At 40.6% G+C, this 54,376-nt stretch overlaps 2 protein-coding genes across 2 annotated transcripts; both read left to right on the forward strand.

The window, feature by feature from the left end:
* The first annotated feature begins 8,045 nt into the window (after positions 1-8,045).
* Positions 8,046-34,882, forward strand: cntn3a.2 (contactin 3a, tandem duplicate 2). The gene is made up of 22 exons (XM_070839077.1): positions 8,046-8,100; positions 8,802-8,937; positions 11,986-12,161; positions 13,617-13,712; positions 13,888-14,091; positions 14,960-15,062; positions 15,401-15,585; positions 16,473-16,609; positions 17,962-18,091; positions 18,561-18,711; positions 18,983-19,110; positions 20,396-20,565; positions 21,934-22,051; positions 26,836-26,994; positions 27,581-27,730; positions 27,957-28,027; positions 30,225-30,459; positions 30,906-31,015; positions 32,585-32,771; positions 32,954-33,066; positions 33,236-33,404; positions 34,785-34,882. Exons 1-22 carry the CDS (start codon positions 8,046-8,048, stop codon positions 34,880-34,882), a joined length of 3,081 nt encoding a protein of 1,026 aa, XP_070695178.1.
* A 6,539-nt stretch (positions 34,883-41,421) lies between these two features.
* exosc10 (exosome component 10) lies at positions 41,422-51,564 on the forward strand. Its single transcript, XM_070839328.1, has 25 exons — positions 41,422-41,588; positions 42,278-42,414; positions 42,668-42,791; positions 42,878-42,982; positions 43,175-43,334; positions 43,432-43,540; positions 43,621-43,696; positions 43,778-43,888; positions 44,144-44,287; positions 45,269-45,459; positions 45,656-45,812; positions 46,017-46,165; positions 46,363-46,413; positions 46,540-46,651; positions 46,779-46,826; positions 46,936-47,011; positions 47,093-47,202; positions 47,291-47,383; positions 47,475-47,543; positions 47,627-47,729; positions 47,813-47,886; positions 50,718-50,898; positions 51,016-51,080; positions 51,163-51,239; positions 51,353-51,564. The coding sequence occupies exons 1-25, from the start codon at positions 41,466-41,468 to the stop codon at positions 51,381-51,383; spliced, it is 2,676 nt and encodes an 891-aa protein (XP_070695429.1). The 5' UTR covers positions 41,422-41,465; the 3' UTR covers positions 51,384-51,564.
* Positions 51,565-54,376: the final 2,812 nt, after the last annotated feature.

The following is a 54,376-nucleotide window of genomic DNA, read 5'->3' on the forward strand; positions in this document are numbered from 1 at the left end:
ATTCAATATAAAGAAACAGACCAACAATATCAAGCAAATAAAGCGAAAGTATATAATAAAGTAAATAATTCAGTATTAATATCCCTACTGACTTGTCAAAATGCCACTGGAAAGGGCCAATTACAACCCCTTGCAAAAATTATGGAATCACCAGTCTCGGAGGATGTTCATTCAGTTGTTAAATTTTGTAGAAAAAAAGCAGATCATAGACATGACACAAAACTAAAGTCATTTCAAATGTCAACTTTCTGGCTTTAAGAAACACTAAAAGAAATCAAGAAAAAAAGATGTGGTAGTCAGTAACAGTTACTTTTTTAGACCAAGCAGAAGGAAAAAATTATGGAATCACTCAGTTCTGAGGAAAAAATTATGGAATCACCCTGTAAATTTCCATTCCCAAAACTAACACCTGCATCAGATTAGATCTGCTCATTAGTCTGCAGTTGATCACACCTTGGAGAGCTGTTGCACCAAGTGGACTGACATGAATCATGGCTCCAACACAAGAGATGTCAATTGAAACAAAGGAGAGGATTATCTAACTTCTTAAAGAAGGTAAATCATCACGCAATGTTGCAAAAGATGTTGGTTGTTCACAGTCAGCTGTGTCTAAAATCTGGACCAAGTACAAACAACAAGGGAAGGTTGTTAAAGGCAAGCATACTGGTAGACCAAGGAAGACATCAATTGAAAGGGCGTTTGGGGATGATGAAATCATTTTTCAGGATGATAATGCATCTTGCCATAGAGCAAAAACTGTGAAAACATTCCTTGAAGAAAGACACATAAGGTCAATGTCATGGCCTGCAAATAGTCCAGATCTCAATCCAATTGAAAATCTGTGGTGGAAGTTGAAGAAAATGGTCCATGACAAGGCTCCAACCTGCAAAGCTGATCTGGCAAAAGCAATCAGAGAAAGTTGGAGCCAGATTGATGAAGAGTACTGTTTGTCACTCATTAAGTCCATGCCTCTGAGACGGCGAGCTGTTATAAAAGCCAGAGGTGGTGCAACAAAGTACTAGTGGTGTGTTGAAGTGTTCTTTTGTTGTTGGTTTTTTTTTCATGATTCCATAATTTTTTCCTCAGAATTGAGTGATTCCATATTTTTTTCCTTCTGCTTGGTCTAAAAAAGTAACTGTTACTGACTACCACATCTTTTTTTCTTTTTCTTTTAGTGTTTCTTAAAGCCAGAAAGTTGCCATTTGAAATGACTTTAGTTTTGTGTCATGTCTGTGATCTGCTTTTTTTCCTACAAAATTAAACAACTGAATGAACATCCTCCAAGACTGGTGATTCCATAATTTTTGCCAGGGGTTGTAGAAAGGGACAACTGTGCTAAAATCATTATCATCAGTGGCACATTTAATTCCAGCTATCTGCTCCGCAACATTTCCATAACAATCAGGTGGGGTTTTTTTGTGTGGTGAGTGGTACAGTGGAAAACTGGTGCAGTTGTACCCACAACACTTCAGTCTCCTCCAATCAGAAACTACTTTGAGTGATGTCGCTCTGCCCTCACGCATGTTACACTTGCACACAAAGAAGAAGCCACGCTCACACATTTTTGAGTAATTTCAACACCCCACTTTGCAGCTCTGTGTTTTCAGCCACTTGCAGCTCATTATATTGGTTTTCTGGTACATGTATTCTTGAGTCCCAATGGCTCTCACTGACCCCACATATTATAACTGGCAGCCACTCCTAGCTCATAAACTCACATAAGCTGATTTTATGCTGTCTGTCTAGTGTGAAATGAAGGCTTGCTGTTATAAACAAGTAACTGGTGAGGGAAGCCAAACCAAAGCAAAACAGACCCATTTTTCTCAGTAGTTAGTTTGGGAGACATTGTTACATTTAGCAACATTTCTTATATTAACACATTAAATGTAATGAGAGGACAAGCATATGTGGAACTGATAACATTTACAATGGCTCCGCTCCATTGAAATGGCGTCACCATGCCAGAGAGCTATCATGCAAAATAGCTAAACTAAATTAGATGCCGCCATTATTACTCTTAACTACATATGGTGTTTTTCCTGATATAACACATCAACAATTCTGCTGTGAAAATGGTTTATTTCTATTGTTAATACCATTGAAACTCTACTTTGCAGATCTTGCTTGCTTTTGATTGCATTAAAGGAATAGTTTGACACTTTGGGAAATAAGCTATTGGCTCTCTTGCCCAGAGTTAGATGAGCAGCTTGATAACAATTCTAAAATGTATTGTAATACGGCCCACACATGGAACCTGCGCTGGACTGTGTTGTACTTCTTAGTCTCACCACTAGGTGGAGTAACTGTCTTGAACGAGGCAGCTTCTCTATAAAATGAGTAATAGAAGAAGAAATTTGCTACAGGTGACCCAAAATGGCAGAATTAAGGAAACGTAAGAGAGCAAGTGAGTGTAGAAAGTTTCAGACGAGGTGTGCGATGAGAGCACAGCTAATAACTAATGACGATCACTTTAGCATTATGGAGGAGCTGCTTGATGTTAGCAGTGTCCATGATAGGACTTAAATGGGACGAGCTGTGTGGAGGTACGACGGATGGAGCTCCAAAGGAATGGCCTCTACGGTGTCCACCGAGGGGCAAGAGAGTGGAGGTAAGGCTGTTGATTCGAGCACCAGGGCTCTAGTACAGACTATTTCAAGCTTCCCTCTCTGATGCTGATGCTGGTGCTGGTGCTGGTGCTGGTGCTGGGGGGGCGGGGCGCTGGCTAAATCGTGGCTCTGTGCTGCAGCGGTTTTATTCCCTGAGATTAGAAATCGACCAGTTTTGAAGAGAGAAGGACCGACCTCTTCATGAGCTCAGTGACCCTCTGTGGTTGTCATTTTTAGTGGATCTCACTGATCACCTGAACAAGAGCCTACAAGGCAAAGACCAGCTTGTACCACAACTAATAAATGAAAGGCTGTTTTTTTTTCTTGAATCATATTCAGTTATCAAGCAGAATTTACCTACATTTGATTGATTTTGCCAGCTTTAATCCACTAGAGGTGAGGCGATATACATCACCTCAAGTGGATTAAAGTGGCCCAGCCCTTTGTATGTTTTTCTGTATGTGGCCCTGAGTGGAAAAAAGTTTGGACACCCCTGCTGTAGACAAAAGGGAGGAGAGGCCTAGCAGCATCCCTAAAGCTTACTAATTTCACCCACTAACACTATCATGTTCACTAATACACGTTGCAGTTTTTCGCAGGCAATTCCATGGTGACAGTTTCATGGCGACAGCAAGTCACTGCACCTGGTCAATAAATAGTCTGGCATATAACCCCTGTAAATTTGCAATTTATCACTTTTACACTTTTGTACAGATTAAACGAACAAGATATAACATGTTATTTAGTGAGCGTTTGAACTGTTGGAGACAGCTTAACTATTTCTCCCCTCAGTCCTTATACTATGAGTTAACTGGATTTTTTAAACCCCAGAAAAACTGGTTTATGTCTTGAAAATGTCTCTAAATATTAATCACTGACTGAGTCATGTTGCCTTCAAATCACAAAGATCAGCCCAGACTGAAAAAAAAAACTCATGAAAAATGATCATAACTGTTCTCACTTTGACAGAAGTGTGAGTTCATGTTGGACCCCATCACACATAATAAGAGGCCATTAGAGAAAGTTAGAAAAAGTAGAGTAGAGTTTCAGAACCTTTAAAATGGTATCTTCAGTGTTCAGAAACAGTAGGGTCTCCTAATAATTTAACAACACTATAACAACACGTTCATTTCGTATCTGAGAAATCATATTTTCTGCCGCGTCTTGATACCTGCACAGAGCCTCTGCTGCTACGGAGAAAAAGAAAACTCATGGTAGCAGTAAATTCAGAACACTTCATCATTGCAATTGGGAGCAAAACATTGTTGCTGAATTCATCAAAAAAATTGAGTCAGAATCTGAAATTAAACTGATTTAAAATGCTGGATGTTTTATCTAATTTCTATAAAGCGTGGATTCCACCCAGAGTAGTGGGTTGGAGCTCTGTGATTGAATGTTCCTTTGAGACGTAGCTGACTTCTTATCCTTTTATGTTTATGTATAAAGGCCTGTGCATTTTACTTTTTAATCAAAAAAACAGATTTCGAACGCTGTTGGAAAATGTGTCACATTTGGTGCCGATTATTCAATTCATCCGAGCTAGGGTGACGCTCCGACTGTGACATTAACAGAACTTTTACCAGCACTTTGGGGACTCCTGAAATACGGTTTAGTCTGAAGCCTGCTAGTGGTCAAACACTGCTTATTGCAGCTTTAATATTCCTCTTCTATGAATGTGCCGTTACATGAAAAATTCTGCTGGCTTGCATGAGATTTCACACAGTTTGATTGTATTTCAGCATCAGGTTTTAGTTCATGTTTTAAGCTACACTTAATGGTCTGGACTAGAACTGAAATGAAGTTCTGTTAGTCTTGGCTGAAGACAGTAGATTATACTACAGTACAATCTTTGCCTGTGCTCCTTCCCTTTGTAATTACAGGAGGAGGGCCTTACCAAAGATTTCTACAGGTTTAGTTATTAAAAATAAATGATCTCTGCGCAGACCTTTCTCCCTGAACCTGGGGAAATGCCATAAAAGAAAATGCAAATGACGCCGTGCTCCCCTTAACGCAACGCTTGGTGAAAGGTGGGGGGGCTCACAGTTTCGTTGCAGTATTGCGGTCTAACGCAGGAGGGTGCAGTTCTCCGCCAGGTGCGTCCTCCTCCCTCCCTCCATCCCTCCCACCCTCCTGCACCTTCCCATCCCAGCGCTGCTGGTGCTGGCTGCTTCATCGCCTCCTCGCCACCGTACAGCCCACTTCTTCTTCGCAGGGGGAGCTGACTTGATGCGCATAATAAATCATTTCTGCAAGATTTCCCTTTCAAGCCCAATTTCAGACCTTCGCGCGTTGGATTTGCGAGCGTAAACACAGGCGAGAGTCGAGCCTCTTTACTGGGGATGTTTCAAATGTGATTCAGCACAGCAAACAACGTGGGTGTTGTGTGTGTGAGTGTGTGTGTGTGTGTGTGTGTGAGTGTGTGTGAATGTTTTTTTTTTTTTTTTTTTCTGGTGGGGAGTGGAGAAAGGGGAGAGCAGCGATATGAAACGCGCGTGTTTATGCGTCCTGCGTTCCCCTTTATCTCCGACTGACCACCGGCTCAATTTTTCACCTGTGTGAACGACCTTGCGATTGTGACCGAAATTTTCCTAACAAGGTTTCCATGGAGGATCAATCTGTCGCTTTTTCCGTGAGGGCTGAATTTGGATCCTGCTGGTTTCAAGATATCTCAAGATAAGAGGTAAGACAAAAAAAAAAAAAAAACACAGCCCATGAGCGCGCTTGGCAACTGTAAACGAGCACATATACAGAAAGGTAAATTATTTACACAGTGATATTTATATGCTAAAATATTTATTCATCTTAAGAGGATCACATGTCGGCCTGGCTTGCCTTCACTATCCCGAATTGGCTCATCAATTCCTTATGCCATATGATAATAAATGTTTGTTTTAGGCTGGAGTAACGTGACGTGCCCTCCCAACTGCGGCCAATTCCTCCAGTCTGATTTTGGAGGGGCATGCATTCAGACACAGGCACTTAGATATTTAAAAAAAAAAAAAAAAAAAGGAGTTGTTGCCCAGCCATGCCTTTCTTTGTGATGTAGAGATGCTGTTACATTAATCACATAGTGGGATTTTTTTTTTTGCCTCTAACTGCCCCTGTTTTCCTACCTGCTGTGATGCCACACTGCAGCCCGGATTCACTTCACCTCACCCTCTGAAATGTGGAGCTGCAGGCCAACACCAACACATTTTAGGGTTAAATCAGCCTTGGGTGGACTTGCGTGAAAGGTGCTTGTATGCACTGGCTGATCAAAAAGAAACCACAAATGTATTGTGCTGCTCTCAAGGATCCTCTTCAAAAGGCATTAAAAGATAAAAATATGTTCCGCAAACCTTGAGTGTCTTGGCAGTGTTATGGTTTCTGAGATACAATAAGTGTTAAAGGTACACACACACACACACACACACACCATTTCTTACCCTGCAACATTCACCAGGTAATTGCATACTGGTATGCCACGATGTCAGCTGGAATATCTGTGATGAATGCAGCTCAGGCCTTCAAAGTAAGTACACTCCCACTCTGCCAGCTGGGCTATTTGTCCAACCAACGTGTTACTTGGATGCAGGCGGAGTGTGATGGAGGTGGTAGATATCATGATTATACATTATTTTTTCATGTCAGTTAACCCAGTGGTGTGTTGTTACAGAAAGGTACCCTCCATGATTGAGAGTGATTCACCCTGTAATGCTTCCTCAACACCTTTTATCACCGTCATCGTTAGCACCATTATCCATGAGTGCAAGATGAGAGTGTGCATATGACTGTGTGTGTGTGTGTGTGTGTGTGTGTGTGTGCGCGTGTGTGCACGTGTGGGTGGGTGCCTACGTGCTTCAGCTCATATCTGTGTGTGTGAATGTGTGTGACCAATCTTATACAGTATGTACATGTGAATCCCTGAGTGATGCTTTGTGTAATGCCACTGACAGAATTCTATAACTCTGTATTTTGCATCTGTAAATGATTTATTAGATCTGCATTAAAAAAAGGAACACATTGCATCAGCTGGTAGACGGTGCCATCCCTGACAAAAACCCCATTATAAAAACAAACCATGACGTGCAAAGTCGACAGTAGTGTAATACCCACTGTACCTTCCACACACCAATCCTCAGTCCTGTGGTGCCAGCAGTTTGCACACTGTGGGCCACTGTGAGGTATGGCATGCAGGACTCTTCTTGAGATGAAGCGTACCAATCCAATTTCGCAGACTTTGGGGGTAGAAAAGGGACGAGAAAACATGAAAGGTAGAGAGGAAAAATCCTGGCTGTGACCCCACGTGTTTGATTTGACATCCAGGCAGCTGACAAACAATTAGAACCTCCTTAAGTAGCGCTCTGAACCAGGCTCGCCCCGGGATTAGGCCATAAATGAGCTGCACATCACAGCTTATGTCTTCTAAATGAAAAGCGAGTGCATATGTGTGTGTGTGTGGAGGCTGAGTGTTATACATGTTTTACACAGTGAGAAAATGCGCTTGGTGTGTAGGTGTGTGTGGGTTGTGTGACATTTAACAGATTGGTGTGATCTGTCTCTGCCCTTACTATATCTCGAACACCTCTTGATGAAATGCATGCTTTGCGTGTGTCTCTATGTGTGCTTATACATGTGCATGTTTTCATGCTGGTGTACACTATTGCACAGAGATCTGCATACCATGCGAACACGTGTATGTATGTGTGACTGCTCACTTAACTGCTGTCTTATTGCCGGTTCTCCGTTGTGTGTATGTTTGACATTTCATAATTGCATCATTACTCCCTCAGTCTCCTACTGCAAGAAGTGGGTGCATCGCAATTTGCAACACATGCTACAAGCAGGCAGACACTTGCCCTTGATTATGGACCTGGGTGGAATGGCTTCCTCATCAGGCTGTCTTGATTCACCCCAGCATGTGGGGAGACACATGCTGCTGTGGGTGAATCTAATTGATTGGATGGCACCCAATTCCCAGGTCCAAGTCTCCTCAGGCAGCCAGAGTGAATCCGTCCAAGTGAAGGATGAGCTTAGGCGTTGGTTTCTCCCCTAATAGATTGGCATGGACTTCTTCCCATATGCCTCTGGTATCACCCTCAGACATCTCCGGGTACAAGTTGGCCAAACCACAGGGCACAAAGTGACACTGTCTGAATCTTCACTGATTAGAAATGTGAGAATGGCCAGAAGAAATAGACACATCCTGCACCAAACTCCACATCTAATTTCATCGTTATGCTATTTCCATTTCTAAAATTTACACTTCCCCTGTCTTCTCCTTATGGACAATTAAAAGGCATGATGCTGAAAGCAGGATGAAAATGTCGGGGTTCGCTGAGTTTGGTGTTTTACGTCAAAATTCTTGTTTCAACAGGTCAAGCTCCCCTCCCTCGGAGAACACGAGTGTCATTTCAAAGCTTATTGGATGAGAGGCTCATTTGCCCTTGGCTGCCAAAGATGACGTTGCCATGGAAACAGCTTCTACTGTTATCAATCATCAGCTGTCTGGCAGGTAAACCACCTTTTTATATGAGTAATGATTCTTTCACATGTGGACATTTACAGTTACGGCATGATAGCTGAAGAGCCAAAAATCATGTCAGTGTCAGAGATGATAGGAAGGCCTGGGTTTAAAGGAATACTCCTCATTATTGACGTCCATTCACAACGCGGACAAAATAATCTCAATCTTCTCTCTCTTCACAGCTCTGTGATTTGTATCCTGATGGAGAGATATTTTTCCCTTGACTTTTGTACTCTTTTCTTTAAAATTCAAGCAACACAAAACACAGAGCAACGAGTCTAGAGTCTCTGTTACTTAAATAAATGTATTTGTTAATAATAACATTCGCTACAGAGACAGAAGTATTGCTCCTCTAAATTCACAAGAAGTTGAGTACTTGAGTACTTTTTTCGTTTAACAATTTTTACCAATTTTCATTTACCAATGAACAACTATAAAACTACAAATTTTCCTCCTCTTATATCATATGAGAGGACAATTATTTGTAATTGCTGGAAAAGCAGAATTTCAAGAAAATAGCATCCTGGTTCAGTGGTACATTCTCTGATTTCACTTCAGTTAATTCAGGAGAATCTGCACATGGCAACACCTCAAATATCCTACATCCTCCAGAAGAATGGGACATTGTGGAGGCAGGACTGGCACTTTTTTCTGTCTTTATGCTCAGGCTGTTACTGTTTCCCTGACAGATTGTCTGGACAGCGGATCATACCATGGTCCAAGATGGAGGATGGAGCCAGGTGACTTGTTCATTCCTGTTGACTCCATAGAGGAAGAAGCTACTCTGACCTGTGATGCTAAGGGAATACCACCTCCTCAGTACAGGTAAGAGCCCGTTCGAGTTAAGGTGTGTGTCGGCATTTATTTGACTTTGACGTTTAAAACAAGTGAAAATCTGAGTTACCAATTGATAATCCAAAATAGGCTTATAAAAATACCATGCAGTACAACAACCCTGCAGTTTAATAAGTTGTAACCATCTCCATTTATTGCTTTTTACAAACAGCTCAGGTGCATAATCAGCAGCTTACATTCAATTTCTCTCTTTTTTTCTTGCCACACTGAAAGTGTTTCTGAGCTGCCAATGTCATAAGAGGACCTTGTGCTGCGATCAATGTCGGACACATAACTTCTGGGTGTGTGCGCATATAAGATAATAATAATAATAATAAATAATAGAAATAATAAAATAAAAGTGTGAAAATCAGCTTTAAATGGTTAGCTAATTTAAAAAAGACTCAACATACTGTGATACAAATATTTTAAAACCCGCAAATAAATTTAGATATTAATACATTATACATACAGATATATTCTTCATACCACTGACAGTCTCACAGCTTTCCCATTTCTGTAAAATATATTTCAGTAAATAAGGATTTATAAATTCTGAGATTTTTTACACGGAATAGGAATGTCCTTGCTCCCCCTCCAGTTTTTTTTTCCAAATTAGAAATGCATGCAGAGACTCTAAGCGGTGGTGTCATTACGCCTTTACTAATTCCTATTGACAAGCAGGCCACCAATCTGCCCCTTGTCTCACCAGATATTATCTTAGTGACACATGTGTAGCATCTTAATGCATCTTAAATCCTCTTTTATACAACACCAAGAGACCAGTGCAGGTTGCTAGACATCAGTTGGCACCAAAAGGCATTGATTATAGGTGTCTTTGGTGTCTTTGGCATTCCACAGTGGAATTACTGCAGCACAGCCGGCACAGATGAGCTGAATGACAGTGGTCTGGAGCACATACGCTAATTATTTCAGGTTTTTTACATTCCCTTTCTAAGACCAGGTATTTCCACGTACTGATTAAAGGTGAGATGAGCGTGTTTAATGTGGCGTCTTGTCAGGCTGGCTGTGCTAGGCTCCACATGCCCTCAGCACCTCTCTGGCTCCTCTCTTGAAGTGTAAATGGGCTCACACTGCTCCCTTCCCCTTCTTCTCTTTTCTCTCTTCTCCATTCCTCTTCCAGTCCTGTCACTCACAAAGAGATGAGACCTTCACAGTATGCACACTGTAGTGGCATAAATGCCCATGGGTAAAAAAAAACACATCTTGTATAGAAAATCATCTTCTTCACAGTGGGTCTTAAAAGTGATGCAATGTCAGTTTTTTTGTAAATCTAAACAGAGGGTGATGTGCCTGTGGCCCTGAACTGCAGGATCATCTGAAATACTCTGTTTCTCTGTGGTCAGATGGTCAGACAACGTGTGTTCACAAAATGAGTCTCAAGCAGAGTAATTTAGTTTTGATGTTGCTGTTCATTCGCCTGCCCAATGTTCAGGGCACCTCTGAACAGCAGAGCCACTTCAGAGCAGGTCAAAATGAGGCGCAAATGGTGACACAGGGATAAAGTGGACAAAGACACATGTATCACTGGCACGTTCAACCCTTTCGATAGCCATCATGCAAACAGTCTCAAACTTTTTTACTTTATAAAGTTGTAGGGTTGATCTTCGTACATTGTACAGAAACGCAGCTGTCAAGTATAAGTGTCTAGAATATGGCAGCAAGAACTCATCAACATTCAATGGTTTGGATATGTTTTTTAAGAAATTATTTTAGATTTAAAAGCTTTTGGAAAGTTGCCCATCATGGCCTCCATGCATTTAATTTCCTCTTTAGGAAAACAAAATAGAAAAATGTGGCTGAAGGGCAAAAAAACCCTCGATGCTTTGAGAAAAATGATGGAACATTCTTGAAAAGTGGTCTCTCTCCTTGAACCTGTCAATGCTCCATTTGTGAATAGCATTTAAAAGGAGATGGAGTGTTGTGGTGGTAGAGAAATAAAGTCTTTCTTTACTGAATAATGGGACTTGTTTAAATCAATGAATTAACCTGTTTGTAGGAGTTCTTTTAGGTGCTTCATTTATTTGAAAGCACAATCTGAACCTGCTGTGCAAAGTATTATTTTTTTAATTCCCAGGCCTGCTAAGTGTGGAAAAGATGTAATGGAAGGTGAAAAAGGCCTCCTTTGTTAAATCAGCCCACTGTTACCTCTTGCCAAATGCTAATGTTTTGTCCTAATGAGAAGTCAAAGGTGGAATAATGTCACATTATGTAAATATAATGTGACAGAGAAGAGGTGATTATAGTTAAGACTGATGATAATATCTAGGATGGCTTCTAAAACCTTTATCTTCTACTTCCCTTAAATAGCAGAGGACAGCTTTGTATGTGATACTCGTAGATTAAACTTTAATGATCCCTGTGGGGGAAATGGGATGACTGCAGCAGCAAGTAGTGATAGAGCAAAGAAACAGAGTAAAAACAAAAGATACAATATAAATAAGAAATGTACATAAAACACATAACCAACAACACCATTACAACATGTAAGATAAACAACTGACTTAGATGTATGAACATTGCAGAATCACGGATAGATTATGGGAATAAACAAATATGCAGCAATCGTGAAACTTGCATAATATGACATGAAATTATCAGTAGCTTGCAATTTCTAAAAATGCCAGTTACTGTGGATTGTGAAGAAAACAGTGTGACCGAGACTACAGTAATTCAAACGCTTATCAGTATATTTACTTTAGACAGATTTATCAGCTGTTTTTTCCAAGTTACCTTTTATGACTTTAGAAAACATGTTGTGCCTTTTGTCAGGAAAGTTGAGGCACAGCAGGAAAATAATTAAAGGCAAAAATCACAAACTATAATGTTCATGCTTCAGCCTGCAAACCTATGAATTCCTCGACACCAGCACAAATAATACAGTATATTGTTCTTACCTCAAGTGACTTACTACAGTGAGTGTTGTTCTCCACTCACCTCCTGTCAGACCACCTTGGTTGGTAGGAAGAAATGGACACTGCGTTTTGCCAGGGACTGATGGTGTCTTTGCCCCCACAGATGGTCATTGAATGGGACTCTCATAAATCTGGGCCTGGATCGCCGGCGGCGTCTGTCTGGGGGCAACCTCATTATAAGCAGTCTGGACCGCTACCAGGATGTAGGGATGTACCAGTGTATGGCGTACAACACTGTAGGAGCTATCCTCAGCAGGAGAGCAAGTCTGCAGTTTGCCTGTAAGTTATAGTCAGTGTTTGTCGCTCTTTACAAAGAAATGGCATGAAAGTGTAAATGCACTTAGCAAATAATGCAGACGCACACCAAACTGGGTGGACGATATTTGCAATATTTATCAGAGTGCTGTAACGGTGGTGTGACGGTACATTAAATGTTGAAGTAGCATGGCAGCAGTCTGAGTGTGCTGACTGTTCTTTATTTATGCTCTTACATGCAAACTAAGACAACTACTTCACTTTCCTTTGTCCTGCTCGGGTAAAAGTCATCAGTGTCTTTATTGGATGTTCTCTGGTGTAAAGTAGTCAACCAAATCTAGTAGTAAGTAGTGTGTGAAGAGCATCCTAAGAAAGACTGAAGCCTGAACATAAACTGCCAGTACCATTAAATAATGCAAATGAATGAAAGAAAAGCGCAAATATTGCTTTATATTACAACTGCATTGCCACCAAAGTGACAAAACTCTGATTTCTTTCACATTACACAGCTTTGATGGTGAAAGCAGCCAACATCTGAAAGAATAAAGAAATGAATACTGACTATTTATATACTGTTCATTAAGGGGTCTATTCATGCAGCTGACAACAAAACATCTTGTCACACCTTCTCTTGGTGGTGTCTGTCCATGCAAATACTTTTTCGTTTTATTCGACAAGCTTTTAAGATATGCACGGCTGAGAAAATTGAATAATGACATTTAAAAATAACTCAACAACAATGAGTCCTTGCCGAAATAATGTCCTGGTTACACCGGGTAATCTGCACCCCTCTGTGATAAGAGTTTTACCAATTTTCACCTTCAAATGAAAAATAGTGCCAGTTGAAAACTGCACAAAAGTCTATGGATTATACAGAGAGGAGGTGTACACCTGCTTGGTTAGATACCACTAGTGGTTAGTGGGAAAATATGTATGTGTCATCTTAACCCTTTCACTAGTAACATGTGCTAGAAAACGTGTAACACTAAAAACACGTTAAGTTGATCAGTGTTGCTATTATGTGGTTTTTAGTTTTGTTTTATCTCTCAACATAATTGTGATTTATTATGTGATTCTTATTAAGCAATAGTGGCTTGTTTGACCTACTGTATCTTAAAATAGACCAAGCAAGCAACCATATCTTTCATGGTATTATTTCAAAGTATTTATTTGAAATACTTTCTCATTGTTTTTAACTCATTCTGGATATTATGGCCCTGGTTTGGGTTGCAGCCTATCCCATCATGCCATGCACATGTGGTCACAAGCATCCATAGACGTTTACACGACTGGAGTCCTAACCTGTTCTTATCAGCTGCTTTCCTGTCTCTCATGTCTCTCTCATGCATTGCTGAAGTGCAGTTCTCATGACAATTTCCTTATGGGCTTGAGTCAGCGAAGGCTTTTACTCTGCTCTGTCTCACTCTGATATGTGAGATCCTGCGGTGATCTTTCTTTTCATTTTTCTGTCTCCCTAAGACTTAGATCATTTCAAAGTCCACACCAGAAGTGCAGTGTCAGTCCGGGAGGGACAAGGAGTTGTGCTACTTTGTGGAACGCCCACTTCCTCAGGAGGTAAACTCTTTCATCTTAAAGTCTAACACTGCTGTTATTTAAAGTTCTAAGGAGGTGTCTTGCTGTATAATCTTGCCACCATTGATTAGCCTTTTTATAATCACATATAATACTCTTAATCCCGTTTTATATCGCATTATACAGTATCCATGATCGGCTCTTTGTTGTCTTCCAGACCTTACCTATGCGTGGGTCTTCAATGAGTACCCATACTTTGTTCAACAAGACAATCGGCGTTTCGTCTCCCAGCAGACAGGAAACCTTTATATTGCCAAGGTGGAGCCCTCTGATGTGGGTAACTACACTTGTGTGGTGATGAACAGCATCACAAAGGGCAAAGTTCATAGCTCACCCACATCTCTGATCCTCAGGACAGATGGTAAGACACAGTTTATAGCCAAGATTTGACAAGTGTGCCTTTCAGCTATGTATTAAAGACCTTTCCTTTTAAGGTGGCTTTAATCATCATACTAGCATGAGTGCTCTTTGTCCTGTCGTGTCTCACTATAGTTGAGTCACTGAGTGCTAATGCCTGTAAGTAAATAGTTGCTCCTCAATGTAGGCCAGCAAACAAAGCACCCAAATCTCTTCTTTGCTGACTTAGCTTTCTTATAATTCGCATTCCCTTTAAAAGCCTTCCCTGTGCTTTTACATGAATTCTCAGGCTGGTTCTCTGTGCTCTGTTTTTCTATTCTCTGTTGTGCTTTCATAGAAAGAGTGAATAAAGATTGACTTGGGAATGAATTAAACATAAGCCATACGTCATTGGACCATTACATTGAGTGTTCTGGTGGCTCAACCAGTTAGTTTCCACTCAGTGTACTGTACATGTAGCTGCATAAATTTAAATCCCATTGCATTACTTTCTGATCCTGGTCTCGACTGTCTTCTCTGAATACTGATATTAGCAATAAAACACCAGAGGTTGGGAACTGCCCACTCAAGCTTTGAAATATTAGATATACAGCCAGACTAGCTGAAAAAACAAGGTTTCAAATATTCTCCGTCTATTGAACTAAGAAGAGATTTAAATTATTCCTTGCTGGTGTTTCGCTGCACTCTAGCGACTGCACGCTTAAGTGATGTACTACTTTGAGTTTACCCATGAGAGAATGTTTGCTCATGTGTCTTTTATTTCTCCTCTGTTGGTTTTATAGTGCTATTGTTTGGTCCATAATGCAAGCCATATTGCTTGTAAGTCATGAATAATGGAAGACTGAGCAAGTTCTTGTGCTTCCTCTTTATAGGAGTGATGGGTGAATACGAGCCGAAAATAGAAGTTAATTTCCCAGACAATGTACCCGCTGCTAAAGGATCAACAGTTACGCTGGAGTGTTTCGCCCTTGGCAAGTAAGCTGGATTCCTTGAAGCATGTTTTCAATCATCTGCTGTCTTTCATCCCAGATGAGGAACCTTCAGATTTCTATATTGTAAAGTTACAGTGGCAATTATTTTTCTTAAATTGTGGTATCAAGTCGTGATTGGTCTGAAAATCATGTGAGATGGCATTTTTTTGTTGTTGGATGGAGTTGACTTTAAACCATTTATTCGCAAAAAAATGACTGTGAATAAGCTTTAAGCCCCTTTAAGATTATTTAAGACACCTGCAACCTGAGCGACAATCATAAAAGTTCAAAGGACCTTGAATCATAATCTCTGCTGAGGTATCCTCCCTCTGTCTCTTCCAGCCCCGTCCCAGAGATCACATGGAAGAGGGCTAATGGTGTTCCCTTCCCCAGCAAAGTTAAAATGAAGTACTCGAACGCTGTGCTGGAGATCCCCAGCTTCCAGCAGGATGATACAGGGGGGTACGAGTGCGTGGTTGAGAACAAGATGGGCAAGAACACAGCCACTGGTCGACTGGCCTTCTATGGTACTACAACTTTTATTTTGCTTCCTAAGACAACACAAAAACTGCTTCTTTCTGTAAAATGATCAAGAATTGTGTTTTTGCTATGTTGAAATACCTTTCCATCTATTGCGCTCTGATTTGATTCTTCTGATGCAAGAATTGGTTGAAGTGGTTAAGAATTGTTATTTGGTAACATGATAATTGTTGTGATTTTAACGCCTCATTATTTATGTACACAGCCAGAAAAAAGTCATTACTTTCTTCCCAGATAATAAACACTGTAGGCTTTAATTTAACTTAAGTTATTACATTTCTGGGTTCTTGGCTTACTTCAGCTGTGAATTTGTGTGCGCAAGAGGGCAAATGACACTTGTGAAATTGGAGCTGACGGTATGTACAGTGCCTGCGAAGTGAGCTGTGCTTATTATGGGCACAACACTCTACCCATGAAAATCCCTGAAAAGCTGTAAATATGGAAGAGGTAAGAGGTGCAGGGAGGTGTGTGCCGGATGGGAAACAGGCAGGGGTGATGTTTATTATACACAGAGTTAAGGTGACAGGTTGGGATGAGCAGTAATGTCGGGTGCACTTCACCCGTCATGAGAGCTTTCTGCTTTGTGTCGAAGTGTTTGGTGCTAATCTTGAGTTGCCACAGGCTGCTGACACATTTAAGTGATGAAACTGAGTGATACCCTACATTTACTCTTCTCTCCTCTATGCTTTTTAAAGACAAACCCACTCTCCTAACATTTTATGATTTCCCCTTATTTGAGCTGTCAATCCATTCGAGCATTCCTTTGAACTAGTTTGGAAGCAGCATATTTAATGAGGTAATCCTTCTCCTTCATAACCTGTCCTCCTGGTTCTTGTCAGATATTTCTCGTCACAGTATGTTTCTGTTCCCTCAGCCAAGCCTCAGTGGATCCAGGCCATGAAGGACACGGCACTGGCCATAGAGGAGAGACTATACTGGGAGTGCCGGGCCAATGGGAAGCCCAAACCCTCCTACACGTGGCTGAAGAATGGCCAACAACTACTCTCGGAGGTAAATTACTGTCTGTCTTCCGCCGCCTGTTTCATTTTAAAGACTTAATCTTCAGCTTCGGCTCGTCCTTTCATTTTAGAGAGCCTGGCGTCAAACACATAGCTGTTTTTCCAAGTGCAATTCACAGTGAGATGAGAGGAGAGTGTAAACATCTTGCTGAGGTGTGCCAGTGATGAGACATGGATGTAACTGTCTCTTATGCTGGTCTACCTTGGAAGATTACACAGTCTTAGAGAGTGGATCAGTGTAGTCCCAGGGAGATTGCTCCATTTCATCTGAATGGAGTCAGTGGTTGTTTTTCATTATTCATGACGCCTGTATAAGCTCCCCCAGATTTAGGGACAATGGGCTTAATCCTCTGTGAAATATACTGTATATGGCAGCACACCTTAGTCCAGACCACAAGAGAAATACAGGAGATCTATAGTTTTGAACTCGACTTGACTTTAACGTGGAGATTTATGTTTTTTTTAGCAACTTCTAATAACCCCAAGGTCATTTAAGGTAGACTGCAGATATAACCTGCCTGATATTTTTTTCTTAATTAAAAGGACATTTTTTAAATGTCATTCTTTAATTTGATTTTCAGAATATATTCAATGTTGCAATATTTAGAATATGATTATTTTAATCAGGATTTTTTACCACTAAAGGGTCAGTATTATCTAGTTTTCATGATTTCAGCCCTACAGCTTTTGGGCTTATGACAAGCTGTGTAAATGTATATACTTTAAATAAAAGTTTAGAATGGATGTGAGAGCTTAACCCTCACAGGAAAAATAGAAACAATATGAGATTGGAGTGAAAGTTATCTACGATTTTTAGCTTTTCTGAAAGCCCTACAAAATCTGCCCTGGATGAGTCATTGATCATAAATGTTTAATGATAATAATGCATGTTTTCTATATCTGTCATCATATCTTTCATCAGCAATGTGCACAAGTGTTTTGAAATAACAGATACAGGGACACATAACCGGTCTTGCAAAAATTGCTAGTTAGAGGCCAAAAGGGCAGGTGCTTCCCACCACCTGGGGTCCATCTGTTCTCAGTTTTCACAACAGGACATAAATCTTAAAAACGTCCGCTGATAAACAGTTTAGACCAACAGGACCAACTGGCAAGCCATAAAGACTTCACATGGTGGATGAGGCATATATGGAAAACAAAAATGTGATTTGTGCTCTGACTGATTCATTCTCTGCAACATAATCCTGATTTGATCTGTGCCCATTGACAGTGCCTCTAACCCAATCCAATGCTCACTGAGCTTTGCCAGAGTACGCTGAGCAAAGCAAAAGCTACCTTTAAGTCTTAAGCAGTAATTGCTTTCTTTCATCCTTTTCTTCACAGGACAGAATCCATGTGGAGGATGGAGTCCTGTCAGTGTCAGTGTTGACACTATCTGACGCTGGCATGTACCAGTGTGTGGCTGAGAATAAACACGGCGTCATATATTTCGCTGCTGAACTAATGGTTTTAGGTAGGATGGCATTTATCTCTCCCTTAAATCCTCAAATCATTGTTGCCAAAGAATCTTAAAGGTCAATTTACTGTCATTCTTAAAGGTTGTCTGGATTAGCGGATAATGGGGTCACTGAGGGTGGTTGTGTGGGGTCAAACACAACTAAAAATATTTTTCCCTTGGTGATATTCTGATTTACTTTGATGTTATGGTGAATATGGGGTGAAACAATGGGGCGAAACAAAATTTTTTTACAGTAAAACTATTTAACAGTAACAGGCTTTCCTCAAAAATCTATTTTATTCATAGAAAATCCAATTAAAACATCAATAGTGATTTGATTATATATTTATTGGAATCCCATTACAAATTCTTAAAATGTCATCCATTACTTTGTGATTTGAAGATTTTCACAGATCAAACTGTAGCATGCCCTGTGAGATTTGCTGCAGTCTTATACTAAAGTCAGTTTACTGTTTCCCATCAGCCTCTCCTCCAGACTTCACAGGGAACGTTCTCAGAGCTTTGCTCAAAGCCAAGGCAGGAAGTACAGTGACTTTAGAGTGTAAACCGCAGGCCTATCCAGTCGCCAGCATCTTATGGAAGAAAGGAAACCTGCCAATCCACACCAATGACAGGTAACTTGTGAGCTGAAAGTTGCTGTGTGTGTTCTGAAATCACTTTTATAATAAAAAGTAGTAAAGTACTGATGGTAATGTGCGCACGTAACTATTCAGTATTTTTTCTGTATAGATATGAGGTTCATTATTCGTTTCATCTGCAGTCTTTTCAAGCTTTATTAAGTCTAATAGATGGGTATTTACTGCAGACACACACTGCTCGATGTCAATGATCATGCAGAACATTGGCATTTATCTAATGATAAAATTATTTCTTTTCTGTCTCTAGGATCACACTTTCCCCAGATGGAACACTGAGGCTTGCCAACGTGAGCAAGTCTGATGCAGGCAGCTATACGTGCTTCGCTAGGAATAGATTTGGCATGTCTAGTACAACCGGAAGGCTCCTTGTTACCGGTAAGCTCCACTGTTAAATAGCAGAATGATTGTGCATGCCACTTAGTAAGCAGAATTTATTGCTCGGTATGGATTAACACAAGAGAGTGCCACTGTACCACGAGGACTAGAGTCAATAACTGGTGAGTAGAATACAAAAAACAAACTTGTGTGTGTCAAAACTTTCCTCTATCCAGTCTGTATCCTTGAGGGACCAAACATGAGTCTCAGTCTTTTTAGATTCATCTTCAAATGTGGCTTTCTATGCTTATCAAGACTCAGCTGCAACTTAAAAAGAACTCCTGTCTTTCAGTGTCATTTTATTAAGTGGTTTTGTTTGGCTGCATTTTGCAGTGGCTGCAATAATGCACTTGGAAGGTGTTTGACAAAAATACTCGATCATTGTTTTCCTCAAAGCAGTTGAAACAAGCCATTTACTGCAACAAATGAAAGTGCCCTGAGTGGAGGCAATGAAAGCGTTAGTGAGGAGGTGTTACAGATGCTGTTATTGTCGAGCGTGTGTTTCCAGTGGAGTGATAGTTGCGCGTGCTCTTATTGGTTTTATTAATGTGCTGAATGCTATTGTCTGCCGCTGTAACTGCCAAGGCCAGTTATTTTTTTTTAATGACTTGAGTGTTTTTCAAGGCCATAATGCAGTCAGCAACACAGAGCCACGACCCAGACAATGATTATTAGCTTAAGAAGTGAGGGGATACTTCTTACATGTGATTTTTTTTTTTATATCCCTTGACAGTCTGTAGGTAAGATGTAAGAGTGCAAATCCTCTTCCTTTATGTGGAACCTTCTTTATTTGATTCTACCAGAGTCATTACCTTGACTTTTGAAGCACAGCAGACTTAGCCAAATGATTACTATTGTAGACTTTGAAGCAGTGGCCCTCATTTTTGTTCCGGATGCACTGAGAAGCCCATTACATCAAGTTGTATCTGATCCACAGTGTATTGTAATTGCTATCAGGATTTCAGAAGATAATTCTAGCTGTGTCAGCCTGGGGTATTAGGCCATTTTAGTCGTGCCAGGCTTCGTGTTATCACATCGTTCGAGTAAGACTTTCATGAGACCTTCTTTATGTAGATAATACTGCTCTGCCTGTGACTTAGTGTATTACAGAGCATTTTCTTGTGTTCCAGCGACTGTTGTATCACTAGTGTGCCTCAGAAAATCAAGAAGAAAACACTGTTCGTCTCGTTGCAATGAAATGTCTCATGTACTGTGGGAGATTTGCGGTCACCTCGTCGGAAAATGACTCACCCTCGCAATGTTTCCTTTTTTTTTGCTGGGCCAGATCCAACCAGAATCACCCAAGGGCCGGTGGACATGGAGATCATCGTGGGCGAGAGCATTGTGTTACCCTGTCAGGTCACCAGTGACCCCGTCCTTGACGTTTCATTCTCCTGGGCCTTCAACGGACAGCTCATCGCCAAGGGAGATGATCACTTTGAGCTAGTGGGTGGGGTGAGTGACCCGCAGTCATACTTCCTCAGAATGTGCGAATGGGCAGTTGGCACCTTCCCATCTTGCTTCACTTGCCATTATTTAAAAGAGACAGCTTGTGGTTTGACATCATGGTATTTCTTGGAGAGATTTACTGTGGCTAGTTTTGCTGCAATGGGTGTGATAGCATCCTTTTTGCAATTCAAAAAGTCTCCTTGAAAGCATGATAAGCAGTGAGAATGTGAATAGATCATTAGATCATTCGGACACCTCTAAGCCTCCAATTGTCGCTTTGTGAATGGTGGCTACTATGTCAAAATACACTTCCTATATAGAAATAATCATGTAGGTATGCCTTAGTTGCTCAGCCATTGTGACAGGTTGTCATCTTTTTGAGTGCAGTTCTCCTACTTGAGCTCAGCCCTCTGAAATAATCTATTTTTTAATACTTTGGTTGGCCTTGAATTCTTTTCAAATCCTACTTTGACATGCCTGCTGCTGCAGCTCCTTATAGCAGAAAGGGGATACACATCATTAGAGATGTCTTTTAAAGGAATGAAAACATGGCAGGGCACCAAATGACAAAACACTTTAAGAACACCCTCACACCCTTCCAGATTAACCATTTTTTCCTGTGTGTGTTTTGACTGACAATGTCCTTATCTGAAAAGAGGCTCCTTCCCCAGAAATGCTAGAATGTCCCCAGTCCAAAGAGATTATCAACTTAACTTTGCTGCTTCAAGGAATTTAATTTCCATAATTAAACCACGCTGGCTCCACTGCCACATTTCCCTGCCAATACCAAGAGAACGATTTCACTACTAATTTACCATTTGCTGCTTACGGGTGTCCTCTTAGATGAGAATCTAGAGGGCCTTTCTTTCCTCTCCAATCAAGCAAAAAACGAATGAATTCAGTAGAAATAGCTTATATGTGTAGTTCTCACACAGGTCTTGAAGGTCATGGTAATGACCTCTGTAAAAAGCAAGTGAAATAGCCAAGGCCTTGTCCAACACAAAAACTCCATTTGCTGAATACAATTTTTGTGAATTTTGGCCTTGATCCCTTTCATCTGAGCTCCTCTTGGACAGCAGCATGTGACTAAGAGGTTCTGTCATATTCAGAAATATTTCATTATGTTTGCCTTTTCGGCTTTGACTGCAAGAACTGTCAAGATAAATGTGTTAACTATCTTTGGTGTAAAATATCTTTTTAAAAACAGGCCTGATTTTCCTCTGCAGAGCCCCAGATAAATAACTGCAGGATCTGCAAATGTTTTTGGCTCCGCTATTTACTGCACCTTATATATGCTTCACTACATTCTTTAATAAGCTGTCACAAGGTCTGTTATCTTTCATGCTACATAAAGCTTTCTTTCCTCCTTGGTAGAGAACAGCAGGAGATCTGATGATCAGGAACATTCAGCTTTACCACGCCGGCAAATATATCTGTGTGGTGGACACGGACGTGGAGAGTCTGTCAGCAGTAGCTGTATTGATTGTGAAAGGTAAGAAAACCTCCTCTCTGCTCTGCAGTCACTAATTAAAACAGGGCTTACAGCAAGGATAGTTTTTAGGTTGCTTTTTTTTTTTTTAAAGAAAAGGGAAATTATAAATCTAGACTTAACAGTAAATAGCAAATGGACTGTGCTTACAGAGCTTTGATACCTCAGCAGACAATGTGCTTTACGATTTGCCTCATTTGCTCACACACCAATGGCGCTGGCCTGCTCAATAGGTGCAACTCGGGGTTCTGCATTTTGCTGAAGGACACTACGACATATAATAGCTGCAAAGTGGGTGATAGATGTAGCCACAAAATAACCCATAACAGAATGTCTCTACTGTAAGGCTTTACCAAATAAAACCGTGTTGCAAAAAAATAAAGGAAAAAGAAATTTTTGGAGACATTATGTAGATATGCTTTACTGAGAACATAAAGAATGCTGACTGTCAGGGCGTATAATGACACTCCGGCTTTTAAACTCAAATGGGCTTTGTTTCAAACAGTGATTGCAGCACAACCAAAATGCCCATATCCTCATAAAAATCATTCTGGATGTCATCAGAGAGTACACCAGTTTTATGTCCTGCATATTTCTAGTAGCAGATGCTTGATTACATCAAACAGAGGAGGTTTGCTTTTCCGTCATATTGTATTCACTGATGTTTGTGGAAGTACAGAACTTGACAAAACTGTGTCAAATTACAGGAATATCAAATATGATTTTTTTCCCCCAAATGTGTGTTTTCTCCTCTCTTTCTTTGTAATGACCAGTTTTCAATATTGTTGCAATGTGCTTGATAGTGGAATGTTTAGATGCCTGTCCGTGCTCACTCATGCAGTATGTTTAGCTCCAGAGAGATACAATTGTTAAGGGCTGCATCGGGCAGAGCAAAATAAACAACTTTTGTTAAGTGTTTTGGGGAGTGGCAGGTCTGTATTGTGTGCAGAGCGAGAGGAGGGATGACTCTGGCTTTAATCAATACTCCAAATAGCCCAGCAAATTGACAGTACGCAAATATGTTAAATGTCAGATGAGGTGAGGGATGATTTTGCTGTCAAGGTTTGAAATGGTTGGATCCATATCTTTATCTTGTAAGGATGCCCACCAGTGAATCAGCTCGGCATGTTGAAAGTCTTCTAGGCAAATGGCATTAATAAGATCTCCTTTCCAAATGGCTGAGGACTAAGTGCAAATACGGCTGTTTCTTTAGTAGAAGCAATATCAAGGCCTTGGAAATGGATTGGCCTGGTATTGACTGGAGAGAAACTTGTTTGTGACTCATATTGTGCATTATTTACACTTCCTGCTCACGGCAGCTGTCATGGATGTCTCATTGCTTGGATCGAATGGCTTCAATTGTTGGGCAACAAAGCATGAAGCTGAATAGAAAACCAGTCATGGAGGGCAAATAATGGCCTTACTTGATTACAACGGCAGACCTCTAGCACACTGACAGCGATCACATCAATTAGAATATTATTCTTCAATCTAGCAGCCATTATTCTGTTTGGGAGCCCCCTCTACCTTTATACCTATAGCCCATCAGGGACACAAGTAACTCTTGCGATATATGAACCAGCCAAGACACAAGCTGTGGTCACCCAAATCACAAAGAAACATGTGCTTTCATTTTTTTTTTTGCCCAGGTTGTGACATATCCATCTCTGAGACGACGGACAATAGGCAGAACACAGTTCTTTTACTTAAGTAGAGGTCACAATACAACAGTTTATGAGTACTCCTGCATTCAAGATCCTATAGAAGTAAGAAGTAAATAAGTATTAGCAGTAAATTGCACTTAAAGTATCAAATAACCGATAAATGATTATACGTTAAATCATTAGATTGTTAATACTGATGCATCAGTGTTTAAGTAGCATTTTACAGTTGTAGCTGTTTGAGATGTAGCTCTTTTTAACTGCTTTATACACTGTTAGGTAGTTTTGTCCAATGGTCCCCAACCTCACGGTCACAAGCTAAATCTGTAGTGTCATAAAAAGGATTAATGGGATAGAAAAGTTCTGCTACATAAATTGTATTCCTTTTTTATTAACTTTTCTCTAATCTTTGCTTTTTGTGAAATATTGGATAATTTACCCCAGACAGTTATTCAAATAAAAGCGTCTGAGAATTTTTTTCACTCTTTGGTGGAACTGCCAACAACTTAGTGACATCTGATAGACGACAAGGAGCCCCAACTAGAAACTACTCCTTTGGAAGGACTCACTAGCCGTGAAGATTGTGAGCCACTGCTTTAATGGTCAACAATTTGCTGTATCTTGTAATCTATTTCATGTTTTTTTAATATTAAATCTTAATCACTAAAGTAAAATCAGACAAATGTAGTGGAGTAAAGAGTACATTATATCCCCCTCAAATGTAGCATAGTAGAAGTAATGAGTCGTATAAAATGGAAATACTCAAGTAAAGTACGTGTATTTTAAAACTGTGCTTAAGTACAGCACTTGAGTAAATGTTCTTTGTCACTTTCCACCACTGAGAGCAATAGATCTTTTCAGGAAAAGTGCCCCTGTCCCTCTGTGGAGAATCCACACAGCATGCTGCTGATTTCTCCCAGGAAGATTGTCCTGTGTCATGTGTATTACCCAAAACAGTGGGGACACCGAATTTGGAAAGAGATGTTGCTGTTGAATTTTTAAAAAAATGTGTGAAAAAATTTTAAAAAACTGTGTGCTCACAGTCCACAGCCCACAGCCCACAAAAAAAAAAAAAAATCCATTCACCCCCATTTATTTTTGGGGCGGAGGCGGAAATCTCAGAGTTGCTCAAAACCACGACAAATGAAACCAAATCTATCATGCATGGCTATATACTGAGAGAGGCAGAATCTAGCTTCCATCGGTGGCTACATTTACATGTGCTCAAAAATGCAATTTTAATGTTAAGACAACAATGTGAATAATGCAGGACTCATGTAACTGTGATAATGATTGCGTCAGTGTGACTGCGCTTTAAGTTGGAGGGAGTGTGATCGCAGCAGCACATGTGGACCTTCATGATCACACCTGCAGTAATACTGATAATTGGTGTTATCGGCAATAGACACGTTATTATAACTGTGTAATACAAGCCAGTGAAAGTAGTTCAATCATTTTGCAGGGTGCTATTTCACATCCTGTCTCACTCCACTCCTCTCGCAGCACTGAAGGTCAATGATAATAGCTCCTGACACAAAGACTCTTGAGTGATCATCGGGGTTCTTGTTTTTTTCACAATGGCAATGCGAAATGTTTTAGATGCCACTCCATGATGCCTCGCAAACACTCCACTGGGTGGTGGTGGTTATGGAGAAGGTCATGTTATACGGATAGCATCACGGCCATTAGCATACAAACCACTTGGTGAGCACTTGTGCTCATTTGACAGCTGCATCATCATCATCATCATCATCAGCGTGGAAGACAGCACATAGGCAAATACAGTCAATACAACCCTGTACGACCATGTGTTTTATCATTATCATTTCATCACCTTAATCAAATGCAATTATTTAGATTTACTTCTGACATGTGTGACAGCGTGTGTAACAAATTTAGGTGATATTCATATCAGATCAAAATAACACTACCGCGTCTCTGAGTAGTCATAATACAGCAAGATATTAATTTGCCCTGTGTCAAGTTCACAATAAAAGCCTAGACAGTCTGTCCATATTAATAACAGATTATTTGAACACCCTCAAGACACTGACAGCACCTTCTTGCCTCAGCCAATGAAATATAATTAAGAGGATAAGGAATTGATCCTCGATTGTGTGCACCATTAATATGTATTAATGAGGCCAGTGTATTAAAGGTTTTTTTTTTTTTTGGTTTTTTTTTTTTTATCAGGAGCTGCTAATGAGTTTTACAAAGATCAATATCTCTAAAGCCGGGGCTTTAAGGCCAAAGTATGTGGGCAGCACGATCAAGGCTTGTGTAAACAAAAAAAAATGTACTTCAGCAGTTACTTGTTTAGTGTAGTCTGCTAAATATTTACATGCATACATGCCTTTACAATTATAGCACGTACATACTGCATGAATCATAAACAGAAACTCAGTTGTTTGTGTTTCCAAAGCATTGATTGTTTATTAAAATAATCATTTAACGCTTTCATCATTAAAATATTTTGCTACAGATTAGAAACCACTTCAGAGCCGGGGAGGAGTGTGAGCGTAGCCAGGAGCGTTATTATTCTGCGGCCTGTCTCATAGCTCTCTAGTGGTCTATTATTTCTGATGAGCCGACACGTTCATTAGAACAGGAAACAGTAGATGAAGCTAAAGTAAAACATCACAATGCTTAATTGGTGGGATAATGAAAATAAATGATGAAACTCTGGTTCTTCAGGGCTATGAGGTCCTTTTTCATCTTTTACCTTTTAATTTGACTCCCTGCATCTACTTACGTTTGCTGTTTCATCGATCAATTACCAGGGGGACCATGAAAGGGAAGGATTACAAGTTGGGTAAATATTGGAGGATAAATCTTGAATTAACTTTTAATTCCTTGTGAAGGGCATAACTTTTCCTCAAACTCAAAGCTCTTTAAAGATGTTTTTCTCCTACTAAGGTTGATTTCAAGATATAGAGGCTTTCAACTAAGCTTAAATCTCTTGTAGCAATGTAGTTTAGCTGGATGTGATTTTTTTTTTTTTTTACACAAATGTATTAGCTGTTCATGTTTTCCTTTCAGTGTGTGTAAGTACGCACATTTTATAGTCTCGTCTGTGCCTCCACACGAGCGAGTGCCTCACAGTGTCTGTTCCTGTGATTGAGCCAGGCCCCCCCAGTCCTCCAGACTCTGTGACGGTGGAGGAGGTGACAGACAGCACAGCTCAGCTGGCCTGGAGCCCCGGCAGAGACAACGGCAGCCCCATCACCAATTACCTCATCCAGACCAGGACTCCCTTCACTGTGGGCTGGCAGAGGGTTAACACAGGTACACAGGCACCCGAAAATGAATTTCCTTCTCATGTCACATGTGATGTTATTCAGATCATTCATGGATCCCCACGGGGGAGATGCTCCTACTTCTCTCCCCCCTGAAGCTGGGAGGTCAGAGAGTAGGGTCAGCTACAGAACGAAGGCTCTGGAGATGGTAGGAATTCAGGGTATTACTCAAGAGAACTATAGGTCATTCTAGCTGCTTTTACATGATCTCAATTAAACCACTGTACTGACCTTTACACCGGCCTCTGTCTGATCCCTTTATGTGACTTTACTTTACCTTACCTTGCCTTGCCTTTGTCCTCTGCATTTCACACATCCTTAGTACTTAGGAGCAGTGAGTAGCCGCATTGCAGTGCCCTCCCTGAGGTCATACGGTCACTTGTGGCATCTTCAGACTTCCATGTCACTTTAAGGGTTTATTTCGCTGCACAACAAATGTAAGGAAGGCAAGGAAAACAAGATCTGTTTTCAAGTGCATAGATTTATTGTGTATAGATTTTTATTTTTATTTTATTCGAGTTTATTCCCTCTGTTTTTGTGCTTATGTATATACTATATGTTTGTTTTTTTTCCAGTTCCAGAGATAATCGATGGGAACACGCTGACAGCCACTGTAGTGGACCTCAATGCCTGGGTGGAGTATGAGTTTCGAGTTTTGGCCAAAAACAGTGTTGGGGTTGGAGAACCCAGCCCTGTGTCAGTCAAGACAAGGACAGAGGACGCAGGTGCAGTTTGCACTTCACTTCACTTCACTCCCCCCCCCCCCCCCCCCCCCCCCCCCCCAAATCATTCATTGTGATCAGATTGAAAATATCAAAATCTCAAACTATGATCTGCAGAAAGAACAGTTTAGGATAAAACTACTGTCACTTTTTTTTTTTTTTTTTTACAACTTTCTGAAGCTTGAAGTGTGACTTACATGGAAGTGTGAACAAGGTGTGTGTTGTGTAGTTCCTGATGCAGCGCCAGGTGACGTGGGCGGAGGAGGAGGAAGCAGGTCTGAACTGGTCATCACATGGGAGGTAAGTCATCAGTCTTATGTTCTAATCTGATATTCAAAGTGCCTGCAGTTTATCGTTTTTATCCTTGGGTGAGGTGCTTGATATTTTGCGTTAAAGGCCTTGCTCTGTTTGGCTTGTGGGTGTCAGACATTTTGGGTCAGTTGAGGTCTGCCGCTGAAGTTGTCTGTATGAAGGCTGCAGCGACGTATATGCAGTACCAGCCAAAAGTTTGGACACGCCTTCTCATTCAGTTGTTTTTCTTTATTTCTATTATTTTCTACATTGTAGATTAATGTGGAAGACATCAAAACTATGAAGGAACACGTATGAAATTATGTAGTAAACAAGTGTTAAACAAGCCAGAATATGTTTTATGTTTTAGATTCTTCAAAGTGACCATGTGTTGCTTTGTTAACAGCTTTTCACACTCTTGGCATCAGCTTCATGAGGTCACCTGGAATGATTTTCCAACAGACTTGAAGGAGTTCCCAGAGGTGCTGAGCACTTGTTGGCTGCTTTTCTTTCACTCTGCACTCATCCCAAACCATCTCAGTTGGATTTAGGTCAGGTGATTGCGGAGGCCAGGTCATCTGACGCAGCACTCCATCACTCTTCTTCTTGGTCAAACGGCCTTTAAATAGCCTGAAGGTGTGTTTGGGGTCATTGTCCCGCTGAAATACAAATGACAGTCCCACTAAGTGCAAACCAGATGGGATGGGATGTAGCTGCAGAATGCTGTGGTGGCCATGCTGGTTAAGTGTGCCTTGAATTTTGAATAAATCACCAACAATGCCACCAGTGGAGCCCGCCCACACCATCACACCTCCTCCTTTGTGCTTTACGGTGGGAACTACACATGTCGGAACCATCCGCTCACGTTTTCTGCGTCTCATAAAGACATGGCGGGTGGAAAAGTCTCAAATGTGGATTCATCAGACCAAAGTACAGATTTCCACTGGTCTAATGTCCATTCTTTGTGTTTCTTGGCCCAAGCAATTTTCCTCATCTTCTTGTTCTGCCTCAAGTTGTGGCTTCTTTGCAGCTATTCGACCTTGAAGGCCTGATTCACACAGTCTCCTCTGAACAGTTGATGTTGAGATGTGTCTGCTACTTGAACTCTGTGAAGCAATTTTGTGGCTCTAATATGAGGTGCTGTTAATTTGTGGTTTCCGAGACAGCAGAAGCAACTCCTCGTCTTCCTTTCCTGGGGCGCTCCTCATGAGAGCCAGTCTCATCATAGCGTTTGATGGTTTTAGCGACTGCACTTGAGGATACAAGTTCTTGAAATATTACAGATTGACTGACCTTCATGTCTGAAAGTATTGACGGAAAAATGGTGTATTTCTCTTTACTTAGTTGAGTGGCTCTTGCCATAATATAGGTTAGAGCAGTCGTTGAATACGGCTGTTCACTGTATAGAGCTGTGTACCAACCCTACCACTGCACAACACAACAGACGTCTCAAACACACTAAGAAGGCAAGGAATTCCACACATTAACTTTTGACAAGGCACACGTGTTAATTGAAAACCCTTCCGACAACCTCATGAAACTGATTGAGAGAATGCCAAGAGTGAGCAAAAGCAAAAGGTGGCTAATTTGAAGAATCTAAAATATAAGACACTTATTTGTTTTATACATAATTCCATGTGTGTTACTTACATAGTTTTGATGTCTTCAATATTAATTTACAATGTAATTTACAAAATAATAACAATAAAGAAAAACCATGGAATGAGAAGGTGTGTCCTGACTTTTGACTGGTACTGTACACACACAGAACATTGATTCTGACAGTAATTGTCATTTATGAGGCTTTGATCTGTGGTGAATTGCCGCTGTTCAGCCAAATCTGCAGGGCTCAAATGCTGCAATGAAGCAAACCAGTCGGGTAGTTTGAAAATAATGGAGACATTGAAGAAGGCACGAGTTAGTGAAAGCGATCCCATTATTTCACTTTTCTCATTTCATTAAAATCGGAGATAACTTTTCATTTTAAAAGCTGCACAGACGTTCTATAATGAGCTTAGATATTTTTTTAAATGGCATTTTACTGCTCATTTCATTTCGTCAGGTGGGTCACAAAAGCAATTTGTGGGTCACGCACGTCTTCTGGCACCATGAGAGTGGGTGGTGATTGTGTCAGCCCAGCGGAGGGGTGAACGTGAGTGGTTTGTATATGTTTTAATATCACTATAGTTTTGTGTTTCACTCTCAGCCAGTCCCCGAAGAACTACAGAATGGTGAGAGCTTCGGTTACATCATTGCTTTCCGCGCCTTCGGAGAAGTAAGCTGGACTCACGTGGCCACCTCTGCCCCCGGTGCATCGCGATATGTGTACCGCAACGACAGCATTGCGCCCTTCTCTCCATTTCATGTCAAGGTTGGCACTTACAACAGCAAAGGACAGGGTCCCTTCAGCCCCGTGGTCACCATCTACTCTGCAGAGATAGGTAAGGGAATGAATATGAGTGGGGTTTTTGAAAAGCTACAAAGCTTTTTTCTGTTTTTGAAAAGGACATAGATCACGAAAGTGGTTTTATAGCATCTAGTGGGCGACTGATAAATAAAGACAAGAGAAAAAAAATGTCTAATATTATTTTACATGTGAAAAAAATTTCAAAAGTGTTGGAAAAATTGTAACACGTCTATGTAGGGATAGATAGATTGTCTCCTAATATCACCACTGTTTTGAATGGCTTTGCCAAAGTGAAAACTGGTCGGCATTTGGAGTGTTGGTCTATTTACCAGCAGCACCTGTGTGTGATGATTCATCCAAGTAGAGATCAACAAGGATGCGACACAGTTATAAATGTAAAAATTGAAGAGATTTGTTCTGCTTGTCTCTGTGTCGCTGGAAGAAGACAGCTATGCTCAGTCTCTTGTTGTCTGTTTTCAGAGCCAAGTGGGATGCCAGCGGGAGTTTGGGCCAGAAGTGTCTCAGCCTCTGAGATTGAGGTGAATTGGCAGGCTCTCTCCTTCACCCCTGAAAGGGTTCTGGGCTATGAGGTACATTTTACCCTTTTAAATGGAAATAGAAATCACACACAATACAATTCAAATGCTTGTCATCACCCCTGTACTACCTCAAAGCCATCACTTCCAAACTCCGCGTCGCCATGGAAATGGCTGTTTCAGTTGGGCAACTGTTATAGCCAAAATTATACAGTTCTTTGTACCAACGCGACAGGAAAACATGTCAGAGCGTTTTTAAGAGAACAAAAGAAAATTGCCTGTCCACATGTCTTTTCATGTGGCTGTCAGTTATAGGGTATCATGATGCGAAGCTTCATGATAGTCTGTGCTGCAATGTTATACCAGACCTTGGGTCAGAATACAAGGAAATGCCATCACGCCACAACAAAAACTGTGTGATGGTACTGCTGTTGTCTAACAATTAAACATTTTAACAAGCCAACACAGCAGCAGAATTGTAATCTTTAGTTTTGTCACTGTTCACTAATTAAAATAGGAATATTAATGTTTTCATTTTAAACCCAGAACAGTTGATTGCATTCAATTTTACCTTCAAAAACTGGGACAGCTTGATTACCTCACCTGCATACTTCTGACTGAATAATCATGCTGATCAAAGGGCGTTTAATGCGCGATGTTCCTCTTCTTTTGCTCACTAAAGTCACAGTTGTTTTAAAATTTCCATCCAGCAAAGTAAGCTCCCCGCCTTTCTTGCGCTACCTCGGTGATGTCATGTCGGTGATCAGCTAACAGTAAATAATAATGACAGCAAAGCAGATGGGTGGGGGATGGATGCCATTCTGGGATCATTTATTTTCAGTTTGATGGTTTGAAGGGGCGATAACAAAATAGTCTCTTATTTTATGATCAGTAACTCTAGTTGGTAGTTGATCTGTAATATCATTTCAAAGCATATCATAATTAGCTAAGTTTTCATTAGTGGGAAAATAAATATTACATGCCATATGACGCATCAGAGTTTGATGTATTGTAGTGCTGAAACGATTCGACAATAAATCCTCAAGTCAAGTGCCAAAAAATCTTGAGTGTTAATTTTGATAATTGATTAATCATTTCAGTCAGCAAGCAAAAATGCAAAACTGGCCACAGGTTCCCGCGTGTGAGCGCTTGCTGCTTTTCTGTTTTATAAGTTTGTAAATTGAATACCTTTGTGTTTTTGGGTGCTGGTGGGACAAAATAAGTATTCTGATGACATTGGGCTTTAGGAAAGCATAATCCCCATTCTTATTCATTTTCACTTTTAATGATTAAATGATTTATCGGTGTTTTTTAAGAATAATTACTTTCTTCCCTATTATTTCCCTCTTTCAGTAGTATCTGAAAAATAGTTAGATATTCCCAGAAGTTCTAAAAGTACATCAACAAAGGCTTTGTAATGTCAGATCAAATATCCCCTTGGAAAGGTAGATGAAAACTTTTCTTAGTCGATCACGTAACACCGCATTTTTCTGAAGACACGAAAACAACCACCAATGCTTTGTTGAGCTGTATGTGATGGAGAATGCCTGTCACAGATGTATACATTTTGCTCCAATGCAATCATGATTAAATCGGAGATGACGTTCTCTCCGTCTCTAACAGGTGGTGTACTGGGAAGATGACACTAAACCAGAGACCATGGGGAAGGTTAGGGTGCCTTGGAACCAAACCTCGGTCACAGTGAGCGGCTTGGCAGGGAACACGCAGTATTTCCTTACAGTCAGCGCCTTCAACACAGCTGGCACCGGCCCTTTCCTACCTGCAATCAATGTCACCACAAAAAAGCCACGTAAGTTGCAGCATCCAGGAGGTCCTGCTGCCCAAATGTTTGATTTTGTACCTAATCTATGAAGGGTGTGAATAAGTCTATTCAGGAGAAAGTTAATATGTGTTGAGTCATGTTTGGGATGATGATGTGACAGTAATATGCTGTGTTGACACAAGGAAGTGAATTATTTTTATATCGTGCAGCACCAGCCCAACCACCGCTGAATGTTGAATGGACCCTAATTGGCTCTCAACTGTCTCTTTACTGGGAACCTGTGGTGGCAATGGAGTCAGAGTCAGAAGTTACAGGCTACCAAGTGAGTTTTATGTTATCAATATGCCTTGCAGTAGCTTGTTTATTCCTATTATGTATTAGACTGAGTGAAAGAATGGACCTTACCCTTGTGGTGGCTCACTCTAAGCTGTCAGGCTATAAGAATACATGTTTACAATGTGCCACCAACCTTGTTTCTCTCCCCCATTCAGCTGTCATACAGGAGACAGAGACACAAAGAGGTAAACACACTCACCACAGCCAATTCAACAGCAGAGCTGACTCTCCCTGAGGAGGACGACGACTACATCATCCACATTCAGACGCTGAGCGAAGGAGGGCTGGGCCCGGCCTCGGATCCCATACGAATCCACCAACTAAGTGAGTTTGTTGTGGTTATGCAAATTAAAAATAGAAGGTCAAAGGAATAATTTGGCTTTGGCTTTTTCTTTTGTGAAAAAGACACAATGGCGGCATTTTTCGATTTCCTCTCAGTTGGGAGAAAAAAGCTGTTACTTCAAGGTTTTCAGTTTTCAGGCAAATCACTGAAATTCACTGAAGCCACACTGTTGAAGGGAAACACAACACATGTGACATATAGCCTCACCAGGACCTCAATCTTTCACAACTTCTATTTTTTTTTTATTATTTACCCACTCTTGTAAATGAAGTCACTTAACTCTTTTTAAACCTGACAGGGGCATTTTGTCCTCTGTTGACTCACCATTACTCATATCCCCAGCCACCCCCGTTGGGCTCTTCCACTTTTATATTTTGCTGAAATATGCAGTGCAATCCATCTCTGTCGCAGAGGTTGACTTCCTCTTTTACTAGATGCTGTGACTGTCCTGTGGGACTCCAGGGGGTCTCTTCTTCTGCTCTAGATGCTAATTTGCAATGTTGATATTCTGTGTTGAATCCCTGAAAACAGCATTTGTGAGAGATATAATTCTAGGCTGGCCTTTCTTGTAAATTTAATTTGAAAAATAGGCTATTTTTTCTTTGAGATTCTTTGAATACTGCAATGGAAAAGATGTGGGCAAAACACATTAGCAGGCAAAACAGAGTGCTGTGTTTATAGAAACTAGTAGCGCAGGAACACCAGAAGTGGTTCAAAAGGTTTCTTTTGCATCAATAATATATATTGGATCCAGGACAGAGTTTTATATGGTTATTAAGTCATTAAAGGAAAAGAGTCAGTGATCCATAAGAGCTAATTGACTCACTTAAATTATCCATGAAAAACTCCTGGTCCATTTAAACCCATCTCCCTTAATACATTTTTTACTTAACAATCACAGTCATAAGTCAGGACACGAATGAGTTTACACCACATTTGAGGTACTTCTGTGAAATGTCAGTATGCATTAGGGTTGGGCGATGGCTGCTGAAAAGGAAAAGGGGAATAGAGACTCGCACCTAAGTTGCTCCCTCATTGCTACAGAAGCATTACGCTTCAGCGAACTCCGCGTGACTACCATAAGCTGAGACAGAGAACGGCATGTTGCTCAGCGAGCGCGCTGTGAGTGCAGCAGCTTTTAAATCACCGTGTACCGATAGTAAAGGCTCAGTGGTCCATCGTCCATCAGCCCAACCCTAGTATGCATGTTTTCTGTTTTTGGAAATAAAATATTTGATTTTGAGTTTGGATGTTTTTGACAAGTCTGTTTTTGTTCAAATGTCCCAAACTGCTGCCAACTGTCCGCTTCTTCCAGCAGGTTTAACATCAGTATATCATGGGGGTGTTTTTTTGTATTCCAGGTATGAGCGCCCGCGGCTCCAGAGCCTTGAGTGTGGACATCTCCCCCCTCTCCCTGCTCCTCTCCATCACAATATCAACATTCAGGTCAACGTCGTGACACAATGACAAACACTGCTCTGTTTTTCTACCTTCTTATTGGTATTTTTCTCTTTAATTCGTTAAAGTTGCTACGTTTTTTTTCTCATTTTCGGAGGCGACCACATACTATTTTGCAGTGTTAGTTTGCGGGTATGAGGCAGCACAAGAGTGGAGAGTGCTGCCAGCCACTTGACACTTGATTAACAGTAAATGCTTGAGCTTTTTTTTTTTTATTTCTTTTTTTTTTATGTAGGCCTGTTTTGACATTTCTGCTGGTTGGGAACAATGCTCCATTTCAACTCTTTCTTTTGAATGATACAGATGCCTTACTTCCCTTCATGTGCCAAAGTAGTTTTCAGCCTTCTTGTTGTTATTGCTAAGATAGCTACATGCTTTCCTCAACATTTTATTCCTCACAGCTTCTTATTATTGACCGTATCAGTGTACCTTGCAGAAGGTCGTGATGAGAAGTTGTATTTTGTATTTTTGAATATTTTCAGTTTTCCTTTAGACATCTGAATTGGCGAGTCGGAACATGTTCATTCACCCGTGGCCGTGCCTTTGGAGATTCTTGTAACGCCATCACTTATAGACACTAGTAAGTGACAGACTCAGTGTTTCAGAACATACGGCAGCCAGCTTCATCTTTACGTGCTCCATTAAAAGTTGGTTGTGTCCCAGATGAAACTCATAAAACAGCTCACGGTGCCGATGTTAGCCATTTACCTTATATCATTTGAGAGCTGAATGTACCATGAGGGCTCCTACAGGTGTTAATGCCTCAGACCAGTTATTGTGAAGTCAGCTGATGGATGAATAGGACTTAACTCTGCTTTCACCAAGCTTACATCTGCCTGTATACTGCAGTCAGGGGAGAGGTATGCAACTGCCAGTTTATTTCCTTCAACATTAATGCTAAAACAATCAGTCCGTCGACACAAAGTAATCAACAGTTATCATTTTAAGTCATTTAGCAAGGAAAAAATGCCAAACATAGCCAACAAGTTGTACGTTTGATTGCAATCCATTTCCCAACACGAGTCCAACTTGGAGTCGGATATTATTATATTATTATACCATGGCACCATGCCAATAAACAAAATAAAAATATCGGCCAGTAATTTACTTATATAACTTTTTTCTCTCACGTTTCTGTTTTCACAGAAACACAGCTCATGTGTCTTAGACCTCCTGCTGCTTAGAATGCTAGGCAACATGTAGCTAAGCACCAAGCAGCTCATAGTAGGAAGGGGTATGTTTCATAAGGCCGGGTGAGGAATTCTCGCCTGGTTACAGACCGTCCTTAGAATGAAGTGTTATTATCTGGCTGCAGGAGAGTGAAAATCCCTACTATTAGAGTCACGTTTAAAGGAACAGTTCCACATTTCCAAAAGGCTGCTTATTTGCTTTCTTGTTGAGTTAGATGAGAAGGTTGATACCACTCTCATGTAGGGCTGCACCATTATGGCAAAAAGGATAATCAGGATTATTTTTAAGAATATAAATATGATATTATAAGAATCATAGATAAAAGAGACAAAATATTTTTGTTGCACTTTCACATTTAAACAAACATAATTGTGCTTTCACTTCCATGTTGTGCGACATTCCTGTTTTACATCAAAATAAAACTGGTAATATTCACAGTGCATCGCCTAGAAGCACAATAGTGCAAAGATTTTTACCCCAAATTAAATAGATACAGTGGTGCTTTGTGCTGTGTCGCAGTTATGAATGTCTGAGTTGATATTAATGTTACCAGCGTTATCCTTATTTGCCTTGTGCATTTGCTGCTAACTGCACTTGATGGTGTTTTTTCAGGTGGTTGAACAAGTCAGCTGTGCTGCTTTGCAGACAGTCTCATGCACTCCTTGCATATGGTTTCTTACTGCTTAACATGACTTGCCCTAAATCTGAAATACTTCCAAACAATGATGATCTGTTTCGAGGGACTAGCTCTTTGCCTTCTGCTCCAGACATCTGATTTTCGTTCTGCCCGTCTGCTCTGTGTTGTATATTTCTCTGCTAGTCTTGACTGCAGCTACAACATTCAGCAAATGTTTGCACTGGCTGCTGCAGAAAGGTGCGCATGCAGCGGCATGACAGCTCCCCAAAAGTGAAGATAAAATCTCGATCGGCCATGGCTAGCTGTTAGTTTAGGAAGCCCTCGATTTGAGCAGCATTTTCTATGAGTGGAGCGTGCATTTGATGCATTTGAGTTGATCATGCTCATTTAATTGTTGGATGCCAAAATCATGATCGAGATTAAGATTCAATAACTGTGCTGCACTGCTCACATGTTTGTCATGTCTGGAGACAGAAGTCCATTATCTCAACTCAGCTTAAATACTGGAAGCAGTGGAAATCTGGCTCAGTCTAAAGTTCACAAATATGCATACCAGCAAATGTGAAGCACACTAATTAACACAATGTTTCTGTAAGGGGGTGTTTTCACACATCTATGTGCTTACAAACCAAGTGAAACAATATAAATGCTCTCCAGCAGAGACTGTGTGAAATTAAGCACCCCATATGCTTGACATTGTACAAACCTGTTCTTTTCTACCATAACTCGGCACAGAGGCTCCTTAATTAATGCACACATATGAGAGTGGTGGTGATATCCCTCAGGTGATTCTTAGCGAGAAAGCAAATAAGCATATTTCCTTTAAAGAGTGATTTCAGCGATTGCACTCATCAGGAAGTAACACAAACAGACTACAAGAATAGAGATGAACAGTTTTAATACCTTTGTATTACACCTGAGTGTGAAAATGTATTCTTTACTCCTGGAATAAAAAAAAGAGAGGTCCAAGTACAAGTTTACCTCCCTGCTTCAGTCACATGACTTCAGTTATGTCAACCGAGTCAAGTGCAACACAACTGAATGAACTCGATTTGCTGATGAAAACTGTGAGATGTGGTTCAACAATGGTCTCAAAATATTTAATTTAGCTTCAGTTTAGATTATCGTGTCAAATCAATTTAATATCAGTGCATTCATCTCTCATAGCCTACAAGCACCTGTGTCTGGTTTTACTGCCTGGTTACCAGACATAAAGGGTCACCTGCCAGCCAATCAGGATCCTTAATTCCCTGTGGCCATGGTATAATAACTTTGGAGTCTGAACTGTTGGTGAGACAAAGCAAGATATTTGAAAAGCTTCTTGGGCTCTGAGAAACTGTGATATGGATTTTCTCTGTTTTCTGACATCTTATGTACTGACTGACTAATTGGAAATAATCATTAGTTGCAGCTCTAGTCTTCATCCATCTGGGCAACACACAGTAGTCGTGCCAGTCAACGTGCATCATCAGCCATTGCAGTGAAGACGAGAGGCTTAAAGTGCTGCCAATTGTGCCAGTCTGATAATTGAAATCTAGCCACCAGCTTACACATTATCTGGCAAAATGTATGATCAGCTGTGTTTTAATACTTTGTGAATCTGTCCTTTCTTGTCAGTTGTATTGGCTTTTTTATGTGGTATGTGTTGTCATTGTTTATTTATGTATTTCAGCGAGGCCTCGCTGCTCAGGTATTCAAACCTGCTTCACCCTACTTTTCAACAGCCCTATAGTGGCAGAAGCAGATAGATCACAAATCTGTCAGTGCATGACACAAGGGTATATTTAACAGTCTGACTTGACGAATAGAAAGCCTGTTATGTGCCATAATTTAGCAGACATTAAAATATCTTAGTAAATTAGAGCAGGCCTGAGGGGCTTCTATGGGAAAGGGCGTAGGAGTAATGGTACTTATGACACCCACCCAGGACTGATATATCAGGATTTGGGAGGACTAAATCAGGACAATCCCATCAAGATGACACCAGGAAAATTCAAGGGTGTCTACTTGTGTGTAAGCATGCATATGTGTGGTTATCGTGGCCTGCTATTTTCAAGAGGACCATTCTGCTATTTGGGAAAAAAGCTGTTTAAACACAGTTCATGCACTTAACCGTGGTTCAGGGTTTTGGGCAACTGAAACATTGCAGACATTCAAATAAAGTAATACAAGATCAATACAGGAGGTAGAAAAAAAAATTGAGTTGAAATGTCTTTTTTTCCTATCAATTTACAAAGATTGTCAGTGCCAAGGAACAAGCGCTCCAGAATCCAAGGCCAGGTCCAGTGCATCTTGTTGGACAAAGTTTGTATTAATGTGTGGACAAAAGGTTTTACTTCCCCATGGAGTGTTAATAACTTTCTGAAAAGCAGTCTTTGAATCCTGTTATGTTGTTTTTGTGGCTTTACGTGTGGTTAATCTGTATACATTCTTTCATCACAGAATGTCATTGTTAAGCTAACAAATGTTTACACAGGAAATGCATCTTTCTGGCTGATTTATTGATTATATGAACTGAAAAAAGACCACATTGCAGTTTATGAACTTGTGTCTTGGGTACATAGAAGCATTGCCAACCTCTTTGTTTTGTAACGTATCAGTACTGTGGAGATGTTTTGATTTTGACTCTGATTTTCTCTTTCTTTCTCTTTTTTAATGTTTGATATGGTTCCTGATTGTTTTGGGGGTTTTCTTTTTCAAAAATTCTGCACAAAGGTCAAGTGTTGGTTTAAAATAACAATTAAGAGATTAAGAGATGATTAATTTAAAAGCCAGTACGATGAGATCTCTCTCGCATTCATACAGTATACTGTACATACTGTATGTTGTTTTGTTGTGATCTGAATCAACACCCCCAATTGGGAGACCAAGCTGTGGTGTCCTACTTCCAATTGTAATTCTCAGTCAAACCCCCGAATCTGAAAAATACATGAGCAGAGAGTAACATTTCTCAGCAGCTGCTATCACACACAGCCTTTTGGTGCAATGACACAAACACTACCTGTTACAAGGTAGTCGGCCAGTGCACAGTAGATAATCCAAGTAGTAGTATCTACTGGTGCTTTTTGTCTTTTTATACCAGTACAACTTTACAATTTTCTTGCTACTTTCAAGATCAGAAAAGGCAGAATTGATCAGAAAATAAATAGATGAGTTAATTTGTAATTCCATAAAGATTAGTGAAGAAATACAATTAGAGCTCTGGGTGGCAACGCTTGGCCTTTCTGTTGTGACTCCTCAGTATTTTGATGTCCAGGTGATCTCCGTGAGATCGTGGCAGTAACGTTTTCACATTGAAAAGTCATCAGCTGATCTTGATATGATGCTGAAGCTGTGCATGTATGATATCGTTTGGTGCATTTGTGTTTTCTAAATGAGGGAGTTAATAAAAACAATTCACTGAGGATTTTCTCTTGGATTTTTCCCCATTTTTGAATTATGTGTCGCACAGTGTCATTTTCAGCATCAGCAGTTTTAGTGTCTTTTACTGCGGGAAGAATTTGAGTGGTGCCTTGTGGCACCATCAAAGCCATAAAATGCATAATGTTATGAAAGAGCATATAAATGAGAGTAAATGGCAGCAGTAATGTCCTATTCAGTAGATAGAGAACACGTTCACAAAGGTTCTGCTGCATATACTAATTGTTTTATTATATAATAATGTTTGAATATGAACAGCACATGTAATGTATAAAAGAATACACAGTCTAACATGAATCAAGTAGTCGGCTTTGCACTGCAGCTTTTGCAAAGAACGCTGGTTTATTTCTTTGGATTATTAGAGCGTGTATCTGCTGAAGTTCAGATACCTTCCACTAAAACAACGAAATGACATGGAAAGCTACTGTGAAATATTGATTGAGCCAGTGTTGCAGAGATGCTTTTAAGATAATAAGAGGTAGAGGACCCTGTGAAGAGATCAATAGGAACGGGAAGTGAAGAAAAGAGAGGTTTCTCCCTACACACCACAGATCATCCATAATGAGCCAGTGTGTCAATACTTCAGCAATGCTTCTTCACATGCTATTGACCACTGAATCACAGCACTGGGCCATTGTAACATCACTTTACACCAAACACTAAAGGGGGATTTATGAAAGATTAGTGTTACAATACCTCTATTGCTGAAACTGTTTTGGATTCAGGTATGGTGTATATGGCTCTTGGCTAAGGCACGATTTGGTATATATTCCCTCTCTCCATATCCCTGCAACACAGTGCAGATGATGTAGCTCAGTTGCTGCAGATGGCAAATGCCACACTGCCCCCTCATGGCACCAGCATCCTGGTGCAACCATAGACTGCATGGGTGCAAGACTCCATGGATGAGCCAATAAAGAAGAGATGAAGCTGTGTCTGCAGTGTCACTGCACTGAATGGGTATACTGACCACCACAGCCTAGCCATGCAGTGGAAAAATTACAACAGCCATGACCAAACTTGATTTCTATCAGAGAGAGAAATGCCTAGAGATAGAGATAAAGACAGCTTAAAGTGTTGCCAAATATAAATTGTGAATTTTTGGAAAGATCAGAGCGATACATTAAAACATTTTACATATAATCATGTAGAAATATTTCCGATAAAATCTCAGTAAATTATAGAAAATATAGTCCGTCCTAATTGCGCCGTGTCCACTCCACGCCGCAGGGTGGCGCTGTCTCCCCCTCCGCTTCCTTCGCAGCAGCTCAGAAGAAAACATTGGCGACAGGAGCTGCTTCCTGCGGCTCACATGTACACAGCACAAAACTAGATAATGGCCTCTTCAAAGAGTAAAGATGCCGCAAACAGTGGCCCTCAAGACACCAATTCAGACACCAACGACGAGGAAAACCCCGAGCTGAGTCCCGGTTTTAGAGACGCGGACGCTTTCGTTAAAGTAAGTGAGCTAGCCATGCTGGAGGCAGAGTTTTGGCTAGCAGTCCGGTGGACAACGTGGATGCGTCTGTTGGCTACGAGCTGCAGTCACACTATAAGTTAGTTAGAAAACACAGGCAGAAATCTGATGAGACGAGGTCTGGTTTGATGTTTAACTTAAGTAAATGGTGAAGTGGTCGATAGTGCGAGAGCTGAGCCTCTTTGGTTTGCTAATAAGCTTAAAAAGCTGCCTGTCTTCAGGTTAATATTGTCGTGTGCCTTTTATTTAGTGCTGCTGCTATATCTGCTTACCTGCGGATTGTGTTGATGAATGGGTCCGTAAAAAATATTCTTATTGTAATGTTTTAAAATGGCTCACTTTGGACCAACTGCCCCAAAGCTTTAAAAGCCATTTCAAGTTAGCTTAAAAAATGTAACTACTAAAACTGTTTAACTTTAAAAAAAAATCGGAGCCTGTCATCATCAGATAGTTGTTTTTAAAAGATACATAGTCTAAACAAGTCGTTAACAAAGGTGATTCATAGCATTGTCAGTCTTTCCTCCAATGAAACACTTTTAAACACTACAAAACATGTTTAACCTTGCAACCATGACATTATACAATTATCTCTAAAGCAAAATAAACATGACATTTCAGTGTTTCCCTACCCGGACTACTGACTAACCGCTGAGCCTGTCTCTCCTCTGCAGTATGGACTGGGTGCTGTGTTATCCGCCACCAAAGCATCCGCTGGCTTGCCTCAAGTTGGAGATGAATATGATTTCTATCGGAGCTTCCCGGGCTTCCAGGAGTTCTGTGAAAGTCAAGGAGATAAGCTCTTGCACGGGTGAGTGTAGAGTATGCTGGTGCTTCTTTTGAATTTTGGCTCACTCAGACTCACACCTGTTTCTGCTAAATGTCACTCACCCACCATGAATGGGGAATTAGCAGACTACACACAGCAACATCCCTCATATTCCACTTGCAGTCTATGGCTGCTCTGCTCAGTTTCATGCAGGCTGAGCCTTAGACATGCAGACAGAAGAGTGGGTTTGCTTGCTGTTTCTCATCATCCAAATTAATTACTTTCATTGTGTTAGCATGAGTCAGATAATGCAGCACCACGGCTGCAGATCTCACGTGAGAGACCGGAACAAGCTGACAGGGCTGGAGGAGAGGTTTGACTTGGTCGTGGACTCTAACGACATCATCCTTGAAAGAGTGGTACGACCTACAGCTTTGGCGTTCTTCAAATTTCTTCATGAGAACAGCCTTTGCAGACCAACCAAGCTCTTGTATCTGATTTCCAGGGGATTCTTCTTGATGAAGCTGATGGGGTGAACAGAAGCCAGCAGCCTGTCATGCCTGCAGGGTTTCAGCCTCCCCAGATTGTCGTTTCCAGCTGGAATCGCAAGGTTGGCTAATTAACCTCTCTTCTCTTACACTGCAGATGCCAGTTTTCTGGGCTGCGTTCAAGCTGAAACATTATGTGCCAGTTCTGGCATTCAAGCACTTAAAGCACTAGAAAGTTTTTTTTTTTTGAACACTTAATAAATATTCATACCAGTGCTTCACAGCTTTTGGTAAACAATGCTTTTATTGATCAGGGTTCAGGTTCTGGCAGTCGTTCTGAGATGTTCCGACTGCTGCACGCCAAGAATGTTGCGAGGCCTCAGCTGAAATTCAAGGAAAAAGTTGACAACACCAACACACCGTTTATTCCCAAGATCTTCATCAAGCCAAATGCAATAAAGCCTCTTCCTTCTTGTGAGACATATTTTTCACCCTTATGTTCTTCCCATCTGTTGTTTTCATAAAGTTTATTAGACTTATAATCTCAACTCTGTCATTTCTCCAATCGTAGATTTTACCAACAAACAAATCCGCAAAGAGAGACCCGAGGACCTTGATGTCCCGGCTGCCCTGGCTGACTTCATTCACCAACAGAGAACTCAGGAACATGTTGAAGACATGTAAGTATTGTCCTTTATGTAATATTAACATTGTGTCGTTTCCTATTTCTTATTTGGTTTTCCAATTTTGATCCATGAAGGTTTGCACACCCATACCAATATGAACTGGATCATCTTAAAGTATCCGAAATTCTTCTGTCGAAGCCAGAGCCCCAGGTAAGTTACAGTGAAACTGTTGTAATAGATGAGTGTTTGTTAGGCTTCAACTAAATCTGTTGTTTGTGGATTATCTTTTAGATGTACAAACCAATGGCAGAAACCAAGTTCTCCTACGTTGACACACTGGAAGATCTGGTGGCTCTGAATGAGAAGCTGTGCAAAATGTCTGAATTTGCAGTGGACCTTGAGGTACAGATTTAAAAACAGTTCTTGGATGTACAGTGGGTGGGTGCAACATTATATATCCCTATAAAATGTAATGTGATCCAATGCAGCACCGTGCAACAGACAATGCCTTTGTGAGGCTTATAATGCGGACATTTTGTGTCAGTGAGGAGTCGATTCCTCTCTGTGGTTTAGGCTTTTTGGGCTGTCAGAAAGCCTGCAGGTTCTTGTGTTTGAGGAGACACAGACGTTTTGTTAACGGTCTGCTCTCCATCGCAGCACCATTCCTACCGGAGTTTCCTCGGCCTCACCTCTCTGATGCAGATCTCCACCAGAGAGGAGGATTTCATCATCGACACCTTGGAGCTCCGCAGCGAGATGTACATCCTGAATGAGGCGTTCACTGATCCGGCTATTGTCAAGGTACTGGAACCACTCCACAAATAGTTTGTCTCTGTGACTGTCTTAAAAATCCCCTCCAGACATGTTTTAACATGGATATCAATTACTTCACTTACAATAATAATTTGCATTTGATATGAACTTTTCCCAAAAAGGTCAGGTATCTTGTTAAAATCTTTGAAATGACGCCTACTCATTCTTCCTCATTAAAAATCCAGAATCTGCCACACAACTGTTTTCCTTCCCTGACTTTGCTAACTTCACTGTAAAGTCTGTTCCTGGTGTATGCGCACTGGAGGCTTCAAGTTTCCACATCACACGTATGCAAGTTGAATATTGGACACGGATTGGCTTCCAGACTATTTGTGATGTCACAAATTGAACTTGAAGGACATCTCCTAAAAATGGGATTTTCATTGTGCCCGTAGAAACTTTTCTCTTTCAGCAGACCAATGTGCAATGTACAAAGCAGCCGTGTAGTGTCAAGCTCACATAGAACACTCTGTGCAGCGAAGCTCTAACATTTAACTGGAAGAACTGGGGTTAAAGGAAAGAGGAGATTACGTGTCTCATTACATTTGTTTTTGAAATGGGGAAATTGCACGGTCATGTTAACTAAAGACTTGTTTGAAAATGAAGATGTATGTTACAGTTACAACTTTCAGTTGTAAAACTCCAGTACATCTTGCACAGCCACCTCCTGTCGCAGAGCCCCACAGTTTTCAGACATGTTTAATAAAGTTGGCTGGTGTCCTGTGGTGTGTGTGTGGGAGCCACCATGACTCACACTGCAGGATACCTGTGAACAAGTGTGGTGCGTGGGCTTGAACCACTGAGATCTGTGGAAAAAAAATCCAAATGGAAAAATGTCACACAGTGTGTCCCCAGTTTTTAATATTTTTGGTTCGGATTTTTTGTAAGCAGTCAAATTATTTTTGAAAAATAAGTTGGGCACCTCAGCAGACAGGTTTCAGCTGAATGTGCTTTCTTTCCTGTTCTCAGGTATTTCACGGCGCTGATTCTGACATTGAGTGGCTCCAAAGGGACTTCGGCTTGTATGTCGTCAACCTTTTTGACACGCATCAGGCCAGCCGAGCGCTGAATCTGGCCAGACATTCCCTTGACCACCTGCTCAAACACTTCTGCAGCGTGGACTCAGACAAACGCTACCAGCTGGCTGACTGGAGGATTCGGTATGGAGAGGGCTGGGCCGTTTTGAGGCTTAATTTTATAGCTATTGTTTAGCTTTACTGTGGAATAGATGTCCTTTTAATATCTTGACAGTGAAATCCATCTTGTATTTCATATTTTTTTAAATATAAAAATTATAAAAGAATTATCGTTGACTTTGGGCAGTAGTAAAAAGTGTCTCATAACTTGGCCCTGTAGGCCCTTGCCAGATGAAATGGTGCAGTACGCCCGGACAGACACCCACTACCTCCTTTACATCTACGACTGCATGAGGGCACAGCTGTTGGACTTGAACCACAAGCAGCCCGGCCTGCTGCAGTGTGTCTGGAACAAAAGCAAAGATATTTCCCTGAAGGTGAGCACAAATCTCACTTAAGAAGACACCATGAAGATTAAATTGACACTTAAAAATCAAACTACATACCCCTGTTCCACTATTCTCTATCCAATACTTTCACGGTTTCTTTATTGCTTTCATATATTTACATTTCCACACCACAATCTCCTGCATTTTGTGACATTTGCCATGGATCACTATGTGCACCCTCCTCCCCTACAGAAATATGCGAAGCCTATATACACAGAGGAGTCATATTTGGAGCTGCAGAGGAAGCAGAAAAAGGCTTTTAACACCCAGCAGCTCGCTGCTTTCAGACTGCTGTTTGCCTGGAGGGACAAGCTGGCCAGGCAGGAAGATGAAAGCACCGGGTAGGCTGTCTGGAGATGGATGGACTTGCTGTTGTGGAAATCTGCTAGAGCTGTTTTAACTATTTATAGTTCGTGCCCAGCCAGATTTTGGAACCCGCATGTCTTTGTGGCAATCTCCCTTCTTTTACAATCATTCATAAACTCATGAACTCATCTGTCTTAACATGTTACGATATAGTGTTCATTTGTGCTTTTAGATATGTGCTGCCAACTCACATGATGAACAAGATATCTGAGGAGCTGCCCAAGTAAGTTTAATAGATTTCCCACTTAAATTTGGATGCATTTTTAGTGTTAGTTCTCACTTCAATGCAGGTGAATTTATCGTTTTTATTCATCACAGTCAGCGCATTATTTTGTCTTTATCCTCTCAGAGAGCCTCAGGGCATCATTGCCTGCTGTAACCCTGTGCCCCCGCTGGTGAGGCAACAGGTCAATGAGCTCCATTTGTTAGTGCAGCAAGCCCGAGAGATGCCTCTCCTTAAGGTGAGAAAAGACGAGCGGCAATGGCAATGTTTTTAGTTAGTGATGTAATTTTAATGTTGTGAGGTCACTTGTTAATGAAGGTACCATGAACAATCAAGCGTTGCAATGTTTTCTGTCCCTCAAACAGGCTGAGATTGCAGCTCAAAAAAAGAAGGGGCTCACACCCATTAAAAAGGTTGGTGAAAAACGTATTAAACCAAGTGGAAATTTTAATAATGCATTCAGTAGATGTTTAAAAAACCATGACTGGGGTGAAATAAATATGATCTTGTATAATTTTTCAGGCAGAGGTCGCGTTGTTTGGTCCTCATGATACATCCAGGGCCTCTGAGAGCGACCTCCTCCCCTTTCCTCCCAGTGGTAAGCCTGATGCCCGTACACGCTGTGATCTGTCCTGGTGATTTAATGCATTAGGCCTTAAACAAATGTGTTTACTTTCAGAGCTGCCTGTGAAACAAGGGACGCTCTTCTCAGACAATGAGCACAAAATGGATGCTGATGTACAGAAAATAAACGGTCTCATGGCACCAGCCAAAATCACACTTTTTGAGGTAGAGATCATCTTTTAATGAATGTATCTAGCCAGCCAATTTTATGTCATTGTGACATCTAATGCAAGAACTCTGCTTCCTTTCGAAGGAGGCTGAAAAGCAGAACGACCAAGAGTGCCTCCCTGTGGCTCAAATGAAAGCCAAGCGAATCATTGAGTCTTTTGAAAACCCTTTCAGAATGGTAAGAGATGACCAGTGGTTAACCCTCAGCGTTGTGTAGCATTTTATTCTGCCAGACACTCATTACTCAGCTGTGCACTTTGTGATTTCAGTATTTACCCTCCAGTGATGTGCACATCAGCAAGAATGCCAAGTTTGATCCATCTTCAAAAATATTTGAGGTAATCAGAGCCCCACATATTTCTTCCATATCCGGACTAACTGCATGTTCAGAAGTTCATAGCTGTACCATCTCACATTATAGATCAGTAAAAGGTGGAAACTACAGAGTATTGAACAGCAGCAGAAGGAGCTGGAGACCAAGAAAAAAACTAAAGAAGCAAAGGAACAGATAAAGAAAGTGTCAGGTAATGACGTCTACGTTACTCTAAATATACACTTTTTAAAGTAAGGTTCCTTATTGTATTCTAATTTTAACTCATTTTCACAGAGGAAAGGAACAAGACTAAGCAGAGCTACCAAGAGTCTCTCAAGAACGTTGCCACTGTTCGCCAGCAAGCAGCGGTGAGTCATTGAGTCGTCGATATCCCTGTTGGGGAAAGTACAAATCCGTGAATAATATGATTTTAGATTTACCCAAGAGCCTGGCATGGCATATTAAAGATGGCGCTTCAATAGTCACCTTAACCCTCTACAGTGCCCCCCATTTTCTGAAGACATGGCTGGTATTTCTGCACATAAATATGGTGACTCACAAGCGAGTGAACGGCTACTGCCGGTCTGCAGCACCGGCATGTTGTTGGTCCTTTTAATATTTATCTGTCACACGATGTGCCTGGGGAAGAAGAACTCGCAGCGTGGGATTGGAGTATTAGAGAAATGTCCTCCACTCATCAAATGCTTTTCTTTCCTCTTGAGGAGCAACAATAGATACTCTCTGCTCATAAGCCCCACTGTCTGCTATCTCATTCTCTCTGGGGGTGTTGCTTGGCACCCTCTCACATGGCCACTTTTACGCTCTTGCCACCAAATGCCGTTTCCTCTGTTTTGAATGCTCAGTTAGACAAAAGTCTCTCTACTTCATCTTCTGTCCGTGGTGAAAGAGAACACAATCACTGGTCACCACGGTTTGACTCTCGCTTCTGTCCCATCTAGTGGCGCCACTTCCTCCGTTTTTCACTGCGAGCCTTCAGCCATCAATCGCAAACCGCGCGCAGAAGTGTTGTCCACCGTGGTAATCTATTGTGTGATGATGGCTTAAGTGAAATGTTGGTTGTAAGGAGCTCCCTGCTGAAACGGCGCCTTCAAGTGAGCATGTTGGCACCATTTGATGGCATGCATCATAGTCAGAAGTGTTGGCAGCGGGACTTGAAAGCGCCAACCTGCCAACTGCAGACGAATATTGGCTCCGCTGCCTAACTGTCAGTTTCAGCCGGCAGTTTAATTGGCAGTGAAGCTTTCTTGTCTAATTTCAGTTTGAAAGAAAACTTTGTGGTTTTTCCCCAAGCTTTTACTGCATTGATATTGTTTGATTGATATCATGAAGGATGTGAGCTGCGATTGGGCTCCGACATCACTGGTTTTCTCTTTTGCCTGCGTCCAGTGCGTCGGCATCAAGGTCAAATTCGGGTCAAATTAAGCAAGCTAGATAAAGCAGATCAGAAATGGTCACAGGCTGGAAATATCACAAGAAAACATGATTTATCCTGACATTTAATGTGCAACCATAAAATCTCCTAAGCAAATTAAAATTGAAGATTTAAAGTAAAACTCAGTGACATCCTCTAATCAAACAAATAAATAAGGATGACGGACTGTTTGAAGGAAGTGTTTTCACTGTATCTCAGTCTAAAGCCTCATTTGGCAGGCTTGTAATTGTTAAGCAATCAGGAAGGTCAAACCTCTGTGAGGTGACACTGACGGTGTCATTCACACCTTATGCTGTCATCATAGTTATATAACGTGAAACTATTTTGATTCACGCAGGCTTGAGGAAAATTGTTCTTCATGGATTAAATAACATACCATAGCGGCTTATCAAACAGGAAAGCAGAATCAGACAGCTTAATGAAATAAGACCCTTAAAAGGCGTCTTTGTATAAAAGAAATGAACATAGTTTCCGGGTCTGAAAAGTGAAGCCAATGCGGATGTTGTGCCTAATCCCTGCAACAGCCAGCAGGGGGCGACTGCTGGTTGGAAAAAGAAGTCCAGTTGTATGGAAGTCTTTAAGAAAATGAGCCTACTTCTCACTTGATTTAGGACCTCGGTAAACATTTTCCTAACGAGTTTACCTTCTTCAACACAGCATGATGTTCATTTAGTAAATCATGTTCCTATTTTGAGGAAAATAGTCCAGAAAACGGGGGAGGCTTTGGGGTGGGGCTAACTTCTGACTAACCAATCGGGGGGTGGGGGGTCTTTTTGGAATGAAATTCACTTCTGGCTCCAAAATATTAAGATGATGATCCCATAAAGCAAATCTGGAGGCTTCAAAACAGCGGTCCACAAACCAAATGGTGACATCACATTGGCTTGTCCACTTCTTGTATGCAGTCTCTGGTTTAAACATGGATAAACATCAGTGGAAGATTGGCGTAAAGCTGCGACTTCAACTACTAAGCTGCTGGCGGGATACCTACAACTTAACTAATCACAGATCAAACAAACATTTTAAAAATATGCCAAGTTGTGTAAAAGTAAAATGTTCTAAGTGACTGTTCTGCTATATACAATCATGTAATTATTTTATGGTTTTACTTTATCTTAAGCCACATAGCAGCAGCCTTGATTTGACTAGTCAGTACATTACAGAGTTTAACTTCAGTCTCATCTTGAAGACTGATTGCAAATGTTTCTGGCAAAAGAGCGTTGTCGCACTTATTCCTACAGAGATGTAACAATTTTATATGTCCGAGTGTGGTGCAAAGTTTTTTTCATGATTAATGAAAACACCTCCAGCCCTTCAGCAGGCAGACTGTCCCCGCCAATGAAAACTTCCTGAATCCACCTCGCTGTCCGCCATTGTTTATTCCTCGCTAACACCAACTCACGGTAACACAAAGAGGTCGAAAGCAAAAGCAAAACACGGAGTTTGTTCGATTCGTCTAAAATGTACAGAAAGAAGCTGACAAAAGCTGCAGCAACCCTGTCAGGCACGAGAAAAGATTTTTGCACATTAAACCATGTAAACCTATTCTAGCAGGACCTCCAAATACAAGTATGAACTTTAAAATGAACATGATATGGGATCTTTTAATACATAAACCACTTAACCATCCAACACTGTTCATTATCCTGTTAGTTGAACAAAATGCATAAATTTAAGAATACATTCAATAAAATGTTTTCTTCTGAGTACTGCACAGATTATAATGCTGGTGACCAATTTTCCTAGGAATCTGCAAAAGGCGGTGGAAAGAAAAGGGAGAGGGTCGCCAGTGAGGTTGGAGAGTCGACTCCCAAACCGAGTAAGAAGCTGATGAAATCTGCAGAGACGCCTCAGAAGACAGAACCACCTCCCCAAGACACCTTCAAGCCTTTCGACTACAGTCAGTCAGACCTCAAAGTCTTTGCTGGTGAGCATATATGATTGTTTTCATCACATTAGACAAATAACGACTTATTTTACATTCAGTTACAGATGTACATTATAAAAATGTATTCAAATCAGGGCGCCCACTTTGTTTTTACAGGTGCCAAATCAAAAGACAACACACAGTTTGATCCAAACCGGCAAGCCCATGACTTCAGTAAAAAGGTATTGGTTTGTTAATTCATTTGTCTATTGAGCAATATGTATTTTATTTATGCTTGATGAGTTTAAATCTATTGTCACACAGAAAAGTGCAAGGGGACAAAAATCCAATTTTGCAGCCGGAAACCGAAGTATGTCGTACCTGGCCGGAAAATCTGACAGGTAACCATATGAAATATACAGCAGTGTGTACATATATATATATTTTTTTGCTTCTTGAAATTCAAACATCCCAGAGCATCGACTAATATACTCTGCGTTTTTATTCCCTACAGAGGATTCCGGCATAACTGGCCCAAAAGATAAACTCTCTTTGATGCCATTTTCAATCTTATTTTAAAACTTTTTTTCATCCTGCAGACACAATGTTCCCATTTTTCCTTCTCGCAAATGAAATGCAGAATTTCAAAGTGTATTTTTTCCACCTGTGCAACAGTTTAACCTGTATATATGTGGACACACAGTACTCTTTATTAAAGATGATTTTAGAGGAAACGGGTTTTGCCTTTTTTTTTTTTTTTTTTTTTCGTCAAACCTAAACAAAAGATTCTATTTGATGGGGCAGAATCATAATCAGGCGTTTCTTCAGAACACTGATATTAAAATACTCTGTGACACTTCACTTTAACGTACAGATGATAGATATGGAGTACTAGCAGGGGAACTCAAACTTAGCATATTTAGACTTACAAGATAGAAAAAGGTCTCCCTAAGATGTTTTTTTTTGGTGTGAACGTGTCAAACCTGAAGTGATTGACAGTAACTATTTTGAAGATGTGTGATTTATGGTGATATGTGCTGTAAAGTGAAAATGTTCTTCTAAAGTGAATTATTACAAGTCACACACAGAACTGCCAGTGTTAATGTGTTTTTGAAGAGCATGATGTGTAAGACCCAGTCCTTGGTTGAAAGTAACTCGGTACATTTACTTTATACTTTAGGGAATATTCAGTTTCAGACTTGTACTTAACTACATTTCAAAGGGAAATCCTTTTTTTTCCCTCTACTATAAATATCTGACAGCTGGAGTCACTATACAGACAAAGATTTTACTACTATAATGTGATCAAACTCAAACCATTCAATTGAATATAATGTATTTAAAATGTGCTCCACCTCCATCAGCTGCAACATTAAATTGCTGCCAATGTGTTTAAACATTAGTAATAATATTCCAATGATGTGCTTTAAATAAAAATGTAATCCTCTGAGAGGGACTATTCTGCCCAAGAGATACTTTTACTTTAATATTTTTATGTGTATATAACTAGATTTAGCTGTTAATACCTATGTACTTAAATGAAATCTTACACATAAGACTTTTACTTGTGTTAGAGTATTTTTAAAGAGTAGTATTGTTACATTTACTTAAGTAAAAGACTTCAGCACGTCTTTGACCACTCCTGCTGTACCAGCCTCTACTCTTCTGGGGAGGCTTTCCACAAGTATTTTGAGACCCGTCAGCAGGGAATTGATCCCATTCAGCCACAAGAGCATTGGAAACGATTTTCATGCACTGGTCTATTCTGAGATTTTGGGTTATTTTGCTTATATAACATTTCCTATTTCAGACTAGTGTAAATTTAGGTGTTTATTTTACTACAGTTTGATTATTTGTATCTGTAAATTTCTCCTGAATTCATATTCTTAAAGGCTGTTTTCTTAAAATTAGTTTTTCACAATTAAAGCCAGAAATCTCCACTTGAGTAGCACTTACATACGTTCACCAAACCCTCTTGTTTTATTTCTATTGATATTTTTTTAAGGTTTTTACAGAGGCGTTTGTTGATGTATCATTCATAGCTGGATTTATATGACACTTTATTCGTGAAAACATGCCAGAATTTTTTTATTTTATGGCTACTGACTGGTGTGATTAAAAAAGATGTCCAACATTTCCTCTATAAAAACCTCTTAATATGTTAACAAAATGAAACAAGAACTTTGAACATGGTCTTAATGTGGTAACTGCATATTTATGCACTTCAGCACATTAAATATGTTTGGTGTAGGACGCCTCACCCTCTGCCTTTGATAGTGATGTGCTGAGCAAATAATGCATGCATTATAGACCAGATTGCATGTCTACTCTTTGTTTTACACCTGCGACTCTATGAGAAAGTGATTAGTTACGCATTAACATTGCATTTCTTAACTGTTCCAATCAGTAAGGTTGTGCTGTTCACTGAAATTCCTCCTGGCTTTCCCTGACAAATTTGACTAGCTTGCTTACTTTATCCCGTGGATATAACGTTCTCTGTTGTGTAAACATCAGTGCCGCCTTGTGCAAACAGACAGACAAACAAAAACAAAACTGTAAATTAAGCACTTCTGAGTAAGACCTAAATAGGATCTGTCCTCAGTGAGACAACACCATTCAGAATCATATAAAGCTGAGCCAGCTTGTCACAATAAATGAGAACTGGAACTGCTATGAGCTGAACAGTGACTTAACAGTTGCCTAAAAAAAACACTCACAACAAGGCCCATTGTGTAGCTGTTGTTGAGCTTTTGATCACGTTCTTCAGCTTCTTCATCTTCAGCAATTGAAGCTGTCTTAAAAGTTGAGAATCAAATGTCATTCCTGACTTTGCAGTCCAGCTTTTTCAGCCTACTAAACCTGGAGTCTGTATCAGTTGACTCAGGCTTCCTGACTGTCTTTGTTATAACAGCACAATCACAATGGTTAGCACCAGGTTTTCAATAACACTGGCAGCATTCCTAAGCACACATGCACCAATAATGATCATGTTTTCTAGCAGATTGCAACCAATATTCTTCATCTCACACCTATGACTCTACGAAAGACTGATTACCCTGACAATTACACATTAAGATCACAGTTTTTATTGTTACACTCAGCAATGCTACGATCATCAGTGAAATTCTTCTTGGCTTGCTCTGGCAAATTTGCAAAAATTTGTTTGCTTACTTTATGCTTACTTTATCCTCAGGATGTAACGTTCTTTTCTGTGTAAACATCAGGGCCAGCCTTGTGCAAACGGACAAACAAACAAAAACAAACTTTCACATTTCAAACAAAACTGTAAATTAAGCACTTCTGAGCAGGACCTTTATATAAATGTTTATATGTTTACAGAATATAACAGCCGAAATAGGATCTGTCCCGAAACACCATTCAGAATTATGATACAAGCTTGTCACAAAGAGCACGGCTATGAATTAGTACAAAAATCGCTTCTGCCAGATGACCTGACCTTCTCAGTGTGTACCTCAACCTGCCTCAGTGGCATCTCAAACTGGAAGATGATAAACAATGAGATTCTGAAATCCAAAAT

The sequence above is a fragment of the Pempheris klunzingeri genome, chromosome 11 (assembly GCF_042242105.1).
Source record: "Pempheris klunzingeri isolate RE-2024b chromosome 11, fPemKlu1.hap1, whole genome shotgun sequence".
Taxonomy (NCBI): Eukaryota; Metazoa; Chordata; class Actinopteri; order Acropomatiformes; family Pempheridae; genus Pempheris; species Pempheris klunzingeri.

Bases quoted from the DNA above. Each gene is read 5' to 3' on its own strand.
- cntn3a.2 (XM_070839077.1), top strand. From the start codon at position 8,046: ATGACGTTGCCATGGAAACAGCTTCTACTGTTATCAATCATCAGCTGT. The intron at 12,162-13,616 runs GTAAGTTATAGT...TGTCTCCCTAAG, and splicing joins AGCAAGTCTGCAGTTTGCCT to ACTTAGATCATTTCAAAGTC. The intron at 18,712-18,982 runs GTAACTTGTGAG...TTCTGTCTCTAG, and splicing joins CCAATCCACACCAATGACAG to GATCACACTTTCCCCAGATG.
- exosc10 (XM_070839328.1), top strand. From the start codon at position 41,466: ATGGCCTCTTCAAAGAGTAAAGATGCCGCAAACAGTGGCCCTCAAGAC. The intron at 43,889-44,143 runs GTACAGATTTAA...TCTCCATCGCAG, and splicing joins AATTTGCAGTGGACCTTGAG to CACCATTCCTACCGGAGTTT. The intron at 47,012-47,092 runs GTAAGCCTGATG...GTTTACTTTCAG, and splicing joins CCTCCCCTTTCCTCCCAGTG to AGCTGCCTGTGAAACAAGGG.